A 72089-nucleotide genomic window follows, 5' to 3' on the forward strand; every position below is an offset into this window, starting at 1 on the left:
CCCCCTCTCATTTCATAAAAGAATTTGGGAGAGAAGAAAAGGTTTCAATATCCTCGGTTATACCTTGTGTCAATATTTCCATTTACAAATATACTGAACTCCAAAAGAAACGCAAGTTAAGAGTTATTTAGGGTTTTGTTAAAATTCATGCACTAAAGGTGGGTTTCAAGGGGAAATTCTGCACGAGCATGAGTTAGCATAGTGTCCTGCACGTAGCCTGTGAACATCCCGTGTGCAGCGCCCAGGGTGCGCTCTCTGCAGCGTGCTGAAGATTGAGACTGTTTTTCGCTCGCGCAGCCCACACAAAACCTGCCAGACCGGATTTTTTTTCGTTAACAGTACTCAGCTCACACAAGGAACAAAAACCTGTCTCCGTTCACTGTCTGAAACCAGCCATTTGTACAGTAGAAGCATGCCAAGACTGAGCGCCATTGACCGGGAGAGAGCAATCGGGCAATTGCAAGCTGGAAATCGCCCAGCTGCCATTGCAAATGTCATGGGCGTGGCAACCTCGACCATCTGTCGTCTGTGGACCCGATTCCAAGCCAGCGGCAGCACCCGGGATGGCGCTAGAAGCGGACGACCTCGTGTGACTACTGCTCGCCAGGACCGGGTCATCTACCGTCAGCACCTGCGCCAACCGTTCCTCCCGGCTACAGAAACCTCCAGGAACACCGTTGGAACCCATGGCGCTCCCATCTCGGGCACCACGACACGACGCCGGCTGTCAGCCAACCACCTGGACTGCAGGCGCCCTGCTCGCCGCACATTGCTTACTGCACAGCACAGGCAGCAGCGACTGCAGTGGGGACATGAACACCTCAACTGGAACCAGCGGCAGTGGCGGGACATCCTTTTTACGGACGAAAGCCGCTACTGCATCAGCCACGCGGACGGCCGCATCAGGGTGTGGCGAAGACGCAACCAGAGGTACGCCGCCAACAACATCCTGCAACACAACGCCTGGGGAGGCCCCAGCGTCATGATCTGGGGTGGGATAGGCCTCAACCATCTTGTGGGCCCCGTGGTCTTCCAAGGCATCGGCCCTGGGCGCGGAAACGGCGTGAATGCACAGCGGTACATCAACCAGGTCCTGGGACCCACAGTCGTGCCGTACTTCCAACTCCACGGCAACCTTACCTTTCAGCAGGACAACGCTCGCCCCCACACCGCGAGAGCCACCAGGGCCTTCCTGCAGCAGAACAACATCAGGGTGATGCCCTGGCCCTCCCTGAGCCCGGATATGAATCCCATGGAACACTTATGGGACATTTTGCAAAGGGAGCTGAATGCCTTCCAGCCGAGGCCAACAACCGCACCCCAGTTGGAGCAGGCCATCAGGCAAATCTGGACCACCATCAACATGGCCACTGTCAACCGCCTGGTGCGCTCCATGAGAGCCAGATGTCAGGCCCTTGTCAACGCCAATGGGGGACACACGCGTTACTGAGCCTGGCGGTGAGAACTTTCTTTTGGTAACGTTTTTTTGTTAGTGACAATCAAAGAACATTGCCCCAAGATGCTTTGTACCAATTTTCGTGAAATTCGTTCGATTCGATCTCGCCAAATTGAAATGCCAAAGAATGAGATTAAATTTCTTGAAATTTCAACTTGCGTTTCTTTTGGAGTTCAGTATATATGCAAAAACACTGTCTTACAATTAGTCAAAAACAAAGCCCTTTTTTTCTAAAAAGATCAAAATCCGAAAGAAACAACTGAAAATCATGCAGAGGCTTTCTTCCAAAAATTACAAATCTCTGGCAAATTGAAAGGAACAACAAAATATTCCTTCAGAGAGAGCGAGAGAGAGAGAGAGACAGAGAGAGCGAGAGAGAGAGAGAGACAGAGACAGAGACAGAGACAGAGAGAGAGAGAGAGAACTCAGAACTCAGAATGGTTTATTAACATTAAGGCCACAGAGAGAGAGAGAGAGAGAGAGAGAGAGAGAGAGAGAGAGAGAGAGAGAGAGGCAGAGAGAGAGAGACAGAGTGAGTGAGCGAGCGAGTGAGCAAGAGAGAGAGAGATAGAGAGAGACACACACACACACACACATACACACACAGACACACACACACACACAGACACACAGGCACACACACACACACACACACACTGAAACAGACAGACACACGCACACACATACATACACAGACATACATATACACACACAAACCACGAGTGAGAGCGAGAGACTGAAAAAATGAGAAAGAGAGAGTCGTCAGTAAGTAGTGGTATTGACACGTAGCGATAATGACACGTCGCGCTAAAAGATGTAGTGCTGTCGACACGTAGTGATAATGAACGAATGACAGCGACTCATCGACAAATTATTTGTAGCACTAATCAACGTAGCGATAGCGGCACATAGCACAAATGACACGTAGGACAAATGACACTCAGCACAAATGACACGTAGCGCTAGCGATACGCACCCTCGCTTATGCAGGGGAAGTTCGCCAAGTCTTTCGTCCATATACCACCAATAGCCGTTTCAAACCATACCTTCGTGCATGTCCTTGACTTTTTGTTCATGATTTTGAACAAGACTGATAATCCGTTTTCTTGCAGAATTTCTCAAAGTAATCCTCTGGCAAAGTAATCTTCGAGCATCGAAAGTGAAAGAGGTATTTCAGGCCAGGCAGCTATTGCCCCCTAGTTCCGGTTATCAGAGAGAGGCTGCCGTGCCCTAAAATCTGATTGGTCGAAAAGCTGGGGGCAAAGGTTATACGAAAAAGGTCTATTGGTATTCAGCTTTTGTGCGGCCGAGGAGCAACACTGAGAATCACTGATGTAGCAAAAAATCTCGGACTGAGATCCGAACATATGACTGAGGACAAATGAAACATCTTTATTTTAGACACGGTGAGCAAAATAGAACAGTCACTGGTTTTATTCTGAACACGACTGAGGTGACTACGTACCCTACCGTGATTAAAAGGAAACTAATTTGTACATATGATTCGGCCTTTAGACACACAAAGTAAAGACATACAGTAGCAACTTCACTGAAGACAGTGTTTATCATTATCTAAATATAAGATGAAGAGCGCAAAATCAAGTTAAAACTACTGCCGCACTATAAAGTTATTCTGAGAGACTGATCGAGAGAGAGACACAGACAGAGAGACAGCCATGATACTCGCCGACCGTGAGAAACAGAGACTGAAAGAAAGGCAGACAGAAATACAGACAAACGAGAGACTCAGTAACTGGGGGGGGGGGGGGGGGGGGGGGGAGGTAAAGAAGAGTACGACAAAGTCACATGGATGTACATATATGTAGGGACTAGATGATTACCCGCTTCGCCGGGTACCGGCTTCGCCGGAATGATCGCAGAACGGAGTATGAATACCCGGCTTCGCCAGGAAGAAGTAGAGCCGCATACGCCACACGAAGGAAGGGAGATAAACGCGCAAAACACTGGAGAAGATAAGGAAGAGTTACTGGAAATGGATGTACAGAAAAACCAAAATCGGTTCAGCGCTGTGCGCTGAGAGCACGGGTTGAAAATTCTCATCGACCAGATTGTGTCCGGGGTCTACCTGAATATGCCCACCAAATTTGAAGCAGATCTATCGAGAACTTTGGCCGTGCATCGCGAAGAGAGACAGACAGACAGACACACACACACAAGCCGTATATAATATAGATACTCGCGGGTGAATCGCGAGACAGAGACAGACAGCGTGGCGGTTCACCACAATCACCTTTGAAGGCGAAGTCCTCTCAAACGGGATTGAGAATTTTAGAGCTTATTTCTAAGCCCTATATTATCTGTTATGGCTTCTCAAATGCCAGAACATACAGACAGACAAAAGCCGCCAGACCCCATCACAAACAGAACTCTACAATCCACAGGTGTTGCCTCCACACACACACAAACACACACACACACACACACAGAAGCCGTATATATATATATATACGACTAGTGTCTGTGTGTCGGTGTGTCTGTGTGTCTGTGTGTCTGTGTGTCTCCGCGATGCACGGCCAAAGTTCTCGGTCGATCTTTTTTCCAATTTGGAGACTGTATTCAGCTACACCCCGGACACAACCTCATCGATGAGATATTTCAACACGTGCTCTCAGCGCGCAGCGCTGAACCGATTTTGGTTTTTCTGTAGATCCACTATATCCATTCCCAGTAACTCTTCCTTATCTTCTCCAGTGTTTTGTTTTGCGCGTTTATCTCCCTTCCTTCGTGTGGCGTTAATCCATATTCTCGTTACTATTTTTAGAAGGTCACTGCACGTTACTATTTTTAGATCTCCCTTCCTTCGTGTGGCGTCAATCCATATTCCCGTTACTACGTTACTATTTTAAGAAGGTCACTGCACGTTACTATTTTTAGATCTCCCTTCCTTCGTGCGCCGGCGAAGCCGGCGTACACCCGGCAAAGCGGCTCTACTTCTTCCCGGCGAAGCCGGTACCCGGCGAAGCGGGTAATCATCTAGTATAAATATATAGAGATAGATGACGGTGGATTTTTCGATAAATAGATTCGACCTTTACACTTTTACAGTGAGGACAACTTACGGGTACATGCAAGGAAAGCCCGCAACTTCTAAGGCGAACAACTCTGCAGAGTCTGCTGTGAAGGGCGACGGTACACTCGACCCCCTTTGAATGAACTTTGTCCCCAAAGTTCTGAACCATGGACCCGCCAAGCTTAGGTCCCTCCCAGGTGGAATGGGAACAGCACGAAAATGATTCAGTGGCCTGAACATTTCATGTCGAGTCCCATCGCAGTCGACGACGCCAAATGTAACCGAGTGCCGAAACACCACAATCACCTTTGAAGGCGAAGTCCACTAAAACGGGATTGAGAATAAATGTTGTGGCTTCTCGAAGGAAGGCCTGAACATACAGGCACACCAAAGCCGCCAGACCACATCACAAACAGAACTCTACAATCCACAGGTGTTGCCCACACACACACACACAAACACACACACACACACACAGAATCCGCATATATATATATATATATATATATATATATATATATATATATGTATATCTATATCTATAAATATATAGAGATAGATGACAGTGTATTTTTCGCGTGGCTATAAATTGATTCGACCTTTTCACTTTTACGGTAAGAACAACTTACGGGTGCAAGGAAAGCGTTCTGGACAGTGCAGTGACATTCTAAAAATAGTAACGTAGTAACGGGAATATGGATTGACGCCACACGAAGGAAGGGAGATAAACGCTGAAAACACTGGAGAATATAAGGAAGAGTTACTGGGAATGGATCCAGAGAAAAACCAAAATCGGTTCAGCGCTGCGCGCTGAGAGCACGTGTTGAAATATCTCATCGATGAGGTTGTGTCCGGGATGTAGCTGAATATGGCCTCCAAATTTGAAAAAGATCGATCGAGAACTTTGGCCGGGCATCGCGGACACACACACACACACACACACACACACACACAAGTCGTATAGATAGATAGATAGATAGATAGATAGATAGATAGATAGATAGATAGATATAGATGGCCCGTCGTCTGGCTAATTCCCTCAATGATACACATGCACATACAGTGTGTTCTTCACTTCCACTATAGCACAAAACCGCCTTGCCGTATCGTATTATCAAAACGAAACACTCTGTCCCGAATTGACCTCTGGTGACTAAATATGACTGAGAAATGTCAATACTTGACCGTCGGAAAAAGTCGGTCAGTTACACTCGATTTTGATATCACTGTCTCAACAGACTATAGCAGAAGATATCATCAGACAGTCCGTCAATATTGGGTAATAGGCCTACAGTTCTTCTAATCTATTCCCAGTGATTTGACTCGGAGAGACATTGCGATGCCCCACACTCCCTCACATCTTCAACAACATCAGCAACAGCAACAACAATACTAATGATAACACAAATGATCACTACATAAGTTATCATAATTGTTATATTAACAATAATGATATTTACAATACTCGGTTATGGTAAACAGATTTTTCTTTCTTTTTCAAATCAAGAAGGATTGGAGGTAACTCTTTCCAATATAGTACTGTGCACTTTTTACGTGGTTGTTTCCCTTGGACTGCTGGCAAGTTCGGCATTATTGACTTTTTGATACCTGGAGTGGTCAAATTTCAAGAATTACTATTGGTTATTTGGTGGATGTTTTCTCATGTTTTCTAATTACAAGGCAGGCTTGGTCGTCAACCTTTGCAGTCATAGCCCAGGATCTACCATCTGGCGTATTGAGGCTGAGGAGAGGTGTTCGGGGTGCCCTAAGGGGACAATTACCTTGCTTCACTTGCCACAGTAATATGCTAAAAATAGCCTTCAATCCTTTGACGAAAATAGCTGTACCCAGAATATGTGCAATATATAACTGGTCAGTACGGCCAAAGATTACCTTAGTTTACATTGAATCTTTGGAGAAACAACTTGCCGTCTAGCTGAAGCAGAAATAACAGCTTGAAAGGTAATTCTAGGTCTATTTTCTTCTTCTCTCTCTCTTTCTCTCTCTCTTTCTCTCTCTCTGTCTGTTCGAAACTGCATGTTTACATTATGCACTTGATAATAATGTGTTATGTTTGTTTGTATGAATGTTTGTTTTGTTGGTTGGTTAGTTGTTTTTTGTTGGAGTTGTTGTTGTTGTTGTTGTTGTTGTTGTTGTTGTTGTTGTTGTTGTTGTTGTTTTTATTGTTGTTTTTTGTTTTTGTTTTTTTGTTGTTGCTTTTCTTTGATTTCTGATTGAACAATGATGAAACCTATTATCATTAGAGCTGTCCTTCTCATGGGCAAGGGCTGAACGTACAGCACCTGCTTGCTTATGTCATTACCCTTGTTAATAAAGAATTTGTCTTGTTTTGTCTTGCTTGTCTTGTATTGGCCGGGGGCCCGGTAGCCGGCTCAGTTGGTGGAGCACTGGACTTGTGATCGGAAGGTCGCAGGTTCGATTTCGGGCTGGGACGGACGCAGGTCAACTTTATGTGAAGACCCGGAGACGGAAGCCATATCCCACCCCCGTGTCACCACAATGACACGTAAAAGACCTCGGTCATTCTGCCATAAGTTCAGATGGCTGATACCACCTAAACACGCATACACTTGTGTATCTCGTCAAAAGCCGTAAGGGCGTAAAACTCGAATCATATAACCCATATCTTGTCCTTAAAATATTTAGCCTAGCGAACGACGAAGAAGAAGAAGAAATATTTAGCCTGTAGGACATAAAGCATTCTCTCTTATTGTCTTGTATTGTCTCTCTTTCATGTCTCTCTTAGTCACAAGTTAATTGTTTTCAACATTTAATATGTAAACTGGGTTCAAATGTTACCATCAGTTCATCTGAAATTTCTCCTCCTATTTTCATATTGCTTTTGCTTGATCTGGGTGATTCCTCATATCATGTCAGAAAAATATATTACCTTTAAAGAATTTTTTTTTTTAAACATAAGCCTAAGTCCATTGAATAAAGTTTCAACTGTTATTGCCGTTTGAATTTTACGTGTTTTGTTGCCTGTAGCTATAGAAATAAAACAAAAGTCCACATGAACAAGTACTATCTCTAGGAACTGAAGGAACAACAATACATGTAGCTAAAACCAAGCAAAAACAAATATAAACAACAAAACTAAAAGAAATTTAAAATAAAAAATTGAAATTAAAAAGTGTCAAATTCAAGTAGTTAATTTTTATCAAGGCACTCACCAGCTGCTTATTTCATATTGAATAACATACAGCCAGTAACATTCACATCTAATTCCTGTTCCTTATAATTCAAGCTGGTGTATTCAATAAGTATTTCATGCTTTTATTTATTTATTTTGTCTTTTTTCAGAACACACTAAAATATATAATGTATCTGGAATCTACAGCACTAGTTTCTGGGGATATCATTAATAGAGAATACTGCATGGCTTGCTGTGTCGTACCAGATTTACACGAGTTGGTTTTTTTAAATATTGAACTGCGAGCGAAAGCTAGCTGTTCACTATTTGAAAAAGCAACGAGTGTAAATCTGGTACGACACAGCAAGCCATGTAGTATTCTGTTTATCCTACATACTGTACTTACGTGTATTTTACTGAAAATGTCTTGCAGTCGAGGCAGCTAAATTGAAGACCTTGTTTTGGAACTATATCTTCTAAAGCCTCGTGCAATCTATTACGTCAAAGCAAAGAAACGTCACTCTGAAAGTGTGGCGTGACGTGTTAGTTCTACAAATTCATCGAGGGTAATTAGTGAGCGCAATTTTTGTTTCTATGATGACGTTTGTCTCGGTGACTTTGGCATCATAAGCAGTGGAAAAACAGGTCCCTGCCAGACTTGCTTGACATGACCTCATTTACATGATATACACACATGTGATTTGAACGATTATTATGTCACGAGTGTCTCTCTCACGTATGTAGGATAAATTTCCGTTAATTATATGACATGTGTGTTTGCTTTCCTGAGACAAAAATCATGCATCTACCAGAATAGGAGGCTGAGTTATGGACATGTAACAATTGTTGTTAAAAAAAAAACAATTTTAAGTTTTTTCTTCATATGTTATCAAAGACATACATGAACATCATTAACTCGGATAGCATAACATACTTTCAAAAAATACAATTTGGTTAAAATCCAAAGAGAAACTTGAGCGACTGTGACTTTTGCCATCACTGCTTTGGACACAAAAGTTTCAATGTTGTATTTTGTTTATCTCCTTCTACTCTTTTATCTTCTATTTTGTGTTTCTAACTTTCTTTCTTTCAATTGTTCACTTTCTTTTTATATTTAGTCAAGTTTTGACTAAATATTTTAACATCGAGGGGGAATCGAAACGAGGGTCGTGGTGTATGTGCGTGTGTGTGTGTGTGTGTGTGTGTCAGTCTGTGTGTGTGTGTGTGTGTAGAGCGATTCAGACTAAACTACTGGACCGATCTTTATGAAATTTGACATGAGAGTTCCTGGGTATGAAATCCCCGAACGTTCTTTTCATTTTTTTGATAAATGTCTTTGATGACGTCATATCCGGCTTTTCGTGAAAGTTGAGGCGGCACTGTCACGCCCTCATTTTTCAACCAAATTGGTTGAAATTTTGGTCAAGTAATCTTCGACGAAGCCCGGGGTTCGGTATTGCATTTCAGCTTGGTGGCTTAAAAATTAATTAATGACTTTGGTCATTAAAAATCGGAAAATTGTAAAAAAAAAAAAATTTTATAAAACGATCCAAATTTACGTTTATCTTATTCTCCATCATTTGCTGATTCCAAAAACATATAAATATGTTATATTCGGATTAAAAACAAGCTCTGAAAATTAAATATATAAAAATTATTATCAAAATTAAATTGTCCAAATCAATTTAAAAACACTTTCATCTTATTCCTTGTCGGTTCCTGATTCCAAAAACATATAGATATGATATGTTTGGATTAAAAACACGCTCAGAAAGTTAAAACAAAGAGAGGTACAGAAAAGCGTGCTATCCTTCTTAGCGCAACTACTACCCCGCTCTTCTTGTCAATTTCACTGCCTTTGCCGTGAGCGGTGGACTGACGATGCTACGAGTATACGGTCTTGCTGAAAAATGGCAGCTACTTGACTAAATATTGTATTTTCGCCTTACGCGACTTGTTTCTTTTTGATTAACGGAGGAAAATGGCAGAAAAAGTTATCTTGTTCTGCTCGGGTGAAGTTGTATTGAACACCTTTGTCCCACTCATAGACCAAATTGTCTATGGCCCCACTGAAGTAGTCAAGCAGTTCTATTTTTAACCGACTCGTGACATCATGAAAATGTGCGCATGTCCTGTAACCGATGACTCTTGCTTCCGGTTGGAATATCGACAGAAAATAGTTGGAGTCGACAGTAACGCCCATAGCGGAAACCGTAAGTTTTCAGGTATAATATAGGTCTTTTTGAACGGTTATATGCTTATTCTCTCTTTCTAGAGGGTAGGGTTTTAAAAAATGCTGTGATCTATGCGTAAAAGAGCGATTTTTCATACTCGGCGGCTGCGCCCATCAGGCGGTCTGATAAAAATGGCCGCTCGTTGCTTGGATTTCCATCTTTTTTTTGCAGTTTTCCCGGTTAGTTAGAATGAGTTTTAGAAATGCATGCGTAATTTTGCGCGGTTGTTTATAAGCTTGATAACGTGCGCTTCATTTCGCTCAGCTGCAGCTGAATTGCTGTGCACAACAAATGATTTCAGACCGTCAAGTGTTAGCAGATACTAACTTCCTGTTTTACTCCTTGTCTGTCGGTCGTTCACTCAATTTGAGTTGAATGAGTAGATATATGACTGTGAGTCGTCTCGTCCACAGTGATAATTTGATAGAAATGTATCAGGAGCCCAAGTCGGTGTTTCATTTAAAGTCAGCTTGTGACACCTGTGACAAAAATCACGAAAGTGGGGCTGTACATATTTGACTTTTTGAGAGTTCCAAGTTCTGTTTTAAGTCTCAGGAAGTCAGGTGGAAGTCAGGATCTGCTTTTTCCGACTTTATCCGGTTTACCAAGTAGCTGCAGCTGTTATTCGTGTACCTGTGTACACTGATACTATAGCCTACTTCTTATTCCTTTGCTTTTTTTTAAAGGGTGTGTTTTTCTAGGATTTTAATGTAATGAGAATGACCAGGCTGTGCAAATTAGAAGCAAAGTTATAGGGCAGGTTTCACGGTTTTCATCACACCACCTCACATTTTCACAACAATAACAAACATTTAATACAGTTAAAAAAAATGTATTTATTTGCAAGTTTAATCATTAATGAATGCAAAAAAATCCCTATCAGGGATAGCGGACACCTGTCAGCTGACATATAAGCACCGATATGACCCCCCCCCCTAAATTTGACCAAATTATAAACAGTTTCTGAAGACACACAGCCATTGGCAAAAGCAAAATTTATGGTCTACATACACTTTAAGTTGTTTAACAGTATTGCTATTGAGCTTAATAAATGAAATCTGATTAATATTTACATTATAAAAAGGCTTAAAACGATAGCGCTGAACCAAACTTGACTCTCATGGCAAAATTCCAACGATAGCGCAATTTCGCCACCTCCAGCATTTTTCTTACCCTACGATCGAATTTGAGAAGAGAGTGGAACCATCACGAGCGTAAGTTCAAACCCAGTACAATCCTTCATGCTATCTATCAAAGCGAATGCAAATTAACAACCTTTTCAGCACAAAACAAGCGTTAAACTGCCTGAAATGAGTGCATCGCGATCGTTGGAAAACGCTATCGTTGGCGACAGACACACTTTCATTCAGTTTTTAAAGAGAACAAAGCAAACTTAGCAGCAAAATGCATCATCAGTCGAACGAGTTCAAAATGGCGCGTGCGTAGGAATACGTGTCAAGGTCTTAACTGTAAAAACGGGACAATAACCTCAACTAAAAAAAAATTGCTATCGGGTTTTTTTTCACCCGACGCCCCCTGGATAACGATAGCAATGTTCGTTTTCAGTTCCAAAACAAGAATTTGACATTTCCATTACCGTAATTCTGTTCTGTATGTTTATTTACACACAAAAACATATGTTTGTGGAAGAAAATAGTGCGTATGCAAAAACTAGGAGGTAAATTGGTTTCCCGTCGTGGCGTATTTCTCCCGACCGACGCTTTCGAGCAGGAGCGGTGATTTTCGACGTCACGATAAAGTAATAAAAATTTGTTTTTTTAAAAATGTTTATATGATTATGACTCGAATTGCATTCCTTTCAAACAATTATCAGGTCTTGATTTTAAAACCTGTGTGGGTTGATACTTTTCGTGTCTCATGATTACGTGATGGTAAAAATCGGGAAATCACGTCTGTCGCAAATTGAACGATAGCAATGTTATTTTAGATCGTAACAAAGCACAAACAACACAAAATGCGCTGACATTGTTTTTTTCTATGTCTTTATTCCACCACAAGCAAAAATATACCAAGCATGTTACACAATGCAATCTAAAACAGAAATGATAAGCATACTAACTTTCGATCCAGTGACCAAAGCAATACTGTGAAACCTGCCATAGTTTATACTTCTACTCTTCTGTCTTCACTTCACTCAATCCTTGAACCTTTAAGTTTAAGACTCCCTCCTTTTTAACTTGGCTATTTAACTTTAAGACCTAATTTTTCAGGCTGTTCTTCTCTTATCATTTCATCATTTTCATACTTTCCAGCCTCTTTTTTTTCAGACTCAGAGTCAGAGGTTGATCAACTGATGCCTCCAACATATTTTCTAGTCCCATGACCACGCTATGTACTTTACTAATACTACCTTTAGACCTCAGTTCTACGCTGGACAGCTTGAGAGTGTCCAGATTCCTTTTCTTTTACTGCTGTGAGACAGGGAGGCTTTTAGTCGCACAAAGCCCAGGCAGGTGAACCAAAACGGATCATACCGCAAACAGTGATGCAGTGATGTACATTTTTCTAGCAGCCTTTAGGACAGTTGTCCTGAAGACTGAAAATCAATAGGACACAGTGTCCTGAGATTGCAATTTCAATAGGACAAAAACACGACTCGTAAAACCGCATTTAAAAAGATTTTTCAGTTTAAATTCTTCCACCTTCCGCGACTGTCACCATCACTCTCCACTTCGACGAGTTTGTTCTCGGTTGACGTTGTTGTTGGTTCAGCTGAAGCCACAGTGGCTGGCGAACGCAGCATGGACATCAATTGTACATCTGCTGATTTTTATCTGCTTTGAGCTTTTTTTTCGGACCCATGTCGTTTCTCTTTCGTTTAATTTTCGTTCGAACGCACAACGTTTTTTCCGGATATTATGACGAAAAGTAATGCCTTGCGCATGTGGGAACATGCACGGTTTGTTCCCATTGGTTTAAACGATTTATTGCTGAGCCAATGAATGCACTCGAGGCACCATATGGGTTCGGTTTTCTTTTTTTCTTCTTGATCCAACTTGAGGATAAATTAATTCAAAGAATCAGATCCCATATGGTGCCTCGTTCACTCAACAAACACTGGTCACACGCGGTGCATACTTTCGCTTGGCAAAACCGAAACCAGCTTTCCTCACGCAGTGTTTACTTCCGCTTGGCAAAACCAAAACAAGCTTTCCTCTTGAAAATTGAACAGTCCGCATGTCCGCTTCATTGTCAAAAACGATCGGACCCTTGACCACTTCTTCTGTAGGTTAATCGGACCTGTGTCCTGCTGGGGTTAAAGCTATAGGTCCTGGGGATATTGGATCGGTCAGAGACCGGAGACCGACTAAAATGTACATCACTGGTGATGCAACTTCAGTGCACATGTAAGGTGTATGGCGAGAGCACTCAGGGACTGTGGGTTGATTTGTGTCGAACAAAAGCTAACAAAAACATGTGACACGCTGGCCGAGGGAATGGAACTTTTATCGGACAATGACCGTGCTCGGCTTAAAATTATAGGATATCTGACCGACGTGGTTATAATGATTGGACATTTGGGGAAGTTAATCGGACTTAGTTAAACCAATGCCTGGTCAATTTATTTTTAATGAATTTTATTCGCCGGCCGCCTCAAAAAGAGAGATCACAGTTTGTGTTGAGATGCAACCCAAACACAGCCATTTCAAATAGGAATAACTAAGCTCTAATACACTAATTTGACTTGAGGTGTTCCTGGTGTGTTCTGACATTATTACAACTCCCAAAGTCTGTCCTTAAGGCTTAACTGGACGAAGTCGACTACCTGCAGTATAATTCGGGCTCATTTGAGGACAGGCTTTACCCTCAGGGCTTTTAGAGCCAGGTGGTGTTTTTTTGTCTCTTTTTAATTTTATCAAGTGTGATGTGTTGTATGTTTCAGGACGTTGAAGCGGCAAGATGCAGACGATAAAGTGTGTGGTGGTAGGGGACGGAGCAGTGGGTAAAACCTGCCTCCTCATCTCATACACAACCAACAAATTCCCTTCAGAATATGTACCTACAGTAAGTAATGCTTCCATGGGGAATGATTCAAAGCCTCAGCCCTATGTCTCTCTGCTTCACTCTCTCTCTCTCTCTCTCTCTCTCTCTCTCTCTCTCTCTCTCTCTCTCTCTCTCTCTCAAACAGTCACACACACATTTTTTGAGTGTCAATTATTTTTGTTATTTGAATTAAGTACAGTTGGTAGTTACAATTACACTACATCAGACCTTGCATTTTCAATATTTCTTAAAATTAAAGTGTGGTTTCTTTTGTTTAAAATTCAAAAAGACGTTTTGTCAGCTACATGTACTTGTAATATGCACTTATCCACTTCTCTGCTATTAAGTTTCACATTAAATACACACAGGAGCCACAAGTGTGCTAGTTGCTACAGTTCAGAAACAGCCTAAAAGGAGGTACCCTTTATTAATATTATAATCTATGATTGTAAAGCCAAAGGCTTTCAGCAGTAGATTGCACTCTTTGCATTTAATTTGTAAAGATACAGTCCTAATGATTGTGCATTATCTGTCTTCAGGTCTTTGACAACTATGCAGTGACAGTTATGATCGGGGGCGAGCCCTACACGCTAGGCTTGTTTGACACCGCTGGGCAGGAAGATTACGACAGATTGCGACCCCTCAGCTATCCACAGACAGATGTCTTTCTAGTCTGCTTCTCCGTAGTTTCTCCTTCTTCCTTTGAAAACGTCAGAGAAAAGGTATGTGTTGTTTTTCTTGTGTAGTAAATCAATCAATCAATGAGGCTTATATCGCGCATATTCCGTGGGTACAGTTCTAGGCGCTCTGCAGTGATGCCGTGTGAGATGAAATTTTATACGGCCAGTAGTAAAGCTTAGGTCTAACCAACATGAAAATAATCACATGAAGAATTGTTGGGTTAATCAGTGCAGAGCTTATTTAGTTTTAAATGTACCAATAATATTTGCTTGACCCTGTCTTTGTCACTATCAGTCTTCCAGTATTTTAGGAAATAAACTGTTTTAAAGATGTTATGCAGACATACGCAATCTCTATCGTTCATGCTAATTTTAGTAGAGTACTGTAGTCACAGTAGTGAAGATACCTAGCAACCTATTCCATTCATCTTTGCTTAAGTTAGGAATGGTGTCCCCCTTTGCTTATTGTAGTGTTAAGCAAGAAGTTGGATGTCTATTGCAATGTAATGTGAAGCAAGAAACTTGTGGATGACCTACCCTAATCTGTCCCTTTTCAGGGATTATTTACTTGTTAAAGTTGTTGCATTTACCCTCTTATAAACTTTGACTTGGGGACTGAAGACCATAACCTTGTGCATTAGCACATGTATGTATACACTATGCAGATGCTGAAGAAAAAAGCTGAATAACTGTAGAGAAACTACACCTCTGTGTACAGGCATGTGCACAATAAAGATCCCAAGCTCACGGTAAAAGTCCCAGAGCTTGGAAACATGAGTAAGGCCAAAAAAAATTAGGTCTGTTTACGGTAACATAGGCCAAAAAAATAGGGTCGGTAGGTCGGGATTTTTTTTTTTTTTTCTCCCAAAAAACCATATTTTTACGTTATTTTGCTTTTTTTTTCTCCCCCAAATGCCAAAAAAAAGCCTAGGGTCGTGCGAAAAAAATAGGGTCGGTCGGGTTACCGTAAACAGACTATTTTTGTTGTTGTTGCCTAAACACATGCAGTGCAGGAAAAGGAAAACAAAGGGTAGCGCCGTACTGTATGGCAGCTCGCTTTTCCCAATGAGAAAGCAGTCTGGATTTTCATTGGGGCAACCTCACAGGACTATATGAAATCTTATCTTTTAAAAATGTAAGGCTCCCTCCCTTTTAAGACCCTGTTTTCTCAGACCGGAATTTTCATGGGGTAACCTCACAGGACTCTATGCCATCTTATACTTTTATCTTATACTTTTATAGTTTTGTCTTTGTAATTTTTAAGAGTGATAAACAAAAAGGGTTGCAGCCTGACAGTTATAACATTTAGCGGGTCATCTAGAATCAGCTCTGATTGGTTAAAAAGTGATATGGGGCACTAGAGCTAAAACACCGACGTGGGCTCCTGATATATTTCTATTAAATTATCACTGTGGACGAGACGACTCACAGTCATCTACTGCCAAGTGCTGGGACTCGCGCTATAGAAAAGCTATTCATTATAATTTTTATTTAATTTAGATGTAAATGCTTGTATAACTGTGTTTTAATGTTAAATGTGTCAAGCGCAAAGAGCATAATTGTAAAGTTATGATGTTGCGCTATATAAATGCTCATTTATTATTATTATTATATAATTATTATAACGATTGCATGGTGTCAACAGTGGGTACCAGAGATCACGCATCACTGTCAGAAGACGCCGTTCCTGCTAGTGGGAACGCAGATCGACTTGAGAGACGACGCAGCCACCGTGGAGAAGCTGGCCAAGAACAAACAGAAGCCCATCACGCAGGACGCCGGAGAAAAGCTGGCACGAGAACTGCGCGCTGTCAAATACGTCGAGTGCTCTGCGCTGACACAGGTTGGTGGTGGTACTGTTGTTAAAGTTTTGGGGGGTATTTTCAGGACTATTAGGCGCTTTGTTATAAAGGGCGCAGCCCCCACTTTTAAGGTAAAATTCAGAAAAATCCACACAATAGTTGCTTCTAGTGTATTGGCCACACATCAAAGGAAGAATACAGAGTGGAAATATTTTTGCTGGGGATGTGCGGTTGAGATCAAAGGCAGGTGCATTGTAATAGCTCGTTGACCTGGTGACCTCGGGTCAATGACCCATACTTGTCAGCTGAGACCAGCTGCTTGCCCCAGTTTACAGACACTGACATTCTTGTTTGGGATCAATGACCGAGTTTTACCAATAAGACCACTCCTTTGATATTTGAGAGGAAACTCGGCCAGGTTGAAAGTAGCAGAAACATGCATATCACAAGAGAGGGAGTGTTATGTTTCTTTGAAAAGAGATGCGGGTACATGTGTACTCGTCTTTAGCCTTACATAAGGCGATACCGGTCAACGGGGCTCAGGGGTTCAAGTTGACGAAAAAAAGTTGGATGTTGCCATCCCGAAGAAGGCAGTAACGTGCCGAATTATTGATTATAGATATAAACGTGCCTAACCTGGTTACTAGTGTGTTTTTATGAGGAAAAAGTTGGGTCTTATAGTCCCGAAAGTACGGTCGGTTCTTTTTACAAGAGACTGTGTGCCTTGTATCAGAGATGAAATTCTTTACTCCTTCTGGTTATAAGTATGAAAAGCTGAACTAGTTTCAGGGATCTGACTAACAAAGGGAAGTAAGCGCTCTAAATGCATATGACATGATTAATAGAGTAAGTGAGGTACGCGGAACCAGTCTCCTTTTTGGTTATTTTCCGTTTTCATCGCTGGTGTACGGGGGTTTACATATCTCTCTGTTGATGTGGCATGTGTTTGAGAATGTTCATCTGTTCATTACTGAGGAGGGGAAGACAGAGACAGAATCTGTGCATGTGTGTCTTGTTAGTTTTAACTTCTAATCTTTGAAATAAAGTTCTGGAATTATAGGAATTGAAGGATGAACACCTGACCTAGAAAAAAAGTTGTGGTACCCAGGCTATAATGAGTACTGTAGCAAAGTATACTTCCGTTTGTGACTGACTGTTCCCACTAGTCCAAGGAAATTGTGTGTTGTGCACACTGTTCTCGTTAGAAAAAGTTGAAAGGTAAAGAGGAAGGTATCTGTTCAATGTGAGGGAAGAGTGTAGTTTTTAGACCACGGTTGTCTTTTATTTCCTCTATAACTAGGACAGGACACTTCTGTCTTTATCTGACAAGTGTGAATACTCCACATTAAGGAATTAACTTCCTGTGCTCACACACAGACCCTTGACAGTGTTTTAACGTTGCTGTGTTGTGTTTCTATTACTGGAGGTTCTGTGCTGTGTTAGAATAGATTGTCTTCCTATCACTATCAGTATCAGTATCAGACTGTTGCCTTTTGTCACATCATATAAAATGAAAATGCTTGAAAGTTTCAACTGTTATTAGTGTCTGAATTTTTGGAGTTTTGTAGCCTGCAGCTGTCGAAATAAAACAAAAGTCCAAGGTGAACAAGTTTTATCAGTGGGAAGGTCAACTTTTCAACAATTATTTCTTTCAGTTTTACTTTTAGGCTTGTTTTGCCAAACTTGTGCTGTGCATGAGTTTTATTTTAGTAAAAGTTTAGTTGTCTGATAAAGTGAGCCTGTGCAAACAGAAGTACTTTTATTTCATTTCATTTTCATTTTTTTCATTACTTTCATTACTTTATTGTCCCATCGGTGGGAAATTCGGGTCGCTTCCTCCCAGTGGAAAGCTAGCAGCAACGGAGTCGCGCTACCCAGGTGTCTGCGTGTTTAGGTGTATTCAGCCACCTGCACTTATGGCAGAATGACCAAGGTCTTTTTCGTGCCATTGTGATGACACGGGGGTGGGACATGGCTTCCGTCTCTGGGTCTGCACATAAAGTTGACCCGTGTCCGTCCCGGCCCGAATTCGAACCTGCGACCTTCCGATCACAAGTCCAGTGCTCTACCAACTGAGCTACCGGGCTGTTGTATGTTAGAGTACAGCGATTGGACTTCACATTTTGTTGTTGAAAGGATTTCATGTTGACCTTTGCAAAAAGTAAAGGTCAGATTTTCGGGGAAGAAAAAATTATTGAAAAAATTTCATGCTTCCGATAATTGAGAATGAACAAGTTGACCAAAAAAAAGGTGTGGTATTTGTGTTTGAGTTTCACAGCAGAATAAGTTTGTTGTAGCTGAGTATGTGTGTGTGTGTCAGTTTGTGTGTGTGTGTGTATGCATGTGTGTGAGTATGCTTAGGTGTGTTTGTGTGCGTGCATTGGTGTGTGTGTGGGTGTGTATGTTCCCATGAAGACTGAAAAAGTGTCATTGTAAAACTAGTGTGTTTCTGTTTCCAGAAAGGTCTGAAGAATGTATTCGACGAAGCCATCCTAGCTGCCTTGGAGCCCCCAGAGCCCCCCAAGAAAAAGAAGTGCGTCATTCTGTGAGACTGCCGTGCCAGCCTATTTCACTCCGCGGATCAACAAGACTTTCTTTCCTTTAGTCGCAATCACTGAAATGAGGAGCAGCAAAATACCACCATACATTACACAGAATTTTGGCTTAGTCGAAATGTGGTTGCAGTGATCATCATAATCAAGATACCCCGTTTCCCCCACCCAACTTCTTATTTTGTTTTTAAACAAAACACTAAAAGTTTGAAACATCATGGAATTGTGAACATGGTGTCAGTCTAGAAGGACCAATGTTGCTTGTATTAATCTGCTCGTTTCTCTCACTGTAATCAAGGGATTGCTTTGATTTTTTCTCCTTCATCTTCGGTTGTTTCCTTATTTGTCCTCAAGTCAGTCATTATTTAAAAGGCTTATATTGCAGCAAGGTTGCTAACAATTACATGTAGAATGTTATTGTGTCCAATATGCTGTGTGCCACCCCCCCCCCCCCCCCCTACACACACACACAAATAAAAGAAAAGGGCAGTACATATAACGCCTTCAGTCATTGAAGAAATTGTATTGCTCTTGCAGTAAAATGATGGATTGTCAACAAACAGCTTTGGACTGGTTTTAAACTAGAATTTTTTATTTGAAATATTATAAAAGCTGTTTATGTCTACTTTTCTTCAACTTGAGTTCGCAGAGGGTATCATGCTTATTATTTGTTTATATGCACAAACTTGTGTTTGTGCAAGAATGTAATCATTGCTTGTTTCAGATATTATCCCCAGGCCTGTCTTTTTTCAATTATAAACGTGGAGGTATCTCAAACAAGCTTTGCTCAAATCAAATTGTAAGGAAATGCAAAAAAAAACCAGAAAAATTGTAACAGTCAGCAAACTTGGATGAAACACAAATAATTGAAATACTTTACAATTGTCATTGTTATTGCATAGGTATACATGTTTTACTAACCGAAAGAATAAATCATGTTTGTACAAAAAAACACGGATGTTCTGCAGTTTTGTTACGCTTTTGCTTTTTTGTGCTTCTTTTGTGAGATCAGTATCAGAATTGTATGTACATTGAAATCTGAGGTCTGTGACTTAACCTAGTGCTTTGAAAGTGTGTTGCTTTGTAGAATAGCCTACAGGAAAGTGATAATCTCAGCATCAGTTTTGTTGCCTTTGCATAAGCAAGGGAGAGATCACATTATTTATCGGGCATTGGTGTAAAAGCGTTTAAAGAAAAAGTAACTTTTCATCTGTTAAAATCACTTTACGTCGGAAAGGTACACTTAATGCAAAGCAGTACATGTACTACACAATTTTAACATGTTTTTATCACTTTATGTCATATCTTGCACACTAATTCAAAATACACACACCAATTCAAAATACACTCAAGCGTCCTATTTCCTAGAATATGCGTGATGTTTCTTTACAAACCAAAAGGTCAGAAAGACTTCACAAAGCAACAGGATGAAGTCACACCTCAGACGCTGTTGACTATTAATATTATCTTTAATTTTTCTGTGAGAGTTTCTGATAGCAACCAAATTATACTCTGAAAAAGGTTTCAATCTCTGTAAAAGAGTTGTAACTAAGCAACCAGAGAGACGCAGATAATGATCTAGCTCACGTCAATACCTTTTTTTTTTGCACGCATGAAAGATTTTCTTAACAGAATATGCTTAGAAAACATGGTCTTGAAAATGTCTGATCAGGGTCTTAAAAGGAAGGGCGTCTTCTAAGGGGTAAGGTGGTTCAGGGAGGGGCGGGGGGTATTGAAGGCGAGTCGTGTGCACGCATTTTGCATACAAAAACCTGTTACCTTTTTTTTTGCACCCATGGTTGAGCGTTCATGTACATATGTATATTTTTTTTCAAAATTCGCAGTAGTTACGACTTGGTTGTCCAATTACTTGTGTATGCACTTGTACTCTGTTGCCGGCATCATTGTTGTATATTATCGTGTCGAACACTACACGCATCAGCATGCTTTCACTCATCTTTGCTTTGCTTTGTACTTCTTTTTCTCTGTCTTTACTGTAGGCTTTGTGTTCACACTGTGCCCAAGAACTCCTGTATGTATTTATTTAGTTTATCGTTGTTCTCATCTTGTGTAAAAATGACCGTGAAATTCTTTACTTAAAAACATAGAAAAGAAAGGGTAGTTGGATTTCAAAGTTGATACTCGGGTAGTTGGGCATAATCCCGAATTAACCCCATAGAAGTAGTGTCACGTACTGAAAGGAGAGTGACTGTTCGAGATTCACTCAGTGGGACTGGGAAACTCTCACAGTTTATAGCTGGTAGTCGCTGTTCTTATCAGTAGTTTTGTATAATTGCAAGAGAAACTGCTTTTTGCATTTGATTTTTTCACGGGTGCAGCATTCTTACATTTTACTGATGAGATTATGGTCGTTTTGAGATGGAGTTTGGCTGTAGGTATAGGGTAGATTCAGAGTAATTTTCAGCTCTCATGAGCGGAGTCACTGGCTTAACATACAACTTTGTTCACATCCCCCCACATGTTAAGTCCTTTGTGCTGAAAACTTGCATTCTCCCAGTAAGGTAATATATTGTACTACGTTGCAGGCCCCTGGAGCAATTTTTTTATTAGTGCTTTTGTGAACAAGAAACAATTAACAAGTGGCTCTATCCCATCTCCCCCCCTTTCCCCGTCGCGATATAACCTTTGTGGTTGAAAACGACGTTAAACACCAAATAAAGAAAGAACCTTCCCCCACCCCCCAACAAAATGTTTTTGTTTGTTTGATGATTAATCATGGGTGGGAGTTCCTCCGTCTCAGACGGATTTCCGTCTCAGAGAAATTTTGACCTTTTTTTTTTTTTTTTTTTTGCGCCCTCATTGATAGTCATCTCATACTGTGTTATGCCAAATGGACTGATAGTGCACTTTTTGTTGTTTCTAATGCTTGCCAGGTCCCTAAAATTTTTAGTTTTTGTTACTTTTTGTATCTCCAACAAGGTTCTTATTTATCAGAATTAAACTCAGGAGAGGCCAGAGAAACCCTTTTAAATTCATAAAAAGACCCCGGCCTTAAAAAAAGTTCAGTCTTGGAACAATTTTGGGCTCCCACCCATGTGATTTGAGATCTTTTGATTTTGATTCCTTTTGTTTGTTTTTCAGGGTTCATGTTCATTGGTAGACTTAACTGGATCTGAATTTGTTCCGTTCTTATCATGTAGTCATTTTCATATTTTCAGCCTTTTTTGCGTCGTAGGTTTATGTCCCCACCACATTTTCTTGTTGCATGCTCATGCTATGTTCTTTAGACCTCAGTTAAATTTATAATCTGTTCTTTATTCATGAATAAAAACATGTAAATTCACTTTTGTTTCATCTATATGTGCTTGGCAGCTTGCTAGTTTATATTTGAACATTTTTATTTCATGGTTTGATGTGTTTTGTTTTGTTTTGTTTGTTGACTGGTATAGTCTTTGTGAAAGACCGCTTAGAGACTAAGGTCTAGTTTCCAATGCACGTATTCATTCACACACGCACACACAAAATCAAGAATAATCAGAACCTAAGAAATTGAGGCACTTATGCTGGAAAACAAATATGGGGGAAAAGTTTATTTTCGGCAGAACAAGACATGTCATGAAGTCATAAAACAAACACAACGGCAGTCATTCTATTCTCATTTTAATTTTATACTAAGCTTTACCAATCCATCACAGAACAAAAACTAACATCCAAACAACAAAAGTGCTATCAGCTTACTCTCTGTAAAATATTAAAAAAATCAAACATTTTCCAAATTATTCCAAAGAAAACATTACAACCATTAGTCATAATTTGATGCTCTCTATGTTGGTGATCTAGACTTTGATACCAGATGTCTGTGACAAGGCATAAAAACATGCTCAGAAATCTAATTCACTAATGTCCAAGTTCTATCAAATATTACTATTGTACATCGCCGTGAGAAGGGGCGATAATACTGTTTATTATTATTATTATTAAATATGATTGTCTCATCCAACCTTTAAAATAATTCTGATATGGCACAGGCGCGTAATGCATTCATATTTCAAGAATTAGCAATATCTAGGTACAAAGTGATGTGAATACACAAAGCACCATGTGGTGTATCATAAACAAAAAAATGTCTTTTTATAGACACACATCATGCACATACTGTACAAGTTAAAAATGTAAGGCCATTAATGCATCAGTATTTCAGGAAGAAAGCATTGCCAATGGGATTTCTTAAAGGCACATGCACACCCCTTAGCCTCTGTGAAAACAGTTTGGCTCTCCATCTCAAATCCTTCCTGGCCTTTACATGGGATAAGACCATCCCTCCATCTGGTCTTTTCTTTCTTTCTTTATTTGGTGTTTAACGTCGTTTTCAACCGTTCAAGGTTATATCGCGACGGAGGGAAGGGGGGAGATGGGATAGAGCCACTGGTTAATTGTTTCTTGTTCACAAAAGCACTAATTAAAAAATTGCTCCAGGGGCTTGCAACATAGTACAATATATGACCTTACTGGGAGAATGCAAGTTTCCAGTACAAAGGACTTAACATTTCTTACATACTGCTTGACTAAAATCTTTACAAACATTGACTATATTCTATACAAGAAACACTTAACAAGGGTAAAAGGAGAAACAGAATCCGTAAGTCGCCTCTGACGACATGCTGGGGAGCATCGGGTAAATTGTTCCCCCTAACCCGCGGGGGGTTCCACCTGGTCACATACCAACATTGAAAAGCCTGGGTGCCCTTTGTGTACAGTGGGAAGTTTGTAATTATTTAATTTTCAGACATCATCTTCTTCTTCTTCTGCGTTCGTGGGCTGAAACTCCCACGTACACTCGTGTTTTTTGCACGAGTGGAATTTTACGTGTAGGACCGTTTTTTACCCCGCCATTTAGACAGCCATACGCCGCTTTCGGAGGAAGCATGCTGGGTATTTTTGTGTTTCTATAACCCACCGAACTCTGACATGGATTACAGGATCTTTTTTTCGTGCGCACGTGGTCTTGTGCTTCCGTGTACACACGGGGGTGTTCGGACACCGAGGAGAGTCTGCACACAAAGTTGACTCTGAGAAATAAATCTCTCGCCGAACGTGGGGACGAACTCACGCTGACAGCGGCCAACTGGATACAAATCCAGCGCGCTACCGACTGAGCTACATCCCCGCCCCATTTTCAGACATTAATTCAGAAGAAAAAAATTCCTGTAACTGAGTTAGCAGTCAGGATGTTGATTTTTGATAGGTGACTAAGTGGAGGGATGGTCTTATCCCATGCAAACGCCTGGCCAGATCTAAGATGGTGAGCCAAATTGTTTTCATAAGAAAGAGTGTGCCTTTAAACAGTATACACTTATGTCTTCCCATTGCTTGGGTTTCACATCTGTGCGTTTAATGGTAACTTCATATGTGCAATGACAATAAGTACTGATAAACACAACACACTGATACATGTACAATCATTATTGCAATATAACAAAATTATACAAAATGTCAAACATTAATGCTGCTACCGTACCACACATAATGTTTGTATTTTCTGTCCTGAGATCTTAAAATGACATTGAATATTGTATTCTCCACCTAGATCATTTTTACCAGTAGGTAAGACATGCTTGTATAAAGCGCATACCCCACACACCTAAGGCAGCAATATGTGTGAGCAAAACCTATAATTTAGATACATGAACATTCATTCACATTTAAAATTGCATCTCATGTTTGGATGAACATGCAAAGAATCCATACCTTAATACCTTTATGTGGATATGACTGCTTTACTTCCACACAAAGAATCCATACCTTAATACCTTTCTGTGGATATGACTGCTTTACTTCCACACAAAGAATCCATACCTTAATACCTTTCTGTGGATATGACTGCTTTACTTCCACACAAAGAATCCATACCTTAATACCTTTCTGTGGATATGACTGCTTTACTTACACACAAACAAAATTTATGGTGCATAAAACACAGCAGTATCTCTTCCTGAAAAATATGATTATTATGCAGTCACATGTAGTCATAAAAACATTTTTGCAAGTCTAATAAAACAAGAATGGTAAGCTTAACAAGCATGTAATAGACAAAACGAAATGTTCTTGACTTGGAATGCTAGCGGTCTTTCCATTTCGGATTCCTTTGGAAGTCGACAAGATCGGTAGATCCCCAGATGTGACATCTACCTGAGCATGAGTACATGTATTGCATTTGATCATATTGAAATCGACCTAAAAAACTAGTGGTATGGTTGCTTATTTTAGTGCAGAGATGCAGCTCAACTACTATGAGTGACACAACCGTCGAACGCTGAAGAAGAAGAAGAAAGCGGCTCAACTGTCCTTGGTAAGTCCTGGGAAGAAGTAGAAGTGGCTGCCCATCGTATGCCTTTGCTCACACACCTGCTTGTACCCATGCTTTGTCTCTGCTTTGCTGACGAGGTGGTTGACCTGAAAAATGATGAGCTTTGCAAATTGGCGGATGCTTCCAAGGGCATATGGTTTCTGTTTGCTCAAACTCGTGTTCAAATAACAGTACAGTAGTGTGAACTGACAGATGTCAAAGGTACAGCAAACAAATAACAAGTCGCGTGAGGCGAAATAACATTTAGTCAAGCTGTCGAACTCACAGAATGAAACTGAACGCACTTCTTTTTTCACCAAGACCGCATACTCATAGTTTCGTCAGTCCACCGCTCGTGGCAAAGGCAGTGAAATTAACAATCCAGAAAAGCGCGGTAGCAGTTGTGCTGAGGAGAATAGCACGCTTTTCTATATCTCTATTCTTTTTAACTTTCTGAACGTGTTTTTAATCCAAACATATCATATCTATATGTTTTTGGAATCAGGAACGGACAAGGAATAAGATGAAATTGTTTTTAAATCAATTTCAGAAATTTAATTTTAATCATAATTTTTATATTTTTAATTTTCAGAGCTTGTTTTTAATCCAAATATAACATATGTATATGTTTTTGGAATCAGAAAATGATAAAGAATAAGATAAACATAGTTTTGGATCGTTTAATAAAAAAATAATTTTAATTACAATTTTCAGATTTTTAATGACCAAAGTCATCAATTAATTTGTAAGCCTCCAAGCTGAAATGCAATACCAAAGTCCGGCCTTCGTCGAAGATTGCTTGGCCAAAATTTCAATCAATTTGATTGAAAAATGAGGGTGTGACAATGTCGTTAACTCATTGTCTCCCAGGTACGGATATATCCGTACCCACTCATATGGCTCTATCTGACCTGGTACGGATATATCCATACACACAGTCACTTCAGTCGTTTCCTGTAACGTCGATCTAACGCCTGCATTCCATCGTGTTGATACACAGTTGCTACACAGTTACTACAATTCTGAGTGACCTGCTGCAGCACAGCTGGTCTCGGCAAAAATAAACGTGGTCAACATAGGTGGGGTAGAAAGTGTTAATACATGGATGCACGCACATTCACACTAGCTGCCACCACATCCGGATCAGCAAGCGCGGCTAGCTAACAACTTGTCTGCTACATGCAAGCTAGTAACTCTGTGCTTTAATAAAACCTGAATCTTTAGGTAATACTCACTCTTGTCATGAGTGCATGAAGGTCATACTTGTGCGCCAGTTTGTGAATGACATACACCACAGCCTGCACAAACCATGAGCCGGAGAATTGTGTGTCGGAACCAGGCACTCGCCAAGACACGTATTCTGCAACATTTTACATTAGTCACTTGCAGGAACAACTTATCTGAGATCTGGAGCAATTAATTTAATAGACGATTTTTTTAAATAACTCTGTCGGGTTTGTATGGTTGAGGGAGAGTGACCCTTTTTTACAAAACCTCCACCAACATGTAGGATTGATCAACCATTAGCGAGGGGTCTGTTGGAAACATGTAAACCCGAGTACAGGTTTCCACAGACCTTTCACTAGTGATAGGACCATCCTTTGTTTGTCGCAGGTTTTGCAAGGAAAGGTCACTCTCCCACAACCCATACAAACCCGACGGAGCTATTTTCAGAATTCATCTATTTATGACGACACAAGTAATGATTCATAACGGAGACAGGGACAAAAGGTCATGTTTACTCAAATTTGATCATGCACAAAATATCCATACAAAAATTGGATGTCAAAACTGTCTTTACTTTTTTGTTCTCCATTTTTTCTACATTCATGGGCTGCAACTCCCATGTACACTTGTCATTTTGCAGGAGAGTGTTTTACATGTATGGCCGTTTTTTCTCCACCATATAGACATGTCAGCCATACTCCTTTGCCTGTGGATGTGTCCTGGGTATTTGTGTGTTTCTAAAATATATGAAAAAGTCACCTTTAGTCTTTGTTTCAATGATAATTCACTATGAGCTGATTTCAGGAATTAAAATCTCCATGAAAGCTTTGTGAGAGGAACAGTCTTTGATGATACAAATTAACTGACATATGTAAGTTTATTGTAGTTAGGTCAACACGAAGTTAAATCAAAAGGCTGTCAAACTTTCAATGGTTACCTGGCACTGTTGCCATGGCAGTGAAGAAATCTGCCTTGACACCCCGTTTGGAATCAGGCTCTGCATGAAATTTGAAGTTTTGCAAGGGCTTCTCCAAACCGGTGTCTCCTGCTGCGCCGGGGCCGTCGTGGGTTGCACCTCCATCCAGGTCATCTGTTGCGGAAAACAAATCGGTGCATATTCACGACTTGCAGTAGGGTTTGGGGTACGTAATGTTGAACTTTAGCGTCGTAAATTCATAGCTCAGAATCCATTGGCATTATTGAATTTATTTTGATACAAGTCCCTTTAATCAAAACAAAGAGTATTTATCGTGAAATTAATTGACGGATTGAGCTCCAAACTTGAGCATAATTGACTGATTTGGTCATTTGATCAACGTAAATGACGAGAAAATGTATATGTAATATCGACCGAGTTGCCTCCCCTCCTTCGAAAACATGGCTTTGCCCATATTTTCCTGTTAAAACCCATGTAAACATAAATCATCTGTACATTTTGTTCCGTGACTTCAAAGGTATCTACAAGAGCTGGTTCTGCAAAATTGGTGGCTTAAAGCTGTGGTCTATTTATGACTTTCCGGGGCTACGAGGTTGAAAAGATAGGGATGAAAATCATGTACAGAATTCTGTACAGCAAACGCTACCCGAAACCCCACCTATACGGCGTGTATGACCTTGAGAGCTTCAGTCAACACTTGAATTTATCAGGGATAACATCCGGTTTGCTCTCTCAAAACTCATGATATTTTATCTTCAAGAGAGATCAAGGGGAAAAAATAAACGCCCCGGCGAAGATTCGAACTCTCGACCTCGAGACTTCGTGTCTGATGTCCTAACCACTAGGCTACTGCGCCAATTGGGAAAAAGAAGGAAAAACATTGATATGAATTCATGTTATGTTATTCTTGAAGCAGCATGCCCACTGTTCAGAAGTGAATACTGTGACAAACGGATTTGCACATAATTTTATATTGGAGTTATGTGACGCAGGTGTACAACATTTCATGGGCCACGAACTTTGAGTAGGCACCGCACGGTGAAATATTGTCCGCGCAGTGCAGTGCTGTCACGTGTGAGATGTGACCAATCAGAGAAGAGTATTAACTGAGGTCACGTTGTAGAGACGATAGACAGCAGAGCTTTCCAGACCGTTGAAAAGACAAGACGGGTCTCCTGTTGGGTAAAGTTTCTCACCGGGCACTAGAGGTCGTTGGACTCGTGCCGCGGTATTGAATCGTTGGATTCAACTGCTGTGTTTACAGGTATTTATTGAATTGATATTTTGCTCGGAGATATTATTTTGCTCGGAAATATTGACTTGAGAAATGACCGGGAGAGTCATGTGTGAATTGGCTAAAAAGCGTGCGCTGATGTCAGCCATTGTTGAAAAGGGAATGTTTACATGTTTTTCGGAAATGAAGTCGCTTATGAGTAAGCGGGTGTATATACTGTAACCGCATAAGTTAGTCGACGGTAGTGATAAAGAGTGTCAGAAAAGTTTATTCAAGTATGGAGACTTATGGTAGTTTAAACTTGTGTATTTTAGCATCCCGGGCCGAGGGGGTCGCGGAAGTGGGGAGACGAGACGGGAGGTTCCGCCCATTACGTCCCGAGCCATGAGCTGTGGGAGCGCAAGAGGGAGTCAGCGTGAAGCGCTGTAGAACGGGGACCCCGTCCCATTCCACCACGCGAAGACAGTTTGCGTGGGTGGGGTGGACCAGTACGTGCCACTGAATGGTGTGAGTACGACTGGCAAGAAGTAACCAGCGAGATAGCTGTGCGGAGATACGTTCCCCAAGTAAACAAACACGAGACGTAGAACGTTCGTGGTTTGTTGATCTGTGTGTAACAGAAATGAATATTGACAGAAGTATTGCTGAGACAATGACTTCGTATGTAGTGAGACAGACAGGATCTCACGGAACAAAGCTTGAAGTGTTAAACGTGTGTGCACGTGAATTATAGACTGCATGAGAAAGTAACATGTGTGTATTTCTGTGCAGCTAGTTTTCTGTATGTTAACAGAAATAGAACTTCCTTGTTGAGTGAGAGTGATTTGTAGAATGAATGGGAAATAATATGTTTACGTTGTGTTGATTGTTTCAATAGAGGTACATGGGCAAAGGGCTGTAACCGTGTTCTTGTCTTTGTGCCTGGTTGGAGTGTTGTGTGTGTGTGTGAAGGCTAGATAGTAAACAGAGAAAAGCACGCACAATTTCTGATAGGAGTAATTATACATACATACAGACATACACACGTAAATTCCAGCCGTAACAAATACATGTATAACTATTTCTTTGATGTCTGTTTTCAACTGCACAGAGCTTTGGAGAGATTCAATTACTGTGCTTGTCATTTTTCTTGCATGTCGTAAATAGAGATATTGCAACTATTTGCATGGCGTGAATGTCGTGTAGCATGACGGTGTAAACATGTACTGCGATTCCGTGAAACATGTTTGCAAATAAAGGCAAATTTGAATGGCAATTTTCACGTTTTTGCAACGCATGAATAGTAATTCAAGCGTAGAATGATATATATATAAAAAAAATTCTATCTTTGACAACACTGGTGGAGTGGCCTAGCGGTTAACACATCGGCCCCGACATATCGAGGCCCCGAGGCCTTGAGTTCGAATCCCTGCCAAGTCGTTTATTTTTTCTGCTCGATCTTTCTTGACAAGTATGCTCAGCTCTGAGAGAGCAAACCGGATGTTACCACTGCAAAATTCAAGCGTTGACTGAAGCTCTCAAGGTCATACACGCCGTATAGGTGGGGTTTCGGGTAGCGTTTGCTGTACAGAATTCTGTACATGATTTTCATCCCTATCTTTTCAACCTTGTAGCCCCGGATAGTCATAAATAGACCACAGCTTTAAATTGCAGTGGATTCTGAGCTATAAATTTACAACGCTAAAGTTCAACATTTCTATTTATGGGGGAAACTTAAACTTCCGGTTCTTTTAGCCAAGAATTAAGAACAGTGTCGTCACAGCCGCATCAAATGTATCATTACGTCATGTTTTTAGTTACTAGCTGTCACTGATCAATGTTAACTAATTGGTACTGGGTGGTTTTTTTGAGGGATGAAAAATTGGAAAACATATTTTGCAAAAGACAAACAATAGCGGTTATCTCACCCAATGTTTACAATACGAGCATAGCAAATGTTACTTAACTTCTACTACCATGAACTATTGAATTCATTGTAGCTTTATGCATTCCCTAAAACATTTTATTCATTAAACATAAGCGAATAATGCTGAGAATGCTCCGACTAGCAGCATGCCTACAGCTTATGCCAAGCTCCGTTTGAAGCTGAAATGATTGCATGTTAGAACACTTTACCATTAAGATGGCAGGGGATAGAGATACCAAAGTAAGCTTGCATAAAACAAAATAAAGTATGCTTAACAATAACAATAACAACACTTTATTGTCCATTAAAATGAATATATTAAAATGAAAAATTGTCTTTGACACGTCTAACCTTGCCTGTCAACAATTATGCTTGCATACAAAATTATTCTAAATGTATGTCGATGCACCACCAAGCAACTGCTGCTCTACAAAACTGATTGAGCTAAAATGTATACCTCCTTGGCAAGCCTGGATGATGAAAATGTTAGGTTTTGCAATGAGGCTATAAAATTATGCACCCCCGAGCAATTGCTGTTCTACAAAACTGATTAAGCTTAAACGTACCTCCTTGGCGAGTCTGGATGATGAAAATGTTGGGTTTTCCAATTAGGCTATATGCACCCCCAAGGAACTAGTCTGTTCAACAAAACTGATTAAGGTAAAAAGTAATGTACCTCCTTGGCAAGCCTGAATGATGAAAATTTTGGGTTTTCCAAAGAGGCTTTCGCAGTTTTTGCCATCTACTGCACTCTTGAACTCTTCCAGAGAGACCTTTTTTCCGTCCACTCCATAGAACCCTCCAGAAAATCCGTGACTCAACACAGCGCAGGCAAAGCAGTCATAGTCGCTGTGGGACTGATCTCCCTGTTTCTTGATGTCGTCCAGCATTTGCTGTGAACAAGGAAAGAGACTAAGAGAAAGACAATCAAATAACCAAAAAGACCAAAAAGATCTGTACTCACGTTTTAACAAAGACGATAGAAATCACCATGTTCGACATTTCAACCCTAGGGTCTTCCTCAGGAACACAAAACACAAAACGAAGCTGATAAAGGAGTCTGTCCGTTTGTTTTGGTTCCTGAATCGTGATATCTGTTGTTCTTCTTTCTGTTCTATCGCCTGTCCTTTTCTTTTTTCTACCTTGTTTCCTGTTTTGTGTTCCCAGGGAAGACCCTAGGGTCAAAACGTTGAACATTGTGATTTGTATCATCTTCGTTAACACTCGAGTACATTATTTGTTGGTCTTTTTATTTCTCGCTCTCAAGCGCAGACGCCATTGTTCTGCTTCTGTGCTTAAACAAACAGAAAAAGAAAGTGATAAGCACAGTGAAGGGATATTACTCTTTGCTGCTCTACCTGTATATTTATACCGACAGTGCAAAGCATGCATCAACAAATCAGTTTTGCTTTCAAGTGCACCGCACTGGCATACAGCAATAATCTTATCTTTCGTTTAAAAAAAACAGAAACATGTGGAAACATGCATTAATCTATCAATATGAGGCTTATATCGCGCGTATTCCGTGGGTACAGTTCTAAGCGCAGGGATTTTTTTTAATTTTTATTTTTTTATGCAATTTATATCGCGCACATATTCAAGGCGCAGGGATTTATTTATGCCGTGTGAGATGGAATTTTTTTACACAATACATCACGCATTCACATCGGCCAGCAGATCGCAGCCATTTCGGCGCATATCCTACTTTTCACGGCCTATTATTCCAAGTCACACGGGTATTTTGGTGGACATTTTTTTCTATGCCTATACAATTTTGCCAGAAAAGACTCTTTTGTCAATCGTGGGATCTTTAACGTGCACACCCCAATGTAGTGTACATGCATGTGTTTCCTTCACACCCCTTGGCCTTGTTTGTGATTGGCCCCTCCTTATTTGTACGAGGTTTTGGGACAGCACAAGAAAATACTTAAAATGAGCTGATGACTTTGTCTTTGAACATCCACAGACAGCATAAAATCAGTTAATCTTTAAAGACCAGCTGATGATTATGTTCCTCAGTTAATAGCACATAACCGGTCACTTGGCATAAATATCTGTTAAATTTATCATCTTTACAGTATTTATATCTAAATAACAAAGTGACTGTGGTGAGATGAACAACGTTGAAAAACAAAAGAATTCTGTACTCACCGATACAAGGACTGGGTGGCCCAGTGGTAACGCACTTGCGCTCGGAAGCAAGAGGTTGCGTGTTCAGGCCTGGGTCAGGCCGCAATTTTCTCCCCCCTTTCCTAACCTAGGTGGTGGGTTCAAGTGCTAGTCTTTCGGATGAGACGAAAAACCGAGGTCCCTTCGTGTACACTACATTGGGGTGTGCACGTTAAAGATCCCACGATTGACAAAAGGGTCTTTCCTGGCAAAATTGTATAGGCATAGATAAAAATGTCCATCAAATACCCGTGGGACTTGGAATAAAGTAAAAAAAATTCCATCTCACACGGCATTAAGTCTCAGGAAACATGAATACACGCATGCAGGAAAGAAAATAAATATGGGTAGCGCTGTATGTATGGCAGCTCGCTTTCCCCGGGGAGAAAGCAGCCCGAATTTCCATGAGGGTAACCTCACTGGACTGTAAATCTTATCCTATCCAATCCAATCCAATCCTATTTATATCCCTTCTGTTTAGAGTGAAAAAGTGTGCAGCCGGGCACGCATTTATAATATTGTTATGACATTGTTTACCTGTGCTGTGCGATCCCTTTCAATGACCACACGAAAACCCAGCTCCTTGAAAAGGCGATCCAGTGCCAGCTGATCTTGATTTGTTCCAGTCCTGTCACTGAGATCCACCTTGTTTTTTCTTGCCAACAAGAATCTGTCATTGTTCAACAGTAGAAGAATGCCCCGACGCTTCCTGTACATTGGGTACACCTGAACAAAATGATGAGAAAAAGGCCCTGAATGTTATTTTCTTTCAAGAAGTTGTTCTGTGGTTTGTCTTCTCAGTTCTAGTGCAATCAAAATTCCTGTACAGCAAATATATTTTAGGTTTAAAAAAATCAACAACTTATAACTTTTTCACAGAGTTTCTTATTTTACACAAACATCGTCCGTTACATATATTTAGTCCTATATATGTATATATATGTCATTATTTTTACCCTTATTTATATATTTTGTTAGAATCTAGAATGCATAATCTACAGCAGGCATGCTGATCTTTTCCCTTCCAAGTGAAAAAACAATCTGAGCCTGAAACCATCAGTTAGTTACCATCTCGAATAACAACAAACTTACCTGGATGTTATTGCCTCCCTTGATCGCTTTTTCAAATATTTCTTTCATGGAGGGATCTTTCACCACAGTCACTTCAAATCTCATTGGATCATACGCTCCCTTAACTGGCCAATCTGAAAACAAGCACTGGTAATCAAAACACTGTAAGTAAGATAATACATGTACGTGTATGTTCATCATCTGTTCATTTGTAAGTAATCTTTGTGGTACAGTACGTGACAGTGGAACCCCCCTTTTAAGACCTCAAAAATTCTGAGAAAATCAGGCCTTAAAAAGGAGGGAGTCTTAAAATGGGGGTACATTTACAGAGGTTATGAACAGAATGTCTAAGAAAACTGGATTTTAAAAGGGAGGGAGTCTTAAAATGGGGGTACATTTACAGAGGTTATGAACAGAATGTCTAAGAAAACTGGATTTTAAAAGGGAGGGAGTCTTAAAATGGGGGCACATTTACAGAGGTTATGAACAGAATGTCTAAGAAAACTGGATCTTAAAAAGGAGGGAGTCTTAAAATGGGGGTACATTTACAGAGGTTATGAACAGAATGTCTAAGAAAACTGGATTTTAAAAGGGAGGGAGTCTTAAATTGGTGGGTCTTAAAAAAGGGTTTCCACTGTAATTCAAATGTTTCAAGATAGAAAATGTGTCTATTGTTAATTTTACCATGCATCCTTACAAGCTGCTTGGCAATAGTTATTTTCCTGCAACACTTAAATAAAACTTCAACTAAACATCATTACAGTTTTTTTAACTGATGTATACACTAACTTCACAGATACAAACCCTTCTCTCAACATTCTTTGACTTTGAAGGCCACTTGATAACAATATACCAAGTGTTACGAGCTTGGAATTTTCAAAAAAGGAATACTCTATACATAAAGGAATCAAAACATGTATCTGCCCTAATACAATTGAGGGCCCCAAAGGGTTTAAAATCGTGATCGTGATTGGCGTTTTTTGACCTTTCTGTGACCGTGATTGCCGAAATTTCCATTTCTGTGATCGTGATGGGACTTTGCCCGTGATCCGTGATGACAAAAAAATCAAGTCTCGTGATCGTGATCGTCATTTGTTTTCGTGATCGTGATGGGCATTATTGCAAAGCATTTTATTTTCAACGTACATTTTTCACAGCTGTATCACTCTATGATCCTCTATTCGTCAAGGAGCCAATCCCGATTGAAGGGAAGCAACAACACATTCAGAAATATGATTTTGAAAGCGATTGCTTTCCTTTAAGAGAACCAATCACACACAAAAAGAGATCCAATCAGAAGGCAGATTGCAAAAGTCTGCCAAACTTCATCCAATGGAAGGGCTTCGTGCAAAAATTTTGAGTGCATTCAGTCAAATTCGAAGATCAAAAATGGCGTGCAGCGGTACTGTCATCGAACTTCTGTCATATTTTGTGGATTCAAGCCAGACCAAAGCAGGCGGCGAGAATGCCTTCCTTGGTGGAAAGGTCAGGTCGGTCTTTCCGAAGACAAAATATTAAGGTATGTTGATCTATGTTGCTCTAAGACTGTTCTGAATGTAGGCAAAGATCTTGAAATTTGTTCAAGATCTTTGAGTTTGAGTGAGATCATTGACATTGTCGACATTGCCACGTCCGGCTGTCACTCGCTCAGTGTGACCTCGACTGGCTCGAGATGGAGTCTGCGTGTAGCCAAAACCGAAACTAGAAATGTGTTTTTCATCCCAGCAACGTGGACACGCTTGGCATAGATTCTAATTGTCGCTTCTTTGCATTAAGCTTGGATTTATTTTGGCGCCTGTAAACTTTAATATCAACAATGGGTTAAATTCAGAAACAATGGCGGGGAGATGTGCCAGTTTGGGTCACTTGATCCTCATGTCAAAGACGATCAAAGTCATGTTCGTTGGGGATTTTATCAGGCATGCTACTTTTCTGGTAATTGCCGGAAATCAGATAAAGCCGTTTTCAAAATCCTGTCAAGTCAAATTTATTCCGGTGAAGTTGAAAAATTTCCGCAAAAACGATCCGTGTGAATATCGCGCAACGCGACCGGGCGCCGGTCTCAATGAAGCCAGCGCACAGTAGTGTTGTTTTCACCAGTTTGGAGGTGTGTTGAATGGTGGTGGGGGGAGGCTAAAATGGGATTTTGAAGAAGATCACAACACTATTCTTTTCTTTATTTGGTGTTTAACGTCGTTTTCAACCGCGAAAGTTATATCGCGACGGGGAAAGGGGGGGAGAGGGGATAGAGCCACTTGTCAATTGTTTCTTGTTCACCAAAGCACTAATCAAAAATTTGCTCCAGGGGCTTGCAACGTAGTACAATATATTACCTTACTGGGAGAATGCAAGTTTCCAGTACAAAGGACTTAACATTTCTTACATACTGCTTGGCTAAAATCTTTACAAAAATTGACTATATTCTATTTAAGAAACACTTAACAAGGGTAAAAGGAGAAACAGAATCCGTTAGTCGCCTCTTACGACATGCTGGGGAGCATCGGGTAAATTCTTCCCCCTTACCCGCGGGGGGGTCACAACACTATTACAGCCCTGAAAATGATGCCCAGAATGCACCAGATTGCACAGATTTTAACCGTTTTTTGAAAAAAAATCCGGGGGGGGCATGCCCCCGGCCCCCCCTAGTTTTTAATAATAAAAAAGTGCAACGTACAGTTCTCACTTTGTGTTGAATAGATCCAGAGGAGCGAATTGCTGTGTGGTTGTGTTTACTTTGACACGTGCTTTCTGTACATGCAACTTTTACCGTGACCGTGATTTGCCACTGGTGTTCGTGATCGTGAAAACAAAAATCAAGGTAACTGTGATCGTGAAAGCTAAAATTTCCCTTCCCGTGATCGTGATGATACCCCCCCTTTGGGGCCCTCACAATTCACTGAATAAGTTATTCGCCATATTAATACTACACAAAAAAATCACAAATGCCTGGAAGAAAGCTGAGTAGAATCTATATAATTATAAGTAGATATATAGGCGACCCATATACTTTGTCAGTTGTGTGTCCAAGAATATTGCCCGCAAAGAAAAGAATTTTGTTAAAGCAGACTAGCCCACAAGTGCTTACTGAATGCTTGATCTCTTAGACTTACAGAGTTGGTAAAGCCGAAATATGTACAATGAACTAAATTCTTACTTGGTGGCAACTCATCATCATCGTTGTTTCCGTCAGGCTGGTCACCAGTTGGGCCAAGAGGCATGCTGGCACCGGCCGATGAAGACTGGCCAGCGGGCGAAGTTCCATCGGAAACGGGTGCTCTGTTGATTTCTGACAGAGCCTTGTGGAGACAGCCAGCTAAAGGCTCCTCATCGGCATCAACAAGGACTTTGTAAAATGAGTACATTGCCTCATTAGGTCTTGTTGACAGAATCCGTAGCAATTCATTCATCCTAACTATGTCTGACGGTTTTGATTCCTGCAAACCAGACAGACACAGAGAACATGAAGGTTGCTCTTCATTATCATCGTCATAGTCATCATCACCATCACCATCGTCATCATCATCAGTGACATTACCCTCTTCTCCAAAACTTAAAAACAACGAAAAGATAAGACCACAAAAAAATTGAAGTGCACAGAAACAAGAAAAGTTTGAAAATACATCTATGGTGTAATTATTTAACGCACACATGTATACACCTACACAAACACACACACACAAACACACCCACATACATGCACACACATGAACACACATGCACTGTAACACACACACACACACATGAACACACCCACACATACACACAAATCCACACACACACACACACACACACACACACTCTCACACACACACACACACACACACTCACACACACACATGCAACTCACAATGGTCCTTTTCATGCGTTGATTGAAGACCTCTTCTGAAAACAACCCATCGATCACACTTTGAACGTCACCAGTATTATTCACAAGGTCTACATGAAGACGTTGTAGAATTCGTTTAAACTCAGCATCCATTTCTTTCTGTTTGTCTTACTGCAGAGCTCGATCAACCTGCAACAAAATAATAAAGCAGTCTTACAGTTACAAATAAAAATATGAAAATGCAAAGGAAAAGCTTCTACACTACTCGTCATAAAAAACTTTACAGATGCGTTTGAGGGCAGATCTTTCTGATGAGGCTGTTTATCGTAAAACCAATTATATGACTGAAAAAGCAGTTTATTCCCCTAACGTATTCAGAAAACAGATTGAGTTTACATGACGTAGTGTCGATACAGTACGGCACATGGAACCTACAACAAATACACCCCCCAAAATAAAATTCGCAAAATCAAGGTTCCCACGTTAAAATTGAACAAGTCGCGTAAGGCGAAAATACAACATTTAGTCAAACTCAGTCGAACTCACAGAATGAAACTGAACGCACTGCATTTTTTCACAATGACCGTAGTCCGCCGCTTGTGCAAAACGGAGTGAAACTGACGAGCCTGTTCTGCGCTGTAGTGGTTTCGCTGTGCTGCATATCACGCGTAATTTTCTGTACCTCTCTTCGTTTTAACTTTCTGAGCGTGTTTTTAATCCAAACATATCATATCTATATGTTTTTGGAATCAGGAACCGACAAGGAATAAGACAAAATTGTTTTTAAATCGATTTTGGAAATTTAATTTTGATCATAATTTTTATATTTTTAATTTTCAGAGCTTGTTTTTAATCCAAATATAACATATTTATATGTTTTTGGAATCAGAAAATGACGAAGAATAAGATGAAATTGTTTTTGGATCGTTTAATAAAAAAAAATGTTTAATTACAAGTTTCCGATTTTTAATGACCAAACTCACTCATTAGTTTTTAAGCCACCAAGCTGAAATGCAATACCAAACCCCGGCCTTCGTCGAAGATTGCTTTGCCAAAATTTCAATCAATTTGATTGAAAAATGAGGGTGTGACAGTGCCGCCTCAACTTTTAAAAAAGCCGGATATGACGTCATGAATGGTATTAATCGAAAAAAGGAAAAAAACGTCCGGGGATATCATTCCCAGGAACTCTCGTGTCAAATTTCATAAAGATCGGTCCAGTAGTTTAGTCTGAATCGCTCTACACACACACACGCACAGACAGACAGACAGACACACACGCACAGACAGACAGACAGACACACACACATACACCACGACCCTTGTCTCGATTCCCCCTCTATGTTAGCATTGACTATGTTAAAACATTTAGTCAAAACTTGACTAAATGTAAAAAAAATCAGAACAACTAAATCGAAAATGTTTAGCATGTCCCTAGACAGAACAATCAAATCTGCATCCAAATCAGTCAGTTTTGTTCACATATCTTGTCTAACATGGACGCTATGGCATGCTGACTTGAAATTCCGTATGTACTTTACGACATGTGTTAGCACAAATCTCCGAAAGTTTGAAGGCAATGCGTTGGCAAGTTACTCAAATGTACCATTTCTTGTCTCATTACCCGCTAAAACGGCTCCAAAAACTGCCTTTTATGCCTGCTGAGATGTTTCGATTTAGTTGTTTTTCAATTTAAACACGTGAACCTTGATTTTGCGAATTTGATTTGGGGGGGTGTCTTTGTTGTAGGTTCCACTGCATCGACACTACGTCATGTAAACTCAATCTGTTTTCTGAATAAGTTAGGGGAATAAACTGCTTTTTCAGTCATATAATTGGTTTTACGATAAACGGCCTCATCAGAAAGATCTGCCCTCAAACGCATCTATAAAGTTTTTTATGACGAGTAGTGTAGATTACAAAAAAGAATGTCTCTTCAGTTCTTCTTTTTCTTCTTTAATGGGCTGAAACTGAAACGTTCATGCACTCACGTTTTTGCGCGAGTGGATTTGTACATGTATGACCGTTTTTTACCCTGCCATTCATGCAGGCAGCATACGCCAATTTCAGAGGAGTCTCTTGAGTAAAAATTGAGAAGGGACATTGACAAGTTTGTGTGTTTTATTATCAAGAGTGAGAATCCAAGATGTTCGAGTCAAGTACAGAGAACGCTCCTGTATATATATAGATACTAGATGAATACCCGCTTCGCCGGGTACGGCTTCGCCGGGAAGAAGTCGAGCCGAATACCCGGCTGTGCCGGGGACCCGGCTTTGTCGGGTGTACGCCGGCGCACCGCACGAAGGAAGGGAGATAAACGCGCAAAACACTGGAGAAGATAAGGAAGAGTAATACCCGGCTTCGCCGGGACAGTGACCTTCTAAAAATAGTATAACGGGAATATGGATTGAGCGTTGTCGACAGTGATCTTCTAAAAATAGAAACGGGAATATGGATTGACGCCACACGAAGGAAGGGAGATAAACGCAAAACACTGGAGAAGATAAGGAAGAGTTAGTGGGAATGGATCTGGGAAGATGAACAGAAAAACCAAAATCGGTTCAGCGCTGCGCGCTGAGAGCACGTGTTGAAATATCTCATCGACCGGGTTGTGTCCGGGGTGTACCTGAATATGGCCACCAAATTTGAAACAGATCTATCAAGAACCTTGGCCGTGCATCGCGAACACACAGGGTGAATCGCGAGACAGAGACCGTAGACAGCGTGGCGGTTCACCACAATCACCTTTGAAGGCGAAGTCCTCTCAAACGGGATTGAGAATTTTAGAGCTTATTTCTAAGCCTTATATTATCTGTTATGGCTTCTCAAATGCCAGAACATACAGACAGACAAAAGCCGCCAGACCCCATCACAAACAGAACTCTACAATCCACAGGTGTTGCCTGTGTTTTGTTGTTGTTAAAGGATTTAGTTTGTGGTGGTTGAAATTGTTGAGTTGTTTATGTATGCTTACGGCGTGCATTCTGTGTTTTTGCAGAGTGGGCAGAATGTGCGACGGGGTTTCATTAGAGGGGTTTAGTTAGATTTTGTAAGTTGAGGTTTAGTAGATGAGATTTAGTAGATTGAGGATTGTTTAGGGTTAGAACAGAGTTTAGAGTAAGGATTTAGGGTATTGTTTGTTTGTCGTGTTCTAATTTTAGAGTGTGGATCTATTTTTGGAGAAGATTGTTTTAAGAATATCTTTAGAAGATTGGAAGACGTTTTTGTTGGTTGTAACCCTCCATTTTCCCACATTTTCCCTACAACATCGTTTGGAAATAAAAGAACCTGGTAATATAACCGGTGTCATTTGTTTTGACTGTTTGAATTTATAGAGAGAGAAAGGGACATTCAGTCACATTTGGCGCTAGGTTACATATATGGGAGCATCTCGTTACTCCCCCGGCTCGTTACTCCCCCGGCTTGTTACAAACCCTAACCCTAACCCTAAGGGGGAATAACGAGCCGGTTATCCCTGCTTAACCGAAGAAATTACAATAAATATACATGCAGTTCTTCTGTGGTTCTGATTCACCTCAGTAAAAATAAAACAACAACGAATGTGTCATTCGAGGCCTTTATTATAATCAAACTCCAGTGGGTCAAAATTGAAACTGAACTGAACAGGTAATCTTGAACTTTAGCGTGTTACCGAACCTGTTACTATCTTTACTAAGTTTCAATCTGATGTTGAGTGACAATACCTGATGAAAGTGACGTCTGCAGTTGATAAAAAGCCAAACTGACCTTCACAGTTTATGCATCGCCCACCAGTAGTCACCTCCACTAGACAATCGCTTTCTGAGAAATCGACTAAGAGTAATAGAAAGTAGACGTCAGCTTCCAATAATACAACTTCCTGCACAGTTTGAGAATACATTTATTTGAAGATAATTTTGATAACAAAGTGGGCGTGGAAGCGCAGAGCAAGGAGGGGAGGGAAGGGGGAAAGGGAGAGGGAACTATATGGTGTAGCTTTTTGGGGAAAAACACTATTCTTCCTCAAGCTTGTTTCTTTGCCATTTTGGTTGGTTTACTCATGATTTCATTTACAGTGGCCGGGTTATTGTAGCAGCCTGTCAACATGGCTTTCGGCGTAAACGCTCATGCGAAACCCAGCTCATCGTCACAGTTCATGAAATTGCCCGGCAGCTAGCAGAGGGAGCCCAGGTCGACGCCATCCTGTTGGACTTCTCCAAAGCCTTCGACAAGGTGCCCCACGCCCGCCTGCTCACGAAACTGGCTTACTACGGAGTGAGAAACGACACCCTCAAGTGGATCTCTGCCTTCCTCAGTCAGCGTCAACAGCAGGTGGCCTTGGAGGGCGTCCTATCGTCTCCAGTCGGAGTGCAGTCCGGAGTTCCGCAGGGGACCGTCCTAGGTCCTCTCCTGTTTTTAGCCTTCATCAACGACCTCCCTGAATCCGTTCAGTTCAGCAGCGTCAAACTCTTTGCAGACGACTCCCTACTCTTCAAACGTATATCCTCTCCAGCGGACAGTCTGCAGCTCCAACAGGACCTATCCAGCCTCGAACAGTGGGAATCAACATGGCAGATGGAGTTCAACCCCAGCAAGTGCACCGTCATCCGCATTGCCCCGAACAAGAAGAAGCCCATCCTACCAACTTCCTACAGCCTCCATGGACAGACTCTGGAAACAACACCATCCAGCAAGTACCTAGGGGTCTTAATCTCCGATGACCTGTCCTGGAGCAGCCACGTGCAAGCGACTGTCAACAAGGGCAACAGAACTGTGGGCTTCTTGCGGCGGAACTTCCGGGAGTGCACCACCACCGTCAGAGCTGCTACGTACAAGACCATGGTCAGACCGGTCCTTGACTACGCCTCGCCAGTCTGGGACCCGATCTCTCAGAAAGACGTCACGGAGCTTGAAAAAGTCCAACGCAGAGCAGCCCGTTACGTCCACAACAACTACAGCGATCGGACCCCAGGCTGTGTGACCAGCATGCTGAAGACCCTCCAATGGGAACCACTCGCCGACAGAAGACTCACCAACCGCCTCACTATGCTCTACAAGATCAACAACGGCATAGTCGACATCAACAAGGCCGAGTTCTACACCTCTGGCGACAGCCGCACCAGAGGAGCCCAGAGACTGTTCCAGGAGAGGGCATCCCATCCTGTTCTCTTCAACTCCTTCTTCCCCCGAACACTGCGTCAGTGGAACAAGCTCGACCCTAAGACCACAGTTGCTCCTTCACTGGAGTCCTTCCAAACTGGTCTGGGTCGTACCCACGGACTTGCCTCGCTGACACAGTAACCCTGCAGCTCTTCGTGTAAATAGTTTTATACTTTTAACCATCTTCTCGGAGTTATTGGGTCACCCACCACCAGTAACCAATCACCCAGTACTCCGCCGCTGGACTACAGACGTTCTGATGAACCCAGTCCACATCAAGAAAGAAGAAGAAGAAGAAGCCTATGCCCAAATGCCTATATTAAACTGCAGATTCATTACTTTACTTCTCTTCTTTTTCTGTTTCCGTTTTCCACTACATTTATCAAGTATAATACTTGGTCAAAGGTGCGTGTTGTTGTTCACAGCAGTGAAATTATATTAATAAAAAATGGATTGTTGAAAGAAACTGATATTGGTAATCCTTATTAACATCAAATTCCACCCAGACTCACACTTGCACACACACACACACACACATGCACCCACACACGCATGCATTTCACTCACACCCAGGCACACACACATACTTCTTCTTCTTCTTCTTCTGCGTTCGTGGGCTGAAACTCCCACGTGCACTCGTGGTTTGCACGAGTGGAATTTTACGTGTATGACCGTTTTTACCCCGCCATTTAGGCAGCCATACGCCGCTTTCGGAGGAAGCATGCTGGGTATTTTCGTGTTTCTATAACCCACCGAACTCTGACATGGATTACAGGATCTTTTTCGTGCGCAATTGGTCTTGTGCTTGCGTGTACACACGGGGGTGTTCGGACACCGAGGAGAGTCTGTACACAAAGTTGACTGAGAAATAAATCTCTCGCCGAACGTGGGGACGAACTCACGCTAACAGCGGCCAACTGGATACAAATCCAGCGCGCTACCGACTGAGCTACATCCCCGCCCACACACACATACAATCTCACAAGCTTGCATGCCTGCATGCACACACACACATACAGGGCTAGCTAACACCCAAAAAAAGTGAAAACCCTGCAAGGCCAGAGTCCACGGCGGCAGGGCCAACGGTCCGGTAGAGGGGATATGGGGGACAACACCCCCTAGAAGCTGAGGCTTTTGTTTTTATCTTGTAAAGGCAAAGAACAGCCACTCCTGATACCAAAATGTATGTTCATAAATTATGAAATAATACACATTTTGCCTCCATTAGCCATCCAAACGGAAAAAGAAAAAAAAATTACAGGATTTTACGGTTTTAAAAGTGTTCAAAAACCAGATTTCCAGCGAGAACCTGAAAGGTGTTAGCTTTGCACATAAACACATACACACACACATGCATACAAACATAGACACAAGCAAGCATGCATACAAACATTAACACAGGCATCCACAGTCACACACATACAGACACATGCAAAGATAAAGACAGTTACACATTTTCTTCTCTCAAAAGATGAAGCATTTTATTGAAGCATGCTACTCCTTGAAGTAGAAAACGTGAATGTTTAGGAACATTATCCTCATACACAGTCTAAGTGCAATTTCAAACCATACAGATAATAGATAATTATAAGGAAATATCATTTACAGACAATGGGTCGATCGACACAGTTCAAACGTGAGAGTAAATCCGATATTATTGAACATAAAACAGTCTTGCTGATTCAGTATCTTTAATGCAAATGATGACAGACATCCCAATGCTAGTACAACTCCAATACAGTAGAACCCCCATTTTAAGACCCCCCAATTTAAGACTTCCTCCATTTTAAGACCTTGCTTTTTCAGAGTTTCTGTTCATAAGCTTTGAAAATTTACCTCCATTTTAAGACTCCCTCCTTTTTAAGACCTGATTTTTTCAGATTTTTGAAGGTCTTAAAAGGGAGGTTCCACTGTAGTGGGAGTAATACGCGGGACCATAAGAGGCACCCTCCTTCCTGTGCACAAACCACATGGACGATCACTATGGATACGTTGAGGCTTTCACATGGGATAACAGCATACATGTGTAACTGAGTGCCCGAAGTACAAGAATTACCTTTGGAGGCAAAGCCTGGGTCAAACAGGATTCAGATTATAGAGCTAAATTAATAGCCCTTTAAAAACTGTTATGGGTTCCCAAGAACATACAAGGAGACAGCAGCAGACATACCCCATCACAAACACAACTCTACATTGTACGATTGACAGGTGTCTAGCCAGCGACGTATAAGAAATGTCAAGCTATAAATAGCTCATGCTCTGTGCCGGCAGACACCTGCAGAGCCTGCTGTGAAGGGTGACGCAGTAGGCACCCTGTCACACATGTACTTAAAAATCTAGTCTAGAATATTTCTCTACAATGTGAATTATGTTTCTCTTACTTAATATTGATTTTGTCATCAACACTGATATCAATCGAATCTGTCATATAAATTCAGCAAAAAATCCCATTCTTCACAGGAAACACCCAGACCCCTGATTTTGTTGGTATGTGACCATACCGGCTCACACTTTGGACTACTTTTTTTATTTTATTTTGTGTTGTACTTTGGACTACACAGTCCTGATGATGTAGGTCATGTACGACTCATCTTTCTTTCTTTATTTGGTGTTTAACGTCGTTTTCAACCACGAAGGTTCTTTCTTTCTTTCTTTATTTAAAAATTTTAGTAATAAATTTTCATTTGATTAATATACTTACCCAACTCACATATAGCAATTAACCCTGGTTCAGTGCTGGTATCGCTGTACGCGTCCCCTTGGTAACAAGAAAGACGCCTCTAAAAAAGAGTGACCGAGACCCGTAAGGGTGTCTAGGCCAGCCCGGAAACGAGGCTGCCTTCCGTATGCGCGCGCATACTCCGCCATATGCATCATTCTAAAACGAAGCCCAACTCACTTCTTTTTTAGACATATATAACCCCACAGCGGGGAGGCGGGAGGGAATAAACGATGTGAGTTGGGTAAGTATATTAATCAAATGAAAATTTATTACTAAAATTTTTAATTAAATTACATATCTTACCCAACTCACATATAGCAGATTGCTACTAAAGGTTGGAGGGCACTTTACCCAAATAGGAATCGAGATTTTGTCCTGCCTCTACCCGAGCAGGTAACCCAGAAACGCATCCTGTCTCAAGGCATAGAAATCCCTGAGAAAGACATCAATGAAGAACATTTCAAGAAAGCCAGTAAGCCGACTCAAGAACTTCCGCCAGGAGATTAAAATGAAGATCAACTAGAGTGGAAGCCCAATCTTTTGCCTCATGAGGCCTGGCTGTAGTAAAGGGCAAGACTGCCCTGACATACCCTGCCTGACTCTGCCACCAGCCAAGAGCTTGCCTAGCTATGGTGGAGACCCACTTGGCTAACGAGACTTTCGACATATCTCTAAACCGTATCATGATGAATGAGATAAAAAGAAGTTTCTGAGTCTCCAAACGAGAGTGCACAGTCCAAAACAGAAATCTGCTGAGGGCTCTAACAGGACAAAAAAAGTACATCAGGATCTCCAAGAGCAATAAACTTGCCCAAGAGAGGGAAGTTGAGTCCGCGCCACCCGAAGAGAGAGGACTGACTGCTCCCCCCCCCTTTTAATTCCTTGCCAACACTTGAAGGCATGCCTAAACAATGTGGCAGTCTATAAAGCTAAGGTTGACTTAAGTAAGTCATTACCTCCACCAAAGTCGATAGAAAAACTTTCTATCCTTAACCAGTGTTTTAACGTCGTTTCTAACCGTTCAGGGTTAAAAAGCGACGGAGTTGAAAAATAAGAACAAGAGCTGTTAGAATCAATAATCTGAAAAGATCCAAGCAAGCTAGAAAAATCATTGAACTCGAAATGATCAAAAGGCTAAATATGGCTCTGGAGGAGCCAGAATATTGCTAAAAGGTTAAAAAAGTGCACGAAGCTGGATTCTCCAAATTCTGCTTACTTGCCAGAAAATTTGAAGGAACCCTAAGAACCATAGATCAGTCTTTCTCCAAAAAGCTGTCCATAGCAAACCTAGCCAGAAAAAACCTTCTGCATAGAACACAGAAACTCTGACCCAAATCCAGAGTTGAGGCAGAAGCCCCTAAGTATCTCAAGTGAACCCTTACAGCAGACATTCAAGTAATTCCAATGTGAGAAAGCAAAGATGCCTTCTTGCCAGCCTAAAGAGGTCTGGAAACCAAGATTGCAAAGACCCGTACTGTGCGACCAACAGGTCGCCCAAACTAACTCAAAAAGAGCCCTGTGAAAGCGAGGGTATGGAGCCCCAACCCAAAGTGGATAACAGCCAGCCTGAAGCTTTTCGTTTGGAAACGAAAAACAGCCAAGACCTGCCCTGCGCTTTCCTTTTACCGTGAGATTCTCTTAGATAGAGAACCCGCATGCCTAGAAGCGGGCTCAAAAAGAGACCTTTCAAACAAGAAAGAGATTAACCTCTAGCCCACAGAATAATACTTAAAGGGCAGAGGCTTACTCTCAGGTAAACAAGAAGAGCAAACGCTCGATCGAGTCACTTTCGCAGTTCTGAATATTATATGAGGCATCAGATGGACAGGAAGAAATTGCTATTCACAACACAATGAGTCACGTTCACATAAAATTTGAGCCCGGTCACTTTTATAGTTTCCGAGAAAAGCCCAACGTTAAGTTGTGTGTTGCCGAACAGAAAAGGCTAGTTATCTCCCTTGTTTTTCTGATAACGTTCGTAAAAGGCTACAGATGTAAATACTTTGATGTAAAGAATAATCCTACAAAGTTTCAATCACATCCGATGAACTTTGTCAAAGATATAAAATGTCTAATTTTTCCTTTGACGCTGACCTGTGACCTTGAAAAAGGTCAAAGGTCAACGAAACCATCGTTAAAGTGTAGAGGTCATTGGAGGTCACGACTAAACAAAATATGAGCCCGATCGCTTTGATAGTTTCCGAGAAAAGTCCAACGTTAAGGTGGTGTCTACGGACGGCCGGACAGACTAACACTGACCGATTACATAGAGTCACTTTTTCTCAAGTGACTCAAAAACGGCAAAGTAAAATCTTTGTATATGAGTCCTGTCGGACCACAAAGATAACCTGTTAAACGTAACCGCCCAAGCGAGAGACTAAAAGCAAGTTTCGTTCAAACGAGCCAATCATAAAGAAAAGATGCCACAATCTCCCAGAGCTAGGAGACCTTGATCTAACAGACAGTCTCTCCTTGCTATCGCCATCACCAAACCCGAGGGCGGTTCCATAGAACGAAAAACAAGAGAACCTAAGTCCTTAAGCTTGGAGTTACCCGAAGCCTACAGAAAGCGCTCCGCGAGTGACACGCTACTTGGGCGTAAGAAACAAGCTAAAGCACCACCACCACCACAGGCAAATAGTCGTGCGTTGCCCACAAATGTAGTGGTGACAAAGAAGACTCGCTTGCGAAAACTTCCGCAAGAACAAGATGACCCCGCCAGAGGATCTAAGAACTTAACACTCGAAGATTCTCCTGAGAAAGCTCGAACCAACTACAAAATGCCGCGAACCGCGACACAGCTGAAGTATGAGCCTCCCCATTTCCTCCTCTTGTTCCAGCATCATAACGAACATCGAAATGATGAGAACCAGTCACCCATCCCGATAAGGCAAAAACTTGCCAACAATCGGAAAAGTTTTGAAAAGTTTCAAACGTCATAACACCATGCCAGATCTCCATCCACCTGACTCACGCCAGCTGGAAGACTGGAAGAGAAAGTGAAAACAGCCTGTAAAAAAGGCAAAGGAACCGCAGAAACGGAACCAGAAGCCAAAAGCTGAAAAGTGCCGACTACCAACACCACAGTGTTAACAGTAGAAGGATATCCCGTCCTGCACCCAGAAGTCACAGCCGCAAAAGCGAAAGCGCAACAGGCCGTGGATAAGTAAACATCAGGACCAACCGGTTGCACAGAAACACAAAGGACGATCCCGTTGTACCTCGAACCATTTCAGCTGCGAGCGCCACTGCACTTGCTAACTTGAAACAGAACCTAAAATCAGTGCTTTACAGAAAAACAGGAGCACCTTAATCTGAACAGCCTTCATGCACCTCCGTGCAATCCGGAAGCTGACTCCCTGCTAGACTTAAATCTCCAACAAAGAATCAGCCCTACTGCTCGCTTCCTGCCCCCCTGCTCGGTATCAAAGGTAGGAAAGTGACCCCCAGAGAGACTCGCATGGTCAACCCAAGAATCACCCAGCCCACCAACTTCCTGCCCCCAGGGCGGAAGCTTACGTAGCCTAGGGCTCTTAGCCGCTGCTGAACGTGCGCCAGAAAGCGGAAGAACAGACGCGGTTTCAACACTTCACCGCACAAAGCTTGCTACCTCCTGCGAACGTACACCACTTTCACCGGAGAACCCGGCTACACGCGTCCCTTTGCCAACTCCAGGGCAATGGACAACGATTCCTGGAAGCTGCAGTGAACATCCTGTTCCTCCGAACTTCCAGAAGTCATCAAACCGGATAGAGGTGGAGGAAGTAAAGCTTTGCTCTCAACCACCCCCTCCAGTCAAAACTTAAATGCCGTTTTCCGCCGCCCACGTCACTGCGCTGGACAACCTGAACGGCAAGTTAAGCTGGGTGTCGTCCATCCCCGTGAACGCACCCTCATATGGAAGTATCTTCGTTATCCTCTCCTTCATGCTCGCAATCGCAATCGGGAAGGTGACCCCCGCCTTTCGCGGTCCACCAACTTCCACAATACTTAAATGCCATTTTCCGTCGACCACGTCACTGCGCTGGACAACTTGAACGGCAAGTTAAGCTGGGTGTCGTCCATCCCCGTGGACGCACCCTCATAAGAAGGTATCCTCGTTAACCTTTCCTTCATGCTCGCAATCGCAATCAGGAAGGTGACCCCCGCCTTTCGAGGTCCACCGACCTTCACAAAACTTAAATGCCGTTTTCCGCCGCCCACGCCACTGCGCTGGACAACTTGAACGGCAAGTAAGCTGGGTGTCGTCCATCCCCGTGGACGCACCCTCAAATGGAAGTATCCTCGTTATCCTTTCCTTCATGCTCGCAGTCGCAATCAGGAAGGTGACCCCCGCCTTTCGCGGTCCACCAACTTCCACAAAACTTAAATGCCGTTTTCCGCTGCCCGCGTCACGGCGTTTGGACAACTTGAACGGCAAGTAAGCTGGATGTCGTCCACCACCGTGGACGCACCCCTTCCTGCCCCCTGGGCGGAAGCAGATGCCCTTCAACCTGACCACAGTCTACTGACGAGGCGGGAAGAATAGGAACATCTGTTCGCTTGTCAGGGCCCTTAGCACCCACTGACACCCCGACTAAGCGGTGGATATCAGCCAGTGTTTCAGAACTTTCACCTGGGATTAGACCCGAGGCTACTCCCTCAAGACAACGCTCACGTGGAGTACACATACCTTGTGAAGGAGGACAGACGCCGGAGACCGTGAACTCCCCACATAAGGTCACAGCAGGGGACGAACGACCACTGTCCAGAGACGAACACACAGCAACCCCGGCCGGGAGAGCACGTAGTTCTGCCTTTGATGACGAAGTGCCAGCTGCCAAAGCAGAAACCTGTGAACCTAAAGTCAAAAGCAAAGAGGCCACGTCTACAGACGCAAGCCCAATAACAACATGTTTAACACCGAGCCCGGACTAATCCGTAGGCTTAAAACAAAGGTGGCCACTGCACCCGGTGTTCACAGGCGGTCACCCATCCAAGAACTAACCGGGCCCGACGTTGCTTAACTTCGATGAAAGGACGAGAACCGGTGCTTACAACGTGGCGAGGCCATTGGCCGGCAAAATGGGGGTTCCGGAATAGTCACCAGTGTAGTAAACAAACTGGAAGCGGACTTGTCTACCGGCTTAGCGGGTAAAACAATCAACACATCCAAAGATTTTTAGCAAGAGAATCTACAACAGAAACGGACATAGACCGGATTGTTTAGACTTCCTAAAAGCTTTCTAAGGAGAAAAGGGCACAGCAGCTACCTATTAAGAAGCTGCCCTCTTCTTAGCATTGTCAGCCATGACGGAAAAACGACTCATGAAAAAATTTCTGAGAAACATCGCAAGTCCAAAATACGGCCAACAAAACTGCCAAAATCAAGCAAAATACAAGGAACGACCTCACCTCAACATAGTTGTGAAGTCCAGATGACAAGAAGAGACCAAGAGGAACGAAACAAAGTCAAAAAGACTAAGTAACAAAGGCTGAAACAGCCAGAGCGTACATAAAAAGCGACCAGACCCACTGACGCTGAGTTTTTAGAATGATGCATATGGCGGAGTATGCGCGCGCATACGGAAGGCAGCCTCGTTTCCGGGCTGGCCTAGACACCCTTACGGGTCTCGGTCACTCTTTTTTAGAGGCGTCTTTCTTGTTACCAAGGGGACGCGTACAGCGATACCAGCACTGAACCAGGGTTAATTGCTATATGTGAGTTGGGTAAGATATGTAATTTAATTGGTGTTTAACGTCGTTTTCAACCACGAAGGTTATATCGCGACGGGGAAAGGGGGAAGATGGGATAGAGCCACTTGTCAATTGTTTCTTGTTCACAAAAGCACTAATCAAAAATTTGCTCCAGGGGCTTGCAACGTAGTACAATGTATTACCTTACTGGGAGAATGCAAGTTTCCAGTACAAAGGACTTAACATTTCTTACATACTGCTTGACTAAAATCTTTACAAAAATTGACTATATTCTATACAAGAAACACTTAACAAGGGTAAAAAGAGAAACAGAATCCGTTAGTCGCCTCTTACGACATGCTGGGGCCACGAAGGTTATATCGCGACGGGGAAAGGGGGGAGATGGGATGGGAGATGGGATAGAGCCACTTGTCAATTGTTTCTTGTTCACAAAAGCACTAATCAAAAATTTGCTCCAGGGGCTTGCAACATAGTACAATGTATTACCTTACTGGGAGAATGCAAATTTCCAGTACAAAGGACTTAACATTTCTCACATACTGCTTGACTAAAATCTTTACAAAAATTGACTATATTCTATACAAGAAACACTTAACAAGGGTAAAAAGAGAAACAGAATCCGTTAGTCGCCTCTTACGACATGCTGGGGAGCATCGGGTAAATTCTTCCCCCAACCCGCGGGGGGTATGTACGACTCATACTTTATAAAGTACTATTCACATAAGTATAGGTTGCCCACAGCTCACACCATCAAAACAGCCCAAACACCCAAAAAAGGTGAAAAACCCGAGAGGCCAGGGTCCACGGCGTCAGAGCCAACGGCCCACTAGGGGGTCTGGGAGGCAACACCCCCAGAAACGGGACTTTTTTTTTTATCTTTTAGAGTCAAAGAACAGCCTCTCCTGGTACCAAAATGTATGTTAATAAATTATAAAATAATACATATTTTGACTCCATCAACCATCCTTATAAAAAAAAAAAATTGTTTCAAACTTTTACTTTAAGAAACCGGATTTTTAGGTTTAAAAAGTTTTCAAAACCCGGATTTCCGGCGAGAACCGGAAAGGTGTTAGCCCTATCCATATAAAAATAAACTTTTTACCGCCTCATTGCTGAGTACGGGTCGTACAAAGACCCATGCCGTCTGAGTTTTGGAAAAGCGCCCCTATGCCCTCTACCGGTTTGTGGGCAAGAAGCATGCAAGGTTGAAAATAAAAACCATATTTTTGGGACTATAAGGCGCTTTGTTATATGGGGCTCAACCCCCACTTTTAAGATAAAATTGAGACAAAAAACATCACATTAGGCGCTTCCGGTGTATTGGACGCACATCAAAGGAAAAATACAGAGTGGCAATATTTTTGCTCTGGATGTGCGGTGCTTTTTCACCTGTGCTGTTCACTATTTTTTGTTGTGAAAGTAAGAAAAAAAACACACTTGTATTCAAAGAGCAGTGATGATTTCCTGCTCGTCTGAGGGAACAAAATGACAACACACTTGCCGAAAAACCTACAACAGGGCCTTGGGTACACACACAAGAATTTGTCACAAACTCTTCAGCACTTCTGGTACAGCGAAAGGTGTTAGTGTTTATGTTTCTAACTATGTAAATGGGTGCACACATATTTAATTCGAGTATGCAAGTATTGTCCTGATAGTGCTAACAACCTGTCCATGATCAAATGCTGTTCACTTCACAGCAAAGGAAAGTATGAAACGCACAAAAAACATCCTTTAGAATGTTTTCGTGAAAGTATGAAACGCACAAAAAACATCCTTTAGAATGTTTTCGTGAAAGTATGAAACGCACCTAAAATATCCATAAGAATGTTTTCATAAGTGTTGTACAATGTACATCCAAGCTGGTGATTATACAAGACACAAAGTTATGACATTAATTGTTACAGGCTTTTTTTAATTTTTTATTGTCCTCGTTTCAGAGGAAATACGAATGAAGATGCATTTTCAAACAGTTTGACTGAAGCATTTTCTTTTCACGTTGCTTTTTCTGCAAATGTGTACTTCTAGAGTTCATGTGTCCTTAATCAGCCCGACCTTTTTCACCCAGTCAACAGTCAGCTAATCTGCACCACTCCTGCCAATTTCATCCACAAAACTTCCTTACTTTAATTCTCCTCTCTTTCCTACAGTTTGTGCAGTCCATTTCAGAAAAGTCTTTTATTCAACCAGCCTACTCATCCCATCTACACCATCAGAAGAAGGCTGGGCAGTTATTCCGCTGCCTAGGCTGATAGGTTGAGACTGTGCTTGCTGCGCTGGTGCTAAGAGCTGCTCTGACGGTTGCACAGAGGCAGACTGGACTGGCACAGAGGGCGGAGAAAGTTTTTCTGGTTTGGCCATGTCTACTTCGGAGTGCGACGACACAATTCCGCGTTGCAGTCCGGGGAAGAAGTAGAGATCGCTGGTCAGCGCTGACTTGAAGACGGACACCTGCTTCAGGCCTTTCCTGGTCTCTGCTTTGCTCACCAGGCGGTTGACCTGAACAAATCACCACGGGTCACTTCACAGTTTGCTTACAACATGCTTCTATTTTCACATGTCATGATATTTGTGTGTGTGTGTGTGTGTAAAAGTGTGTGCGCGTGTGTGTGTTTATTGGAATTGTAAAGCGCTTGGAGCTGTGAATCGGGATTTAATGCGCTGAAAAGTGATTTATTATTATTAAACTGCTACGGTCCAGAACTCAATGCTGTCAGGGTCCAAGAAAATATCACAGAAAAAAGTCTGCAACTTTGACTATTTTTTATTTTTGGAGGACATTTCCAAACTACAGTTCTGCAGACACGTTAACTCATTGTCTCCCAGGTACGGATATATCCCAACCCACTCATATGGCTCTATCTGACCAGGTACGAATATATCCCTACCCACTCATATGGCTCTATCTGACCAGGTACGGATATATCCCTACCCACTCATATGGGTCTATCTGACCAAGTACGGATATATCCGCTGAGACTGTTAGCTTCAGTCGCTTCCTGTAACATCGATCTAACGCCTGCATTCCAGTGTGTTGACACACAGATACTACACAATTACTAGTATTCAGAGTGACCTGCTGCAGCACAGTTGGTCTCGGCTAAAAAAAAACTTGGTCAACATAGGTGGGGTAGAAAGTGTTAAACAACATCTTCAACCAGTTTGCTAGATATGAAAAAGACTGAATAGAAATAAAAGTTAAATAACAGTCTAAATCTCGTTCAGTTTTTGAGATTCCCTGTTTTTAAATGCACAAAATGAACAGGTTTAGAACAAATAAGAACTAAAACAAGAAAATCTGAAAACAGTAGCACTCTGCCACAGAAGAGGACATACAACAGTGCTTCTGGACCAAATAAATATGAAACTTTATTTACCAACATGACAGGCGTTTTTTTTATAAAAAAATACTAATTTCACACACACACACACACATTTTTACACCCCACCAATAACCAAAGTTCTATATATATGCAATTGCTGAACACTAAAAACTTACAAATATCTTACAATAGCGTTTCATAGTTTTGAAAGAGTGAGATCCTAGATGAATAATGTGTAACCAAATGCGAATAATGTGTAACCAAATGTGAATAATGTGTAACCAAATGCGAATAATGTGTAACCAAATAGGAAGATACAGGTGTGTTGCAACTGACCTTGGTCATGAGCTGCATGAGGTCATACTTGTGGGCCAGGCGAGACAGCACGTAGACCAGAGCTTGCACAAACCACGTGCCCCACTCCGTGTTCCTCCACGACACATAGTCTGGATCAACACAACACAAGATATCAGTAAAAGGGGAAAAAATCTCCAGGTAAGTAGCTACACTGGAACCCCCCTTTTAAGACCCCCCTATTCCTCCACGACACATAGTCTGAATCAACACAAAACAAGATATCTGTACAGTGGAACCCCCCTTTTAAGACCCCCCCCCCCCATTCCTCCATGACACATTGTCTGAATCAACACAAAACAAGATATCTGTACAGTGGAACCCCCCTTTTAAGACCCCCCCCTCCCCCCCCCCTATTCCTCCACGACACATAGTCTGAATCAACACAAAACAAGACACCAGTACAGTGGAACCCCCCTTTTAAGACCCCCCTATTCCTCCACGACACATAGTCTGAATCAACACAAAACAAGATATCTGTACAGTGGAACCCCCCTTTTAAGACCTCCCCCCCCCCCCCCCCATTCCTCCACGACACATTGTCTGAATCAACACAAAACAAGATATCTGTACAGTGGAACCCCCCTTTTAAGACCTCCCCCCCCCCCCCATTCCTCCATGACACATAGTCTGAATGAACACAAAACAAGATATCTGTACAGTGGAACCCCCCTTTTAAGACCCCCCCCCCCCCCCATTCCTCCATGACACATAGTCTGAATCAACACAAAACATGATATCTGTATGGTGGAACCCCCCTTTTAAGACCCCCCCCCCCCCATTCCTCCATGACACATAGTCTGAATCAACACAAAACAAGATATCTGTACAGTGGAACCCCCCTTTTAAGACCTCCCCCCCCCCATTCTTCCATGACACATAGTCTGAATGAACACAAAACAAGATATCTGTACAGTGGAACCACCCTTTTAAGACCCCCCCCCCCCCATTCCTCCATGACACATAGTCTGAATCAACACAAAACATGATATCTGTACGGTGGAACCCCCCTTTTAAGACCCCCCCCCCCCCCATTCCTCCATGACACATAGTCTGAATCAACACAAAACATGATATCTGTACAGTGGAACCCCCATTTTAAGACCTCCACAATTCTGAGAAAATCGGGTCTTAAAAAGGAAGGAGTCTTAAAAAGGGGGAAATTTTACAGAGGTTTAAGAACAGAAAGTCTGAGAAAACAAGGTCTTACAAAGGCGGGAGTCTTAAATTAGTTGGGGGGGGGGGGGGGGGGGGTCTTACAAGCGGGGTTCAACTGTTAAAGGGAACAAATTCTCTTGGTAAGTAGCTACAGCGGAACCCCCCTTTTTGAGACCCCCCTATTTAAGACTTCCTCCGTGTGAGTGTATGTGTATGTGTGTGTGTTTGTATGTATGTGTGTGTGCCTGTCTGTATGCGTGTGTGTGTGTGTGTGTGTGTGTGTGTGTCTGTGTGTCTGTGTGTATCTGTGTGTCTGTGTGTATCTGTGCATGTGTGTGGTGATAGCATGTGTGTATGCGCACGCGTATGTGCGTGCGCATGCGTGTGTTTGTTTGTGACTGCATGGATTTAAACGATGAATTTGCTTTTGTACTCCTGTTCTTTTTGTGTCTTAATGCTTGTATTTTGGTTTTGTACATGTGTATAATGATGTCATTGTAAAGCGCTTGGAGCTTCTAGGTAAGCGCTCTATAAGTTTCCATTATTATTATTATTATTATTATTATTATAAGACCCTCCTCTCTCAAATGTTCTGTTCACAATCTCTGTAAATTTTCCTCCATTTTAACCCCTTGACTGCCTTGGTATACCCGTCATGCGCTTGTGCAGCTGCAGCGCCTTAGGACGGGTTTACCCGTCTTCTCCGTTCAGGAATTTTCCAGAAATGCTACGTCACTGCTGACACACAAATAGCAGCCAATGGCTTGGAAGGATACCTCATTCTCATGAATAAACATAAATGGTGACGCGGTTTTGCGTCTGAAGGCTATTTTCGGCCTTGGCGACAGGGTAGGGGAGAGAAATCTCGACTCGTCAAAATGGCTAACGGTGACAGTCGACCGGGCCCTAGTAGGGAAAAACAAAGCCGGACTGACGCTACAGGCGGTGCAAATGATTATGGATACTGACAGGGGAAGGGGTAGATCTTCTTTCGGACGATTCGTTGGAAACAGGTAGATGACAGTGATTATAATCCTTTCTTGGAGCAAGCAAAACAGCCACCTGTGTTTGATCCACAGGCACCGGAAGATGCGCCGGACTGATTTTTCAAAAGTTCATATTTAAACATCATTATAAGCCAAACTAATTATTATTTCCATGATTAGACACTAAAAACAGATTCTTGGTTCAATTTCCTTTAAAAATAACATGGGTTTTACTTACCTACCTACTGCCAGTTTGGAGCTAGAATTTTTTGTGAATTATTACACCCCGAACTCCAATATTGCCTGGCAGTCAGGAATGCACATACGCAAGTTTTGATTGACAGCGAAAGGGTTAAGACTCACTTCCTCTCAAGATGTGATTTTCTTATAGCTTTGAAGGTCGTAAAAGGGGGGTTCCACTGTACATGATATAGAATATATATATACACAACATGCACTGTTTTACCAAAAGCCTGGTTTTCTCTTAGCATAACCCAGATGCAGGTTCTGGGCAGGGGCGGACGAGGGGGGGTTTCTGGGGTTTCCAGAAACCCAGCCAAAAAATAAAAATATATTTATGGTGCATTTCTTTATTTTACATTGAGTTTCAATTTTTGGGGTATTAATCAGTGACAAAATCTGCTGCCTGAAACTGGTAATGATCATCCTCAGAATGCTCCAGATTGCACCATTTTGCATCCTTTTTTTCACAATTTACCCCCGGACCCCCCTAGCAAGCTAGGCGCTTTGCGCCGTCAGCTCGGCGCTTCGCGCCTTCACACCCATATCTTCACAATATACTTTTGGAAACCCCCCCCCCCCCCCCCCCCATACAATGAACTGATCCGACCCTGCTGGGTAACATATATTGGATTTGGAGTATTTTGCTTCAGTTTTTCAGCTGAACGAAAGAAGATTGAAACTAGACACACCAACAAAAAACGATGAATTCTCCCTAAAACCTCCAACAATGTGCACAAAAGAATCAAGTAATAAAAAGGAGAGAGTCTTCAAATGGGAGTGAATTGACCGCGGTTGGGAAAAAAATTTGAAAAAATAAGTTCTTAAAAAAAAAGAGGAGTGGTGTGTGTTTGAGTGTGTGTGTGTGTGTGTGTGTGTGTGTGTGTGTGTGTGTGTGTGCGTGTGCGTGTGTGTGTGTGTGTGTGCAGTCTTAAACTTTTTTTTTAAACTAAGTTAAAGAGGGGGGGTGTCATTATTATACAAATGTGAACGGAAAAAGACTTCACCTGGTACGGTGGCCAAGGCAACAAAGACGTCAGACTTGGAAGAAACACGGCCTTCCTTAGCGGCATCATGATCCGTTTTGTCTCGTAGCTTGATATTCACCAGATTGCTGGCCACTTGGTCCATATCTTGATCTATGGTGGCGGTTGGTTTGGATGGATCGGGTCCTGCCGCTCCATACCCCCCAGCACCCACACCACCGTCAAGCTTCTCTGTCCACAGAGGAAAAGTGTTACAGTTCGTAAATGTTTCATCTTGAACATTCAAGCGGAGACAGGACGCCAGCAATACTGGCCGGAAGACACCAGCCTGGGCACCAAGCTCTGGGGACCCGCTGCCGAACTACTGAAGACTGCGGTCTTCATGGCAGCCAACGACCTGACGATATGACGAACGCAGAAGAAGAAGAAGATTCAAGCTTAGCAAATACAGATTCCAAACAGATGAAGGTTTTAGAAATGAACACAAACAAAAACAGTTAAAGAAGAGTTTGGTTTAATACACCATATATACAAAGTTAAAAAAACAAAGGATTACTGTACTCACCGATACAAAGACGACACAAGACGATACGAATTTTCGCTTAAATGGAAGCTTCATCAGGAAAAACAAGAACACAAAAGACAACAAAAAGCAGACGCAAACCAGTGAGTACAGTAATCCTTTGTTTTTTAACTTTGTTCATCTTACCACAGTCACTTCGTTGTTTAGATTTAGACCATATATACAGCAAAGTTCACTAGAAACTAGGGCAGAAGTACTGCTGTGAATAAAAACAAAATAAGGGTTTGCAATCAAGGTTTACATAGACCCCTGCTAATCAAACCTAGCTTTCATTGTTTGATTGGCATGTGAATGAAAAGAGGCTCGTCAAAACTAGCACACGCTACAACAAGAAGAACAAGGATCTTCTTCTTCTTTGTTCGTGGGCTGAAACTCCCACGTACACTCGTGTTTTTTGCACGAGTGGAATTTTACGTGTATGACCGTTTTTTACCCCGCCATTTAGGCAGCCATACGCCGTTTTCGGAGGAAGCATGCTGGGTATTTTCGTGTTTCTATAACCCACCGAACTCTGACATGGATTACAGGATCTTTTTCGTGCGCACTTGGTCTTGTGCTTGCGTGTACACACGGGGGTGTTCGGACACCGAGGAGAGTCTGCACACAAAGTTGACTGTGAGAAATTAATCTCTCGCCGAACGTGGGGACGAACTCACGCTGACAGCGGCCAACTGGATACAAATCCAGCGCGCTACCGACTGAGCTACGTCCCCGCCCCTAGAGAACAAGGATTACATGTATTTCAGACCATCCACCATTAGCTTTAAAATCAGACCCTCTGTTACCCCGCTTCCCTTTCCCACTGCCACCGTGGAACTTACCTTTTTAACACCTCAGAAAAATCTGAAAAAATCAGCTCTTAAAAAGGAGAGAGTCTTAAAGGTGGTCGTCTACATTTTTGCTTTTTTTCAATAATCGTATGGTTAGATTTCGCTAAAAAGTTATGTCAGATGATGAATGAACCATGGGGAAAAAAGTTATAGAAAAAAAAATATATGTAAAAAAAGATTTTATTTTTGGGTAGCGTGACTCACGCTTCCAATATTTTGTTTTCTGTTTGCTGAGAGCATGTGCTTTGCCTAAAAATACTGACCAATCAATTTCATGTCACTATGCTTATAGCCACGCCCAAACAAGTGCAGCAACAGTTTGACACTGGAGCGCTGTCCACGCTTTTTTGTTAAACGCACGAAATGCACGGGATTTGAGAGGAGTTTTGCGCTTGGCATTTTCCAAATAAGGATATCCTACTATGAGTACTACGCTGGAATACTACAATGAATTTTCAAACGGCTACACTGGCTTCGTCTTTCCTGATCGAAAGGGGGTGTATTGTTGATATTTGTAGATAATAGACTCTGCATTTTAATGGTCAAATGGCGATTTCGGTATAAAAATGTAGACAAGGACCTTTAAAATGGAGGTAATTCTAAAAACATCAAGAAAAGCAAATCTGAAAACACAGGATCTAAAAATGAGGACAGTCTAAAATTGGGGGACAAATTCCAAAAACAGATAGACTGTCAACATTAAAAAATTCAGAATAAAAACGCAAGAATGGTATTTGATTCTAAAACTGATAAAAGGTTTTTTATTCTTAAATGTGGGGATTCCACTGTACTGTCCATCTATATCTGATTCTTTATATGTGACCCTCCATCACGGAATGAGTCGCATGTCACCTCAGCATGATTATACAGCAGTCCCTCTCATGAACGGACACCCTTGGGCCATAGCAAAACTGTCCGTACATTGCAGGTGTCCGGTCACGGGAGGGGTGACCACACCACCCCCTCCCCCATACACTCACACAGAGACACACAAACAACAGGATTGAGTCTATGCTAATCACTTCTTGTGGCTACTAAACAATAAACTCCTAATACTTCTTTAAACGTTCTGTAAAAATGATTTGTATGAAAAGTGTTGAAAAGAAGAGATAAAATAAATCCTCAAGGCAGTGAACACACTCACCATGCACTGACATGTACGAAAGCAGCCACACAAACACAGCACAGAGGAGCGCGTGCAGATGCTTTGCAAGAATAAGCTTGAAACCCAGTTTGAATAAATAGCAGCAGATAGAGCTGCATGTCATAATCATGTAATTTATTTTCATCTTGTCTGGCTTTATTGACTGCATGCCGATCATGTGGCATGGCAGTGACTTTTCACTCTTCAGTCGGAAATACACTGTACATAACACAGCTCCCACTCTCCCTCACTAATGCCTTCCCCAAGCCGTGACAACTGATGCTTGGAAATCGAAAATTTTTAATTAAATTTTGATTTAATATAATATACTTACCCAATTCTTATGAATGCATTGACTTTAGTCCCACATGCTAGATGTCGAAAAACCTCTCAAATTACCTGCCCTTAGTAGGGTGGTAACCAAGCTAAAAGCGACGCCATAGCCGTTGCTATGGCCTGACCTTGCTCGGTTACCCATAACACCCTGCGCACCACGTGAGCGCCAGCATCCGTAATGTTCATTCGAGACTATTAGTCAAACAAACCCCCAAGGACATAATCCAGCGGGGACGGATGGGAGGGTATTAACTATAAGAATTGGGTAAGTATATTATATTAAATCAAAATTTAATTAAAAATTTTCGATTTAATCACATATTCTTACTCCAATTCTTATGAATGCAGATTCCTCCTAAAGGCGGAGGGAACTTACTTATGTCCTTGCAAGCACCTGCCCTGCAGCCACCAAAGCCGGCAAAGCACTGGAGCCATCCAGTCGCGTGCAAGAGATGTCACGAAGGTAGAAGCTGATGAAGACATCGTCTGACTTCCAGTAAGCTGTCTGCAAGACATCGCTTAATCGCCCTGAACGTAAGACGGCCACAGAGGACGCCCAGGCTCTGGCCTCATGTACTCGAGCTGATGTCAGAGGAAGGACTGAACGCCCCCCCCTCTCCTGAGAGAGCCACCACTCATATGCTCGTCTAATGAGGGTTGCCACCCATCTTGTAAGGGTCAATTTCGATATGTCCCTGTCATATTTCGTGTTCAATGAAATGAACAAAAGTTTTTGGCTTTTGGCCCTAACCAACTGAGTGCGAGCCAAGTAAGACTTCAAGGCCCTAACTGGACAGTTAGCTAAGTCCGGATCGTGCGAAGCTAGAATAGTCCCAAGCGGGGGGACTCGGACCACGGGCGGGGATTGGCCTGGCTTTTGATTTTTCGCGAGAAACCCAGGCCGGAAATGAAGCGACATTGAACCATCTCGCTCAAACGCGATGTCTTCCGACAAACCCGACAAGGCATGTATCTCACTGCCTCGCCGAGCAGTAGCCAGAAGAAGCAGAAAAACCGTCTTGCGTGTTAAATCAGTCAGGCTAGCAGCCTGCAAAGGCTCAAACGCCGCAGAACGCAAATATTCTAAAACCAAAAATAAGTCCCATGCCGGGACAGAGGTCCGTCTCTGCGCTTCCTGGAGAGCGGCCCCTTTGATCACACTAGCAATCACTCCGTTAACGTTAATCAATCTGCCTATCTGTCTCAGAGTAGCCGATATAGCAGAACGTCGGACTCTCAGAGCAGAGGCCGAACTGCCCTGAGCCGACAAAAAAGAAAGATGATTTGCCACCTGTAACGAGCGCGGGGCCACAGCATTGACCCCCGCCTCCCTACACCACTTGGCCCAGGCAGCCCAATGGCAAGCATACACAGACGCAGTCGAGGACCTATGCGCCTTAAAAACCAAATCCAGCGTAGAGTCTGAAGCGCCAGATTTCCGCAGTTCCGACCTCACAGTCTCCAAACGTGTAGGCGCAGGGCCTGCGGGTCTCTGTGCGGGATGCCTGTTCTTGGCTGAACGAGCTCTCCCCGCACTAGATTTAGAGGGATCGGAACTCCTTTTGCCAGCAACAGCAGATCTGGAAACCACTGCTGGGAAGGCCACCAGGGGGCTACCAGCAGCAGGAGCTCCGGACGATCCAGCTCGGCTTTCCTCACCACTCTGCTGAGCAGAGGAAAGGGAGGATAAGCGTAGGCCTGAAGGCCGCTCCACGAGATCTCCAACGCATTGCTCGCCCAAGCTTCCGTGTCCGGAAAGGGAGACACGAAAATGGGAAGTCTCTTTGAAAACCTCGTTGCGAATAGATCGATCATGGGCTTCTCCACCTGTGCCCACAGGCGTTGGAGCGCCCCATGAGTGATCGTCCATTCGGTGTGCAACACCTGAGAGGACCTGCTGAGCGCATCCGCCAGAGCGTTGAGCTTGCCCGGCAGAAACTCTGCTGAGATCATGATCCGATGCGAGTGGCACCACACCAGAACCTCGCACGCCCTGTCTGACAGGGAAAACGACCGAGCTCCTCCCTGCTTGTTGATGTAGGCAGCGACAGTGGTATTGTCCGTGTGCAACCGGACATGTCTGCCGCCCACCAGAGGGAGAAACGCAAGCAAACCGAGGGAAACCGCCTCCAACTCCAGGCGATTGATATGCCAAAGACGCTGGGCCTGAGTCCAAAGACCGGAGGCCGCCTGGCCCCCGATGTGAGCCCCCCACCCGGCCATAGACGCATCTGTAAACAGGTCTATGTCCGGAGGGGGCAGAGAGATGGGGACCCCCTGAGAGATCCAGTCTAGGTCCAACCACCGAGCAGTCGCGTGACTGAACCATCCCTGCATGGAGACGATTTTGTCCCAATCCTGCGAAGCCGGCTCCCAGAGAGAGCTGAGCGCCGCCTGGAAAGGCCTCTTGTACACCCTCCCTAAGGGAACCAGAGTTGCCATAGATTCCATTTGGCCCAGAATCGAGGTAAGGACCCTCACCGAAGCTTGCTGTCTGCCAGCCACGGCCAAAATGAGAGCATGAAGCTTCTGAATCCTCTCCTGCGTAGGCCGGACCGTCCAAGCGACAGTGTCGAACGCCATACCGAGGTAAACAAACCTCTGCGAGGGAGTCAATTCCGACTTCGCTTGGTTCACAGAGAACCCCAGGCTCAGAGCCCGGTTCAACACCACCTGAGTGTTCAAATGGCACACTGATTGACTCTGACTCAGAATCAACCAGTCGTCGAGGTACGTCCGTAGACGAATACCTCTTTGCCTGATCAGCGCGGCCAACTGTCTGATCACCAAAGTGAAAACCCACGGGGCCAGGGACAGCCCGAAGGGCAGAGCCCTGAATTGAAAGATCCGATGACCCCAGCGGAACCGGAGCCACTTTCTGTCCACTTGATACATAAGGATATGAAAGTAGGCGTCCGTCAAATCCACCGAAGTCACCCAATCTCCCCGGCGTAGGGCCTCCCTGACCGAAGCTGGTGTTTCCATACGAAACTTGATCTTCCGAAGAAACTTGTTCAAGACCGAAAGATCGAGAACAGGCCTCCAGCGGCCCGACGCCTTGGGCACAACAAACAGGCGTCCGTAAAACCCCGGCGAGGAGTGATCCACAATCTCTTCTATAGCCTCTTTGGCCAAAAGAGACCTGATCTCCGTCTCTATGGCCACTCTGGCCTCTTGGCTGGCCGGAAAACGAAAGGGAGGAGGAACCCTGGTCAAGGGAGCCTTTTCCCCCTCCCACAACAGCCGGAATCCCGATCGCACCACCCGCAAAATCCATTGGCTGTGCACTAACGCCTGCCACATGGAAATGGCCCTGGTGGGGCCCCCCGCCACCACGAAAGTGGGGGGAACAGGGGTGATGTGATCGGGAGAGCCTCATTGGGGGGAGGGCTTTCGAGCCCCACCCCTCCCCTTCCCGAACGAGGGTTTCTTAGGATAAGGAGCACCCTTAGCTGGTGCGCCCTTATCTCCCTGTTCCTTAGGACGAGAGGCGTTGGGCGGCTTCTTGCTCCAGAAAGGCCTAGAAGAAGACTGAGATTTCTTTGGGACTTTAAACGAAATCCCAACGAGATGTCTGTCTTTAGCCTCCTGAACTTCCCGCTGCCTTGCATCCAGGGCTACTCTACCCAGGAGAGAGCCCTCAACAAAAGGCGAGGAACGAAGCGAGTCCACAGTGGACTGCTGGGAAAAACCTGCTTGAGAAAGCAGCAAATCACGCCGTGAAAAGACAGCATGAGCATACAGCCTCGCTGAAATGCTCATCCTCTCAGAATTCACCATCCCCAAAGCAGCAAGAAGTATGGAGATGTCAATGGCTGAGGCGTCTTCCCTGAGTCTAAATGGCTCCAAAGAGCCAGCAACAGCTCGAGTAAGAGCTCGGAGCAAAGACTCTGCCATAGAAGCCAATTCAAGATCAAGACGCCCAATCTCCTCCAGAGAGGAGAGAGAAGCGTCCGAGAACGAGACCCCTTCCTTAGCAGAAGGTTGCTTTGGCAACAAAGCAAGCAACTCCGGCGGAATTGGCAAAGTTGCCCTCGGCAAAACAAAAGTCTGAACAAAGTTCCTTGACTTCACGTTCCAGTCCAGCTTTTTCTGCACTAACGGCGAAAAAGCAGTGGCCTGCGCGTTAGACGCTAGCCATGGATCGGCTGAAGCAGGCGCTGTATCATGAGCATGCAACAAAGGGAAAGGAGTTGGCGACAGACCGCTGCCCTGAGGGGCCGGTCGAGCCAAAAGTTGCGACATGTGATAAGCCACGGCAGGCGATTCCACAAAACGAAACGATTGTGAACTCTCCTGCGAAGGCCGAAAATCATTCGCCGCGGATGGTGGAAAAGAGACATCCTGTCCTGAATCCACCACCCCCTCCGGAAAGTAACGAGCTGCCACACAAGCCGCTCTTCTCATGGCTTGCCTAAAGCCAAAAGGCAAGGCTACAAACTCCTCATCTTCCACAGAAGAATCCGAATCCCCAGCCTCTACAGTATCACTGTACACAGGAGGGGACACAGGAGCAACCAAAGCGTGACCCGATCCCGCTTGCCACCCACCATCCCCCCCCTGCCCCACTGGGGTAGAAGGGTAGACAGTAGGCACAGAGGCCCGCCAAGAAGGCGGGGGGAGGGGGCCACCCGACAAAGCCGCGCCAGGCCCATTGTTGGTAGACCGATGACCGGGCGCTTGGCCCCAACAGTCAAAACCGGTCTGGCCAGTCTGAGCTACCCCGCCCGCTGCATGCGGTGGGAGTTGGCTCGTAGCTGCAGCAAGCGAACCCTGCGAGGGGTAAGACTGAGTGAGAGGCGAGACCGTGAAAGGCCGCCCCCACCCGTCAACCTGCTGTAGTCCCGTTGCCCCACCACCCCATCACCCCTGCTGGGGAGAGGGGCGGCTGCTAGCAGTGGACAATAGCGGCACTGACTGAGACGCCAGTCCAATAGCGGACACCCGATCATGCCCGGCGGGCGAGAAAGGGTGAGCCGCTACACCAGCCCCCACCCAGTCCCGCCCAGTGGGCGGGAAAGAGTGAGAAGCTGACACAGCCCCCTGCCCCCAGTGGGACAAGGTGGGACCAAACCCAGGCTGTGACTTACCATGCCCCCTCTCTCCCTCTCCCGCAAGGGGAGAGAGCTGACTTCCCACTGCAGTGTTGCTAAAAGCAAGCTGAGCGGGAAGAGAAAGAGAGGAAGCAGACCCCCTCTCCTTACGGAGAGAGTGTTCGAGCGCAACCGCAGCACTACCAGAGGCAGAGAGGGAAGGCCCGAACTGGTCAGGTGCACCAAGCAAGTGCGCAGAAGAAATGGCCGCCCGGCCACCCCCCCCATCCGCAGGAGTCGCCATAGTCGACGACGACGACGACCCCAGCCGAGCCAGGGAGGAAGGATCCCCTACCGCCGGAGGCAGAGGAGGGACCCCAGAGCGAGACGCAAACTGTTGAGAAATAAAATCAAACAATTCGGACTTCAACGAGCCCAGGGCTGAAGGCCCCGGCTCCTCACCCCCATCAGGGGACGCGAGCTGTGAGCGAACGGAACCCGTCCTCGGAGGGATAGGAACATCAAACGAAGTGCTATTTGCCGGATCTTCTACCCGCATAATAGGCAAATCAACGCTCTTGGCTTTACCCTTAGCTTTAGCTTTCTTAACTGGGCTAAGAGCCTTGTCGCCTTCCAGTCTCGCACTCAGTTTAGCTTTGTTGTCGGCCATTTTAAGACCGGCGAAAACAGTCACCCAGAACAAAAATTATCTGCGTGCGTGTTCAGAACAAAGCTATCAACATTTACATTCCAAACGTAAAAAGGAAAGATCTCACCCAAAAGGTAGACGGACAGGTAGACCCCCAAGAACCGGCTAGTCTCACGGACGAGCAGGCATGTGAAGGCCAAAAGTGAGAGCGAAATTCGGACACGTCCACCGTGTGTTGTCGAAAGTCGAGAATGAACATTACGGATGCTGGCGCTCACGTGGTGCGCAGGGTGTTATGGGTAACCGAGCAAGGTCAGGCCATAGCAACGGCTATGGCGTCGCTTTTAGCTTGGTTACCACCCTACTAAGGGCAGGTAATTTGAGAGGTTTTTCGACATCTAGCATGTGGGACTAAAGTCAATGCATTCATAAGAATTGGAGTAAGAATATGTGATTAAATTGTGTGGAAGAGTACACCTCTCTATTTCTCTCCAATGCTCTTCCTGCTGACATGCAGTGACACCGGACACCCCACAGAGTTTAGCCAGCTACCCCTCCACCCCCCCCCCCCCCCTCCCTCTCTCTCTCACTCCCTCCAGCCATGTACTGTTGGGCTGTGGCCAGAGAGGTCAGCTCCAACTGTTCACTCAGAGCTAAACCAGTTAACTGTGTCGTAACTTTTGACACAGCAAGACAACTGAAGGGTTCACAGATTAGGCAACCGACTCACTGGTCAAGGCTGAGGGGAAACAAGAGTATCTTGTCAATGAAAGAGGTTACACACAGACACATGATGCTGAGAACTGTGGCTGGTTTTTCACTCTCTTTCGCTCAGGACCTTCATCGACTGTGGTTTCTGTTGTTTACGTCCAACAGACAAGAATAAAGAGCACAGTGCAGTTTCATGTTGGCATCTTCGCATGTACTCCACTCCTGACCAAAACTACCCCCCCTCCTGATGGGTACAGGTGCACTCAAGTTACCAGTGACTGTCGTCACGCCATTGCGACTATGATCTTTGCACCAAGAGCCGGACTGCTCTGTTATCGATTTTGTTGTGGTGAAAATTTGACGATGGTCTGTCCGTACATTGGAGGTATGACCTGCTGTTGGGACCGAAAATGAGTGTCCGTGTCCACGTTTTGCAGGTGTCCGTTTAAGGGGGGGCAAATATAGAAGGAAAACACTCCGTGCCGAGCAAATGTGTCCGTACATGTCAGGTGTCCGCTCACGCCGGGGGCCGTACATTGCAGGGACTGCTGTATACTTTTCCATTTTCTTAAAGCGGTTTTTATGCTCTATCCAGTGGTGAAAACCGTTTTAGAAAAGAGCAAAACAATTTTGAGTTATAAGCATGTGACTAAGGTGATCCTCACACTGATACCTGACACCCCCTATAATTATATTAAGCCTAGCGCAGAACCCCGTGAGGTGACATCCGACTCATTCCGTGGTGGAGGGTCACAAATTTCAGCACTTACGTCCTTGGCAAGCCTGGATGAAGAAAAGCTTGGGTTTTCCAACCAGTGTCGGGCAGTTGTCCCCATCAACGGCATCCCTGAACAAATCCAGGGACACCAATTTTCCATCCGTTCCGTAGATGTGGTCTTTCTCTCCATGGGTGAGAACAGCACAGGCAAAGCAGTCGTAGTTTGTGTGGTCCTTTGCTGCTTGTTCCTTTATTTTGTTCAGCATTTCCTGTTCACAGAGTTAATAACAGAACGTTTCATTTTTATTCAGTCTCAGATTGTTTAACAAATACATGTAACACTAATTACATGTATTATATAAAAATAAAACAAGAAGGGCAAAGCCCATACGACTCACATGCTTGACCTTGACATGGTCAAATAACTAAACCTAGCAATGACATCATACACTAAGAACTGCTTTACACATTTTTCCTACCAAAATACATGGTCAAGGTCATCCAAGGTCATGCAACACAAAGCTGTTAATTCAAGACATAGGAAGTACAATGGTGCTTATTGGCTCTTTCTACCATGAGATATGGTCACTTTTAGTGGTTCTCTACCTTATTTTGGTCACATTTCATAAGGGTCAAAGTGACCTTGACCTTGATCATATGTGACCAAATGTGTCTCATGATGAAAGCATAACATGTGCCCCACATAATTTTTAAGTTTGAAACAGTTATCTTCCATAGTTCAGGGTCAAGGTCACTTCAAAATATGTATACAATCCAACTTTGAAGAGCTCCTGTGACCTTGACCTTGAAGCAAGGTAAACCAAACTGGTATCAAAAGATGGGGCTTACTTTGCCCTATATATCATATATAGGTGAGGTATTGAATCTCAAAAACTTCAGAGAAAATGGGAAAAATGTAAAAAATAGCTGTTTTTAAGGCAACATTTATGGCCCCTGCGACCTTGACCTTGAAGCAAGGTCAAGATGCTATGTATGTTTTTTGGGGCCTTGTCATCATACACCATCTTGCCAAATTTGGTACTGATAGACTGAATAGTGTCCAAGAAATATCCAACGTTAAAGTTTTCCGGACGGACGTCCGGACGGACGACTCGGGTGAGTACATAGACTCACTTTTGCTTCGCATGTGAGTCAAAAAGGGTAGGTGCGGGGTGGCGATGAGGGGTGACGACAGGGACTTGTGTATGTGCTCAGCACAAATAAGTGGAGGACAGTCACTTCTGGTCAACTTGACCTCTTTCACGTAAAAAAATGTATCACCGGTGTTCAGCAGTTTTTTCAACAAGGTTAATCATAATTTGTACACTTTTTTTTGTTTTTTGTTGATAAATAGAAAGATATTGAGGCAACATGGAAACCCATTTCCATAGAGTACTTGGGACCATCAAAGAAGGTTCTGTTTAGTTAAAAACCTGATATCTCATGTATAATTTCATCTAAAAAAAATGTCTTGCTAGTTACAGCAGAACCGCCCCTTTAATTATGACTGAAAATCAAGTCTTAAATTGGAGGGATAAATTTAAATGGAGGAAATAAAACTGAAAAGCCAGGGACTGAAATGGGGGGAGGGGGGTTCAACTGTAGGTCCCTTCATATACAGTCTTTAATAAGACGGTCGTTTATTGAGCCCAAAAGTCGACTTCGCAAAGTCTTTTTACCGAAAACTCCATGCTAAAGCTTTGTGCGGCCAGCTTCGCAAAGCATACTTCACGTAGTCGACTTCGCCCAGCTAAGGATGGGCTTTAAGGACAGGTTTTTACCTCAGCAGTCAGATTTAATCTTTTGACGACATGAAATCCCAGTTGACAGAAGAGGGTGTCCAAGGCATGGCAATCCTTCGCTGTTCCATCCCGATCAGCCAGTTCAATATTATTGGCTCTTGCGTCTTTGAAATACTGATTACTCAGAAGTAAAAAGATGCCACGCTCAGGTCGATGCAAAGGATACACCTGAAAGCAAGAATACAGACTGATTAACATAACCTGTACAGCGGTCAAAAAACAAGAAAGGTAGGTTGTTGGAACGTTTGTCATTGACAAAATAAATAAAATAAAATTTTCTGAATTTTGGAACGTTGGCCGTCTCTTTGTTTTTGGATCTGTACAGCGGTCGCTTATTATGAACTTAGCAAAAAACATATTGCGACAGATTTTGCACCCAAATTAAAGCATTAACTCCTAATTCATTCAAACTTTCTACGCCATTCAAGGCAGTTCACTTGACTGTCTGGGTAAACTTTCGGATGACCGCTGCTCAAATAAGCGTACCCTCAAAATCGACCGGACAAAAGGGGACCAATTAAAAATATTAAAAAATCACAATGTGCGGCCAGAATTCCAACACTCAACCTTCCGCACGGGACGCCGCCGTCTTATCCACCAGGCCATTGCACCCTTCATCTGCTTCTTCTGCGTTCGTGGGCTCAAACTCCCACGTACACTCGTGTTTTTTGCACGAGTGGAATTTTACGTGTATGACCGTTTTTTACCCCGCCATTTAGGCAGCCATACGCCGTTTTCGGAGGAAGCATGCTGGGTATTTTCGTGTTTCTATAACCCACCAAACTCTGACATGGATTACAGGATCTTTTTCGTCAGCACTTGGTCTTGTGCTTGCGTATACACACGGGGGGTGTTCGGACACCGAGGAGAGTCTGCACACAAAGTTGACTCTGAGAAATAAATCTCTCACCGAACGTGGGGACGAACTCACGCTGACAGCGGCCAACTGGATACAAATCCAGCGCGCTACCGACTGAGCTACATCCTCGCCCGTTGCACCCTTCATCTTCTGAGCCAAGAAGCGTACCAAATACTATACATCTTTGAATCAAAAGATTTTTTCATTTACTCACAGCCCCACTCCCTGCTACTGCCCTCTCGAATCGATTTTTCATCAAGGTGTCATTGTCAGGAACATGAACCACTGTGGTTCTGAATGGATCATGTGCCTCAATGTCTGGCCATCCTGTGACAGAAGTGAAACAAAAGGTCAAGTAATAATCCTTTCGCAAATTAGCATGCATATATAAGCTCATAACAACAAAACCTGATTCGGAAACAACACACATACACCTTACATGCTTAGAATTACCACCGCTATTTCGAACAGCAGAAAACTTTAGTTAAAGTTTTTGTCCTAACATGCTCATTCTACAGGTGAGCTACTTGTGCCAGCATATATATGTGTGTGTGTGTGTGTGTGTGTGTGTGTGTGTGTGTGTGTGTGTGTGTGTGTGTGTGTGTGTGTGTGTGTGTGTGTGTGTGTGTGTGTGTGTGTGTGTGTGTGTGTGTGTGTGTGTGTGTGTGTGTGTGTGTGTGTGTGTGTGTGTGTGTGTGTGTGTGTGTGTGTGTGTGTGTGTGTGTGTGTGTGTGTGTGTGTGTGTGTGTGTGTGTGTGTGTGTGTGTGTGTGTGTGTGTGTGTGTGTGTGTGTGTGTGTGTGTGTGTGTGTGTGTGTGTGTGTGTGTGTGTGTGTGTGTGTGTGTGTGTGTGTGTGTGTGTGTGTGTGTGTGTGTGTGTGTGTGTGTGTGTGTGTGTGTGTGTGTGTGTGTGTGTGTGTGTGTGTGTGTGTGTGTGTGTGTGTGTGTGTGTGTGTGTGTGTGTGTGTGTGTGTGTGTGTGTGTGTGTGTGTGTGTGTGTGTGTGTGTGTGTGTGTGTGATTCAGTGTATGTTTGTATGTGTTTGAATGCACCATGAAGCATGATTTCATAAGAAACTGAAAAATCTACTGGTCAGGTCATTTCATGAAGCAACTGCTTCAATCAGAATCATCACAAAGTGTGCACCTCTTTTGCTTTATGGAGACAGTTGAGCAAACCATTACAGTACAAAGACTCAAAGGACTCAAAGGCTCAACATTTTATTGTCC

The 72089-nt window shown here is 43.1% G+C and overlaps 2 protein-coding genes and 1 pseudogene across 4 annotated transcripts; 1 reads left to right on the top strand and 2 right to left on the bottom strand.

The window, feature by feature from the left end:
• The first annotated feature begins 9768 nt into the window (after nucleotides 1-9768).
• LOC138978628 (cdc42 homolog) lies at nucleotides 9769-22218 on the top strand. 2 transcript variants are annotated; one of them, XM_070351393.1, is made up of 5 exons: nucleotides 9769-9854; nucleotides 13780-13901; nucleotides 14420-14602; nucleotides 16206-16403; nucleotides 18822-22218. In XM_070351393.1, the coding sequence occupies exons 2-5, from the start codon at nucleotides 13797-13799 to the stop codon at nucleotides 18909-18911; spliced, it is 576 nt and encodes a 191-aa protein (XP_070207494.1). In that variant the 5' UTR covers nucleotides 9769-9854; nucleotides 13780-13796; the 3' UTR covers nucleotides 18912-22218. The 2 variants fall into 2 exon arrangements, with proteins under 2 accessions (XP_070207494.1, XP_070207492.1); XM_070351391.1 differs by having other exon boundaries at nucleotides 9777-9866.
• Nucleotides 22219-22447: 229 nt separating this feature from the next.
• Nucleotides 22448-41401, bottom strand: LOC138978626 (caspase-3-like). Of its 2 annotated transcripts, XR_011459748.1 has the most exons (10): nucleotides 41296-41401; nucleotides 37613-37780; nucleotides 36920-37199; nucleotides 33787-33899; nucleotides 33232-33420; nucleotides 31202-31418; nucleotides 27386-27538; nucleotides 26457-26581; nucleotides 24786-25328; nucleotides 22448-24623 (listed from the first exon to the last, which is right to left on the bottom strand). XR_011459748.1 is itself a non-coding variant. In XM_070351389.1 (9 exons), exons 2-9 carry the CDS (start codon nucleotides 37742-37744, stop codon nucleotides 25212-25214), a joined length of 1326 nt encoding a protein of 441 aa, XP_070207490.1. In that variant the 5' UTR covers nucleotides 37745-37780; nucleotides 41296-41401; the 3' UTR covers nucleotides 22448-25211. The 2 variants fall into 2 exon arrangements, 1 of the variants encoding a protein (XP_070207490.1); XM_070351389.1 differs by having other exon boundaries at nucleotides 22448-25328.
• Nucleotides 41402-50391: 8990 nt separating this feature from the next.
• Nucleotides 50392-50509, bottom strand: LOC138979311 (5S ribosomal RNA; annotated as a pseudogene).
• Between the last annotated feature and the right edge of the window lie 21580 nt (nucleotides 50510-72089).

The sequence above is a fragment of the Littorina saxatilis genome, linkage group LG10 (assembly GCF_037325665.1).
Source record: "Littorina saxatilis isolate snail1 linkage group LG10, US_GU_Lsax_2.0, whole genome shotgun sequence".
Classification (NCBI taxonomy): Eukaryota; Metazoa; Mollusca; class Gastropoda; order Littorinimorpha; family Littorinidae; genus Littorina; species Littorina saxatilis.

Bases quoted from the DNA above. Each gene is read 5' to 3' on its own strand.
- LOC138978626 (XM_070351389.1), bottom strand. From the start codon at position 37,744: ATGGATGCTGAGTTTAAACGAATTCTACAACGTCTTCATGTAGACCTT. The intron at 37,200-37,612 runs GTGAGTTGCATG...TCTGGTTTGCAG, and splicing joins AACGCATGAAAAGGACCATT to GAATCAAAACCGTCAGACAT. The intron at 25,329-26,456 runs GTGAGTATTACC...ATCATTTTTCAG, and splicing joins TTCATGCACTCATGACAAGA to GTCAACCACCTCGTCAGCAA.
- LOC138978628 (XM_070351393.1), top strand. From the start codon at position 13,797: ATGCAGACGATAAAGTGTGTGGTGGTAGGGGACGGAGCAGTGGGTAAA. The intron at 13,902-14,419 runs GTAAGTAATGCT...ATCTGTCTTCAG, and splicing joins CTTCAGAATATGTACCTACA to GTCTTTGACAACTATGCAGT. The intron at 14,603-16,205 runs GTATGTGTTGTT...TGGTGTCAACAG, and splicing joins TTGAAAACGTCAGAGAAAAG to TGGGTACCAGAGATCACGCA.